Consider the following 72,089-nt stretch of genomic DNA (forward strand, 5'->3'; position numbering starts at 1 on the left):
CTATCCTTACCTTGAGTGATCTATGGGTTTCAAATGATCTTTTTTAAAAATGAGAATAAAGAAGGCCTCTGGGAAAAATGAGAAATTGTGCTTGGGAAGACTCTTGTGAAGTTCACTGATAGGGACTACTTTCACCCATCTGTATAGAGTGTATATACACCTTCCAAAATGTGTGAGTATTCTGTGTTCATAGACTCTACAGCTGATGATATCGTGGTCTGCAACTGGTCAGGCATAAAGGAATTCACAGAATTGTGGTTATGTGGCTTTAAAATACCTTGGCAATTCTGATATCTTGCATTTTAGAGCAAAGCTGACTAAGTGATAGTAGAGGATTCCTAAGTATATTGTGGCTTCACACTGTCTTATTAGAAGGAATTCTGTTGTATGGAATTGTATTTATTATTCTGTTTCCAGAATGAGGCTGAGCTTTTCACAACACAACCTCAAAAAGCAGCCCTCTGGTAAAGATCTCTGAGCTCTTGACACTCAGTAAGTACTCTGTCTTTGGAGAATAAGTGGCTAGGCTAGTGTCTCAGGAACTGCTGTGATATCTAACTTTACTTATCCTTGTTGATGACTCTTTCCAGTATAGTTAGCCACTGGATGTGACAAACAGTTCATGATTTTGAGGCAGGCATTACGACCAAAGCAACTTTTAAATTTTTTATTTCCCAACCCCTGTCATTTTGAGAAATTGAAACATACTAATCACCCCTGCTTTACATCTACCCAGGTCTTTTAGTGTATGACACACACTCTAACCTATCACCTTTCTGAGGTGCATCTTTACTCAACCCCTCAAAGCAACCCAATCAATTACTATTTAACTGCTGTCTCCTGCCCTGTATCTGCTCTCAGTTGAAATAGTTTGTTCTTTCCGACTCCATGCTCGGACCAACAATGTATAATGGAAAGGTACACAAAAGTTCAGGCATTCAATTTCTCATGGATTTAATGCCTGTCCTTGAACCCTGACCTGTGTCTCAATGGCCATTGGAATTTATCCTGGCCCCTTCTAACTCATTCATGCTCACTGCCCTCCACGTCTCCTTTCATTTGATTGTTCTCCTTTTTCATCCTTCTTAAGCAGTGCCATGTCTCTTTTGATCCCATTTTTTTTTTTTTTTAGTTTTTTTCGAGACAGGGTTTCTCTGTGTAGCTTTGTGCCTTTCCTGGAACTCACTTGGTAGCCCAGGCTGGCCTCGAACTCACAGAGATTCACCTGGTTCTGCCTCCCGAGTGCTGGGATTAAAGGCGTGCGCCACCGCCGCCTGGCTCCCATTTCTTAATGATAGAGTTTAAGGATTAGATACCCCCCCCCCAAAAAAAAAAACTTATGTTTTGAACTCATGGTACCAAGTTGATAACATAATTTTTGGAGTTTTTAGGAACTTTAGATGTGAGACATATCTAGAAGTAGTTAGTGGGTTATGAGTCAGGGGGAGAGTCCTTGTAGGTAGAATCTGGGTATTAACAATTGGCAACTCTCTTGAGTATTCTATTACTATAAATTGGAATTTTGGCTAAGTTCTCTCTTTTGTCACTTCAGCTTTGTAGATTTTCTTTTTCTTTTTCTATTAAGATATTTTCTATTCATTTTACATACAAACCACAGACTACCCCATCCTCCCTCCTCCTGATCACGAGCATTCTCTCCCAACCCACTCCCCAGTCCCATCACTTCTGAGGCAAGGTCTCCCATGGGGAGTCAGCAGAGCCTGGTACAGTCAATTGAGGGAGGTCCTCCTCCCTGCAACAAGGCTGTGCAAAATGTCTCACCATAGGCACTAGGCTCCAAAAAGCCAGCTCATGCACTAAGGAAGGGTTCTGATCCCATTGCCTGGGGGCCTCATAAACAGTTTAAGCTAAAAAACTGTCTCACCTATTCAGAGGGTTTAGTCTAGTACCAGGGGGGCTTCTCAGCTATTGGTCCACAGTTCATGTGTCTACACAAGTTTGGCTAGTTGTCTCTGTATTTTTTTCCAATCATGGTCTCTATATCTCTTGCTCATAGAATCCCTTCTCTCTCTTGTCAATTGGACTCCTGGAACTCCGTCTGGGACCCAGCCTTGGATCTCTGCATCTGCTTCCATCAGTCACCAATGAGAGTTCTATGACGACAGTTAGGGTATTCAACCATCTGATCAACAGAGGAGGTCAGCTCAAGCACCCTCTCAATCATTGCCAGTAGTCTATGGTGGAGTCATCTTTGTGGATTCCTGGGGACCTCCCTAGCACTCTGCTTCTCCCTATTCCCATGGTGTCTTCATTTATCATGGTGTCTCTTTCCTTGCTCTCCCACTCTGTTCCCATTCCAGCTAGAACCTCCTGCTCCCCTAAGCTCTCATCCCCCATCCCTTCACCTCTATTACTCCACCTCACCCCCAGTTTGCTCATGTAGATCTCATTCATTTCTCCATCACTGGGTGATCCATATGTCCTTCCTAGGGTCCTCCTTACTAGCTAGATTCTCTGGAGCTGTGGTTTGCAGTGTGGTTATCCTTTGTTTTACATCTAGTATCCACTTATGAGTGTGTACATACCATGTTTGTCCTTCTGAGTCTGGGTTACCTCACTCAGGATGATTTTTTCTAGTTCCATCCATTTGCCTGCAAACCTCATGATGTCTTTGTTTTTCTCTGCTGAGTAGTACTCCATTATGTATATGTACCACATTTTCTTTATCCATTCTTCAGTTGAGGGGAAACTAGGTTGTTTCCAGCTTCTGGCTATTACAAATAATGCTGCTATGAACATAGTTGAGCATGTGTCCTTGTGGTATGATTGAGCATTCCTTGGGTATATGCCCAAGAATGCTATAGCTGGGTCTTGAAGAAGATTGATTTCCAGTTTAATGAGAAACCGCCATACTGATTTCCAAAGTGGCTGTACAAGTTTGCATTCCCACCAACAGTGGAGACATGTTCCCCTTGCTCCACATCCTCTCCAACATAAGCTGTCTTCAGTGTTTTTGACCTTAGCCATGCTGACAGGTGTAAGATAGTATCTCAGAGTTGTTTTGATTTGCATTTCCCTGATGACTAAGGATGTTGAGCACATGGTCTTTTGACCATTTGAGATTCTTCTGTTGAGAATTCTCTGTTTAGCTCTATAGCCCATTTTTTTAGTCAGACTGTTAGGTATTTTAATGTTTAGTTTCTTGAGTTCTTTCTATATTCTGTAGAACAGCCCTCTGTCAGATGTGGGCTTGGTGAAGATCTTTTCCCATTCTGTAGGCTGTCCTTCCTTTTGTCTTATTGAACATGTCCTTTGCCCTACAAAAGCTTCTCAGTTTCAAGAGGTCCCATTTATTAATTGTTGCTCTCAATGTCTGTGCTACTGGTGTTATATTTACTAAGTGGTCTCTTGTGCCAATGCTTTAAGACTACTTCCTACTTGCTCTTCTATCAGGTTCAGTGTAACTGGATTTATGTTGTGGTCTTTGATCCACATGGACTTGAGTTTTGTGCATGGTGACAGATATGGGTCTATTTGCAATCTTCTACATTTTGACGTCCAGTTATGCCAGTACCATTTGTTGAAGATGATATCTTTTTTCCATGGTTTTGGTTTCCTTGTCAAAATTTAGGTGTCCACAAGTGTGCAGATTAATGTCAAGGTCTTCAATTTGATTCCATTGATCCACATGTCATTTTTTATGCCAGTACCAAGCTGGTTTTATTACTGTAGCTCTATAGTAGAGCTTGAAGTCAGGGATTGTGATGCCTCCAGAGGTTGCTTTATTGTACATGATTCTTTTAGCCATCCTGGGTTTTTTGTTTTTCCATATGCAGTTGAGTATTGTTCTTTTTCAGGTCTGTGAAGAATTGTGTTTGTATTTTGATTGGGATTGCATTGTATCTGTAGATTGCTTTTGGTAAGATTGCCATTTTTTACTATGTTAATCCTACCTATCCACGAGCATGGGAGATCTTTCCATTTTTCTGATATTGTCTAGAATTTCTTTCTTCAGAGACTTAAAGTTCTTTTCATACAGGTCCTTCACTTGCATAATCAGAGTTACCCCCCCCCAAGGTATTTTATAGTATTTGGGCCTATTGTAAAGCGTGAGGTTTCTCTGATTTTTTCACAGTCCTTTTATTATTTTTATATAGGAGGGCTACTGATTTTTTTGAGTTAATCTTGTGTCCTTCCACCTCACTGAAGGTATTTTTCAGGTTCTTTGGTTGAATTTAGGGGGTCACTTATGTATATTACCATATCATCTGCAAAAAAAAAATTTGTATCCCCTTGATCTCCTTTTGTTGTCTTATTGTTCTAGCTAGAGCTTCAAATACTATATTGAATAAATATGGGGAGAGTGGACAGCCTTGTCTTGTTCCTGATTTTAGTGGAATCACTTTGTGTTTCTCTCCATTTAATTTGATATTGGCTGTTGGCTTGCTGCAAATTGCCTTTATTATGTTTAGGTATGTTCACTGTATTTTTGATCTCTCCAAAACCTTTTAACATGAAGGGGTGTTGGATTTGTTCAAATGCCTTTTCAGTATCTAATGAGAATATCATGTGTTTTTTTTCTCTTTCAGTTTCTTTATATGGTGTATTACATTGACAGACTTTCGTATGTTGAACCAAATTTGCATCCCTGGGATGAAGTCTACTTGATCATGGTGGATAATTATTTTGATGTGTTCTTGAATCCCGTTTGCCAATATTTTATTGAGTATTTTTGGATCAATGTTCTGAAGAGAGACTGGTCTCTAATTTTCTTTGTTGCATCTTTGTATGGTTTGGGTATCAGGGTAATTGTAGCCTCATAAAAAGAGTTCCTTCTGTTTCTATTGTCTGGAAGAATTCGAAGAGTATTGGTATTAGCTCTCCTTCAGAAATCTGGTAGAATTCTGCAGTGAAACCATGTGGTCTTTGGCTTTTTTTTTTTTTTGGCTCAGAGACTTTTTAATTTTATTGACTGTTTCTATTTCATTAGGGGTTATTGGTCTATTTAAATAGTTTATCTGGCCTTGATTTAACTTTGTTATGTGGTACCTATCCATGAAATTGTTCATTTCTCTTATATTTTCCAATTGTGTGGAGTACAGGTTTTTGAAGTATGACCTGATGATTCTCTGGATTTCTTCATTGTCTGTTGTTATGTCTCCCTTTTCTTTTCTTTTCTTTTCTTTTCTTTTCTTTTCTTTTCTTTTCTTTTCTTTTCTTTTCTTTTCTTTTCTTTCCTTTCCTTTCCTTTCCTTTCCTTTCCTTTTCTGATTTTGTTTATTTGGATGCTGTCTCTCTGCCTTTTGGTTAATTTAGATAAGGGCTTGTCTATCTTGTTATTGTCAAAGAACCAACTCTTAGTTTTATTGATTCTTTGTATTGTTCTCTTTGTTTCTATATTATTGATTTCAGCTCTCAATTTGTATATTCCTGGCATCTATTCCTGTTGGGCAACTTTGCTGCTTCTTTTTCTAGAGCTTTCAGGTGTGCTGTTAAGTAACTAGTGTGAGATTTCTCCAACTTCTTTATGTTGGTATTTAGTGCTATGAATTTTCCTCTTTGCACTGCTTTTATAGTGTCCCATAAGTTTGATTATGCTGTACTTTCATTTTCATTGAATGAAATCTTAGGAATCTAGGAAATCTTTAATTTCTTTATTTCTTCCTTGACCAATTGGTGATTCATTTGGGCATTGTTCAGTTTCCATGAGATTGTAGGTTTTCTGTAAATTTAATTATTGTTGAAATCTAACTTTAAGCCATGGTGGTCCAATAAAATACAGGAGGTTTTTCCATTTTTTTGTATCTGTTGAGATTTGCTTTGTGACTGAGCCTGTGGTTAGTTTTAGAGAAGGTTCCATGGGGTGCTGAGAAGAAGGTATATTCTTTTGTGTTAGGGTGGAATGTTCTGTAGATATCTGTTAAATCCTTTTGAGTCATAACTTCTGTTAGTTCCCTTATTTTTCTGTTAAGTTTCAGTCTGGCAAATCTATCCAGTGGTGAGAGTGGGGTGTTGATGTCTCCTACTATTAGTGAGTGGGGTTTGATGTGCGATTTAAGCTTTAGTAATGTTTCTTTTATAAATGTGGGTGCCCTTGTATTTTGGGGTATAAATGTTCAGAATTGAGACTTCATCTTGGTGGATTTTCCTTGTGATAAGTATGTAATATCCTTCCCGATCTCTTTTGATTGATTTTAGTTTGAAGTATATTTTATTACATATTAGGAAAGGTATACCAGGTTTCTTCTTAAATGCATTTGATTAGAAAGTCTTTTCCCAGCCTTTTACTCTGAGGTAGTGTCTGCCTTTAAAGCTGAGGTGTGTTTCCTGTATGCAGCAGAAGGATGGATCTTGTTTTTGTTTCCATTCTGTTAACCTGTAACTTTTTATAGGTGAATTAAGTCCACTGATATTAAGAGATATTAATGACCAATGATTGTTAATTCCTGTTATTTTTTTGGTGGTAGTGTGTGCGCATTTCTCTTCTTTGGGATTTACAGCTGTGAGGTTACCTATTGCTACTGTTTTTGTGGGTGTATCTGACTTTTGTAGGTTGGAATTTTCCTTCTAATGCTTTCTGTAGGCCTGGATTTGTGGATAGGTATTGTTTAAATCTGGTTTTATCATGGATTTTTTTTGTTCATCTATGGCAATTTAGAGTTTTGTTGGATATAATGGTCTTTGTTGGCATCCATGGTCTCTTAGTGTGTGCATAATGTCTGTCCCAGAAATTCGGGCTTTCACAGTATGCATTGAGAAGTCCGGTGTTATCATGATGGGTCTGCCTTTATATGTTACTTGACTTTTTTTCCTTTGCTGCTCTTAATATTTTTTCTTTATTCTGTATGTTTATTGGTCTGATTACTATGTGGCAAGGGGTCTTTCTTTTTGGATCCAGTCTATTTGGTGTTCTGTAAGCTTCTTGTACCTTCATAGGCATTTCCTTCTTTAGTTTAATTTTCTTCTATGATCTTGTTGAATATATTTTCTGTGCCTTTGAGTTGGTATTCATTATATATATATATATATATATATATATATATATATATATATAATTTTACAATACCATTCAGTTCTACATATCAGCCATGGGTTTTCCTATTCTCCCCCCTCCCACCCCCTCCCTTTACCCCAAGCCTACCCCCCATTCCCACCTCCTCCAGGACAAGTCCTCCCCCGAGGACTGCGATCAACCTGGTAGACTCAGTCCAGGCAGGTCCAGTCCGTTCCTCCCAGACTGAGCCAAGTGTCCCTGCATAAGCTCCAGGTTTCAAACAGCCAACTCATCAATGAGCACAGGACTTGGTCCCACTGCCTAGTTGCCTCCCAAAATGATCAAGCCAATCAACTGTCTCACCTATTCAGAGGGCCTGATCCAGCTGGGGGCCCCTCAGCCTTTGGTTCATAGTTCATGTGTTTCCATTCATTTGGCTATTTTTTTTCAATAATTGAGTAAACCTGAAATTTATTATAAGCCACAGTCGTCCTAGGGACCTCCATGCTATATATATAGCCTCTATGGTTCTATGGGTTGTGGTCTGATTGTTCTTTATTTTATATCTAGAATCCACCTATGAGTGAGTACATACCATGACTGTCTTTCTGGGTTTGGGTTACCTCACTCAGGATGATTTTTTTTCTAGTTCCATCCATTTGCCTGCAAATTTCATGCTTTCATTGTTTTTCACTGCTGAGTAGTACTCCATTGTGTATATGTACCACATTTTTTTCATCCATTCTTCTGTTGATGGGTATCTAGGTTGTTTCCAGGTTCTGGCTGTTACAAATAGTGGTGCTATGAACATAGCTGAGCATGTCTCTTTATGGTATGAATCAGCATTCCTTGGGTATATGCTCAAGAGTGGGATGGCTGGGTCTTGAGGTAGTTCGATTCCTAATTTTCTGAGAAACCGCCATACTGATTTCCACAGTGGTTGTACAAGTTTACATTCCCACCAACAGTGGAGGAGTGTTCCCTTTGCTCCACATCCTCTCCAACATTGGTTGTCATTGGTGTTTTTGATCGTAGCCATTCTAACAGGTGTAAGGTGGTATCTCAGAGTCGTTTTGATTTGCATTTCTCTGATGATTAAGGATGTTGAGCATTTCTTTAAATGTCTTTCAGCCGTTTGTAGTTCTTGTTTTGTGAATTCTCTGTTTAGCTCTTTAGCCCATTTTTTAATTGGACTGTTCAGTACTTTGATGTCTAGTTTCTTGAGTTCTTTATATATTGTGGAGATCAATCCTCTGTCAGATGTGGGGTTGGTGAAGATCTTTTCCCAATCTGTTGGCTGTCTTTTTGTCTTATTGACTGTGTCTTTTGCCCTGCAAAAGCTTCTCAGTTTCGAGAGGTCCCATTTATTAATTGTTGTGCTCAGGGTCTGTGCTGTTGGTGTTTTATTTAGGAAATGGTCTCCGGTGCCAATGCGTTCAAGAGTGCTTCCTATTTTCTTTTCTATTAAGTTTAGTGTAACTAGATTTATGTTTAGGTCTTTGATCCACTTGGACTTGAGTTTTGTGCATGGTGACAGATATGGATCTATTTGTAATCTTTTACATATTGACATCCAGTTATGCCAGCACTTGAAGATACTTTCTTTATTCCATTGTGTAGTTTTGGCTCCTTTGTCAAAAACCAGGTGTTCATATGTGCATGGATTAATGTCAGGGTCTTCAATTCGATTCCATTGGTCCATATGTCAGTTTTTATACCAGTACCAAGCTGTTTTTATTACTATAACTCTATAGTAGAGTTTGAGGTCAGGGATGGTGATGCCTCCAAAGGTTGCTTTATCGTATAGGATTCTTTTAGCTATCCTGGGTCTTTTGTTTTTCCATATGAAGTTGAGTATTTTTCTTTCCAAGTCTGTGAAGAATTGTGTTGGGATTTTGATGAAGATTGCATTGAATCTGTAGATTGCTTTTGGTAAGATTGCCATTTTTACTATGTTAATCCTACCTATCCATGAGCATGGGAGATCCTTCCATTTTCTGATATCTTCTTCAATTTCTTTCTTTAGAGATTTAAAGTTCTTATCAAAAAGGTCCTTCACTTGTTTAGTTAGTGTTATCCCAAGGTATTTTATATTATTTGTGGCTATTGTAAAGGGTGATGTTTCTCTGACTTCTTTCTCAGCCCTTTTATCATTTGTGTATAGGAGGGCTACTGATTTTTTGAGTTGATCTTGTATCCTGCCACTTTACTGAAGGAGTTTATCAGCTGTAGGAGTTCCCTGGTAGAGATTTTGGGGTCACTTATGTATACTATCATATCATCTGCAAAGAGTGAAAGTTTGACTTCTTCCTTGCCAATTTGTATCCCTTTGATCTCCTTTTGTTGTCTTATTGCTCTAGCTAGAACTTCTAGTACTATATTGAATAAATATGGGGAGAGTGGACAGCCTTGTCTTGTTCCTGAATTTAGTGGTATCGCTTTGAGTTTCTCTCCATTTAATTTGATGTTTGCTGTTGGCTTGCTATAAATTGCTTTTATTATGTTTAGAAATGTTCCTAGTATTCCTGATCTTTCTAAGACCTTTATCATGAAGGGGTGTTGGATTTTGTCAAAGGCTTTTTCAGCATCTAAGGAGATGATCATGTGGTTTTTTTCTTTCAGTTTGTTTATATGGTGTATTACATTGCCTGATTTTCGTATGTTGAACCATCCTTGCATCCCTGGGATGAATCCTACTTGGTCGTGATGGATGATTGTTTTGATGTATTCTTGGATTCGGTTTGCAATATTTTGTTGTGTATTTTCACATCAATGTTCATGAGGGAGATTGGTCTGTAGTTCTCTTTCTTTGTTGCATCTTTGTGTGGTTTGGGTATCAGGGTAATTGTAGCCTCATAAAAAGAGTTTGGTAGTGTTCCTTCTGTTTCTATTGTGTGGAACACTTTGAAGAGTATTGGTATTAGTTCTTCTTTGACAGTCTGGTAGAATTCTGCCCTGAAACCACCTGGTCCTTGGCTTTTTTTGGTTGGGAGACTTTTGATGACTGTTTCTATTTCTTTAGGGGTTATTGGTCTATTTAAATGGTTTATCTGGTCTTGATTTAATTTTGGTATGTGGTATTTATCCAGAAAATTGTCCATTTCTTCCTGGTTTTCCATTTTTGTGGAGTACAGGATTTTGAAGTATGATCTGATGATTCTCTGGATTTCCTCCTTGTCTGTTGTTATGACTCCTTTTTCATTTCTTATTTTGTGAATTTGGGTGCTCTCTCTTTGCCTTTTGGTTAATTTGGCTAGGGGTTTGTCTATCTTGTTGATTTTTTCAAAGAACCAACTCTTTGTTTCATTGATTTTTTGTATTGTTCTCTTGTTTTCTATTTCGTTGATTTCAGCCCTCAATTTGATTATTTCCTGGCATCTATTTCTCTTGCATGAGTTTGTTTCTTTTTGTTATAGAGCTTTCAGTTGTGCTGTTAATTCATTGGTATGGGATTGCTCCCTCTTCTTTATGTGTGCATTTAGAGCTATGAATTTTCCTCTTAGCACTGCTTTCATAGTGTCCATAAGTTTGGGTATGTTGTACTTTCATTTTCATTGAATTCTAGGAACTCTTTAATTTCTTTCTTTATTTCTTCCTTGACCCACTGATGTTTCAGGTGGGCATTATTCAGTTTCCATGAGTATTTGGGTTTTCTATAATTTTTGTTGTTGTTGAGGTCTAACTTTAAGGCATGGTGGTCTGATAAGATACAGGAGGTTATTCCAATTTTTTTGTATCTGTTGAGATTTGTTTTGTGTCCAAGCATGTGGTCAATTTTTGAGAAGGTTCCATGGGGTGCTGAGAAGAAGGTATATTCTTTTGTGTTAGGATGGAATATTCTGTAGATATCTATTAGGTCCATTTGAGTCATAACATCTGTTAGGTCCTTTATTTCTTTGTTAAGTTTTAGTCTAGTAGATCTATCTTTTGGTGAGAGTGGTGTGTTAAAATCTCCCACTACTAATGTGTGGGGTTTGATGTGCATTTTAAACTTTAGTAGTGTTTCCTTTATGAATGTGGGTGCTTTTGTATTTGGAGCATAAATGTTTAGAATCGAGACTTCATCTTGGTGGATTTTTCCCGTGATAAATATGTAATGTCCATCCTGACCTCTTTTGATTGATTTTACTTTGAAGTCTATTTTATTAGATATTAGGATAGCTACACCAGCTTGTTTCTTAGGTACATTTGCTAGGAAAGCCTTTTCCCAGCCCTTTACTCGGAGGTAGTGTCTGTCTTTGAAGTTAAAGTGTGTTTCTTGTATGCAGCAGATGGATGTGTCCTGTTTTCTTATTCATTCTGTTATCCTGTGTCTTTTTATAGGTGAGTTGAGACCATTGATATTGATGGATATTAATGACCAGTGGTTGTTTATTTCTGTTATTTTTTGTGGTTGTGTTGTGTTGTCCTTCTGTGGTGTATGTTGGTGTGGGATTATCTATTGCTTGATTTTTGATGGATGTGTTTATCTTTTTTGGGTTGGATTTTCCCTTCTAGTGCTTTCTGTAGGGCTGGGTTTGTGGACAGGTATTGATTAAATCTGGTTTTATCCTTGAATATTTTGTTTACTCCGCCTATGGTGATTGAGAGTTTTTTTGGGTATAATAGTCTGGGTTGGCATCCTTGGTCTCTTAGTGTCTGCATGAGATTTGTCCATGATCTTCTAGCTTTCATAGTCTCTATTGAGTAGTCTGGTGTTATTCTGATGGGTTTGCCTTTATATGTTACTTGGTCTTTTTCCTTTGTGGCTCTTAATATTTTTTCTTTGTTCTGTGTGTTTAGTGTTTTGATTATTATGTGGCGAGGGGACTTTTCTTTTGGATCCAGCCTATTCGGTGTTCTGTAAGCTTCTTTTATCTTCATAGGTATTTCTTTCTTTAGGTTAGGAAAGTTTTCTTCTATGATTTTGTTGAATATATTTTCTGTGCCTTTGACTTGGTATTCTTCTCCTTCTTCTATCCCTATTATTCTTAGGTTTGGTCTTTTCATGGTGTCCCAAATTTCCTGGACGTTTTGTGTTACAACTTTTTTGTCTTTAGTGTTTTCTTTGACTGACAAATCTATTTTCTCTATCGTGTTTTCAGTGTCAGAGATTCTCTGTTCCATCTCTTGCAATCGGTTGGTTATGTTTGTTTCTGTAGTTCCTGTTTGTTTAGTCAGGATTTCTATTTCCAGCATTCCCTCAGCATGTGTTTTCTTTATTGTCTCAAATTCATTTTTCAGATCTTGGAATGTTTCTTTCATCTGTTTAATTGCTTTTTCTTGGCTTTCTTTGATTTCTTCCCATTTTTGTTCATTTTTTCTTGTATTTCCTTAAGGGAGTTTTTTTTATTTCCTCTTTAATGGAGTTTTTCATTTCCTTTTTAAGGGAAGTTTTTATTTCCTCTTTAAGGGAGTTTTTCATTTCCTCTTTAAGGAAAGTTTTTATTTCCTCTTTGAGGGAATGTTTTATTTCTTCTTTAAGGGCCTCTATCATCTTCTTAAAGTCATTTTTAAGTTTGATTTCTTCTGTCATGGTATGATTAGGTCTTGCAGGTGTAGAATCACTAGGCTCTGATGTTGCCTTATGGGTCTTTATGTTGTTGCTTGTATTTTTGCACTGGCGTCTACTCATCTCTTCCTCTTTGCGGTGCAGGTGGTGTCTGTGTCTGAGAGTGCCTCTCTTGTTCTAATTTTTTGTCTTGGTTTAGTAGGGGTTCTTGGTTAAATTTGTGCTATTGGGCTATTTCTTCAGGGGCAGCTGATTTCAGTCTGTGAAGTATATAATTATGATTCTGGTGATCTGGTTTGTTGGCTGGGTAGCGCCTTCTTCTGTGTTCCCAGGTCACGTTTTGTTCATTTGTCAACTCCTCAGCTGATCTTGTTTCTTCAGACTTCCAACTGTAGGCATCTGAATCCTCTCCCAGATGGGTTTCAGCTGAGCGGGGTAGTCTCACCAACACCTCCAAGTTGTTGGGTTTCACAGGATCAGCAGCTGGGCCCTGGGTTGTCCTCAGACGGAGTGTTCAGATTCGTTCTAGTTCCGTCCCATGGAGATAGCTTCTTCCCCATGTGTTGGAGTTAGTGGCATCCCTGTTCCAAGCTGCGTCTGTTTGTCTCCATCCCTGGGCCTGTCTACCTCTGCGGTCTGCCACCGGGCCTGTATGTCTCTGCCGGCTGCTGCCACGGGCCTACCTACCTCTGCTTGTCACTGCTGCCAGGCCCTTCTACCTCTGTGGGCCGCCACCGGGCCTGTATGTCTCTCTTGGCAACCGCCGGGCCTGTATGTCCCTGTCGGTCACCGCCGTTGCCGCCGGCCTGTCTACCTCTGCGGGCCGCTGCTGTGGACCTACCTGCATCTGCTTGTCTCTGCTGCGTGGCCTGTCTACCTCTGTGGGCCGTCGCCAGGCCTGAATGTCCCTATTGGCCACAGCCACTGGGTCCGTCTACCTCAGCGGGCTGCTGCCACAGGCCTACCTGCATCTGCTTGTCTTTGCCGCTGGGCCGTCTACCTCTGTGGGCCCCCTCCTTGGGCCTACCTGCATCTGCTTGTCTCAGCTGCTGGGCCTGTCTACCCGGTATTCCTTTTTTTTTTTTTAATAATTTACTTATTTTTATTTTATTTGCATTGGTGTTTTGCTGCATGTATATAGACTGTGTGAGCATGTCAGATCTTGGAGTTACAGATAATTGTGAGCTGCCATGTGGGTGCTGGGACTTGAACCCAGGTCCTCTGGGAGAGCAGTCAGTACCCTTAACCACTGAGCCATCTCTCCAGCCTCTTGAGTTGGCATTCTTTCCTTCTTCTATCCCTATTATTTTTAGGTTTGGTCTTTTCATGGTGTCCCAAATTTCCTTCATGTTTTTTGTTATGACTTTGTTGGCTTTAGTGTTTTCTTTGACTGATGAATCTACTTCCTCTATTGTGTCATCAGTGCCAGAGATTCTTTCTTACATCTCATGCATTCTGTTGGTTGTGCTTGCATCTGTAGTTCCTGTTCATTTACTCAGATTTTCCATTTCCAGCCCTCCCTTAGTTTGTGTCTTCTAAATTGCCTCTGTTTCAGTTTTCAAATCTTGGACTTTTTCATTCACCCCTTTAATTGCTTTTTCTTGGTTTTCTCTAAGGGATTTATTGATTTCTTCCATTTTTGTTTGTCTTTTCTTTGAATTCTTTTTTAATATAAATAAATTTTTTAAATTAAGAGTTTTTCTATCAACTTTACATACCAACCACAGATTCCCCCGGCCTCCCTCCTTCTGCCTCTCACCCTGTCCTTTTTTGAATTCTTGAAGGGGAGTTTTCATTTCTCCTTTAAAGGCTTCTATCATCTTCTTAAAGTCATTTTTAAGGTCTGTTTCTTCTGCTTCTTCTGCTTTGGGATGTTCAGGTCCTGCTGTTGTTGCACCACTAGGTTCTGATGGTGCCATATTGGACTTTATGTTGTTGACTGTATTCTTGCACTGACATCTACTCATCTCTTCCTCCCCTTTGTGCCAAGTGCTGTCTGTGTCTGAGGGAGCTTCTTTTGGTCTGATTGATACTCTTGGTTTAATTTTGAGCTTTTGGTCTAATACGGGCTCTTGGTGCAATCAGTGGTGATGGGTTCTGTGTCTCAGGGAGCAGATCTTAGTCTAATGGGCACAAGTGGGCTCTGCCTCAGGGAGGAGCTATTCCCAATCAGTGCAGGGTAAGACCTGTTTTCTGTTCCCAATTGGTGTGGTTCAGGATAGGCTTATGTGTACAGTTTCCACTGGTGTCACTGGGAGTTGTTTTCTTGGTGAGGGGGCAAGGGAAGTGGCAGCTGCCTGGTCCCTGGGGATCCAATGGCTAGGGGGAGGGGTACAGGTTGTATCCTTGGGGCCTAGGGGCTAGGGACCTGGTTTGCCCAGTCTGGAGATGTATCCTTGCTGGTTCTCAAATAGTGCAGGCTATGCTTATGTCTTTGGTTTTCACTGGCATCACAGGGGATGAGGGTGTCAGGAAGAGAAATTGGCATTGAATCAGTCTTCCAATGAATTTTTATAAACACCATGAAGACAGTAGCCAGAAAAATTGTGAAAAAGTAATAAACATATTCATTTAAAACATTATCTCACAACAACATGCACCATTATTCTTCACTATGTTTTCTTTTGTAAACATTCTGCACTGAGAAAATTATATGGTCACATAGTCTCTGGAAACTGACATTAAAGACCTGAGGCCCAACTGATTCAACCTACTTCAAGGAAGTGTATTAAAGATTTCTAAAATGGAGCACAATTTTCTCACAAAAGAACAACCTGTTGTATTCACCTCTAATATGCTTTTACAGGTACTAATTTCAACAAGATTAAACCCAAAATTAGAATATAGTTTCCCTTAGAAAGACAAATGTTCATGGCACTGGGTTGTCTCACCTGCCTCAATAGTAAGAGAAGATCTTACTGCAACCTGCTATAGCATGGCTGGCTGTAATACATGTGAAGGCTGCCCTACTATAAAGAGAAAGGAGAAGTAGTTAATTTAGGTGTGGAAAGTCTGGAAGTTGGGGAGAGGGGCTGGAAGAAGAGGATGGTGGGTGTGGAGACTATGATCAGGTTGGAAAAATTCAAACATTTAATACCTAAGAATAAATTAAAAATAAAACATAAATTTAATGAATATATGTATAATATAATTAGAGTAATGATTTGTAATAGGTTGTTGATTGTTGGATCATTTGCTGTTTCTTTTTATCTAAAAATATGGAAATTTAGAATTAGTGATCATCATATTTCTAATGCATAAGGAATTAACAGTATGGAACCTAACTGCTTCTATCATGGCTCAGCAGTGAAAAGTCTAATAATGCAGTTGGGTTGGGTTAATCTGTCAAGGAACCTTACTTAGCCATTGTCAATAGTTGCTGGCTGGGAAAAAGTAGATAGACAACGGCTGAGATTTTGTGTAGACAGAGGCCTTTACCCCGGAACCTGTCTGAGTTTTATTATGTAGGTTGGGGCACACATCTTCTTTGCAGCCATTCCTGGGTCTATTTTATGGAAATCTTAAACACCAGGTGCAGGGAATTCCCCATACTTTTCTCATAGTTCCTCAGATGGGCCATAATGCTTTGTCCACTGCTTTCAGTGTAGAATGGTCAAGTTACTTTTCTTTGGAATTAGAATGGGAATAATCTAGACTTGGTGAGTGTTAAGAAGAGATTTTCAGTAAGTTAATCATTTCCTTCTTCAGTTTATGAAATATCTGTAGAGGCAAATCCATAAAATTTGAACCTTATATGTCAATTGTCAACAAATTCAGACATATTTCTCTTTTAGTTCATATGCAATAAAGTTGAACGAGAAAAGGTACAAAATTTATAACTTGTGGAATAAAATGAATATTATATGAAGAAATATTTCTGAAAGCAGCACTGTTTTCTCACAAAAGAACAACGTGTCTCATTCACTTCTGCTATGATATTACAGGTCCAAGTTTCAACAAGATTAAAACCCAATCTTAGAGTACAGTTTCCCTTAGAAAGATAAGAGGCTATAACATAGTTGTATGTTGATGTTTTATATAAAAAGTGAATCTTAAAATTTGTATGTTTTTGGAAAGAGACCATATAATATTTATACCTGTGGTGAGATTATGGGTTTTGAAATTCCTTTCTCAGGCAAAGCACAACTTTGGCACTGTGGAGTCACAGCTCATAACAAAGGACCCCAAAGTGGGAAAACACATTGAAACGATTGCATTAATGTTCATCAGCCACCAACCAGGGTTATATATGAGAGCAATGCAACCTTGTAAGATGGAAGAGAGGGCATAAAAACCTATAAATGTGGACACCAGGGCCATTATGCGGCAGGTGGCTTTGGACTCAGGGGATATTCTGGAGGAAACACTGGTGCTGCGGATAAGCTGAACCCGTTGTTTGTGCCTATACAGAATGACAACCATGGAGGTGCTGGACCAAACAATGATGACAGAAAACAAAATTTCAGGAAGAACAAAAAACGTTGTATATAATGAGCTTGCAAGCTCATCATGACCTGATGTGGAGCAGTATTTCATGCCACTTCTATGTGTCAGATTATTGCTATTCCCCTTGGTGTATATATACACAGGGAAAACCATATTTACTGACATGTAGTGAATCCAGCAGAGGGAAGTGAAGAGACCTATATGCTTTGAAGCTTTGATTTTGAGGACCAGCCAAAAGGAGTTCCCACTGCTAATGGTGATGGCCTGGAAAACACTCAAGAAGCAGATTGTCACTATGGACATGCCCCTACCTAGTCTTGCAATATACAAAAGAAAGCTGCAGCCAAAATCATTGATGAACCATTCCATCCCAAAAGCTTTCATTATATAGAGTAATCCTTTAGAGAGAATGATCAAGGAGTTGGCAGTAAGCATGTGTGTAAGAATCAAATTTGTGGTCTTTAATGCCTGTTCATTATAGTAATGGATGAGGTAGCAGTAAAGAATAGAGAAATTCCCTACAATTCCAACTGTACTCTGAAGTAAGAACACTATTCCTATTGTAAAATCCTTGTGGTCCATTCTGTCATTTAAAATTTTTTCCTTAAACAATTCCAAAAATCACTTCTCTGAGAAAAATGATGACTTGAAATTTTTAGACGGGGTTGTTGGTGTGGGAAAATCGTATATTTTCAACATTGTAAAGATACTGTGGGAAACAAAACAGAACTATGACTCACAAAACTATTTTGTCAACAATATTTTTAAAAAACATTTTTTTCAGGTAAACTGCTGTTGTCTTTAATTGTACATATTTATTGAAAGAAGTTGCAGAACTTTGCTAATGTCCATATTAGCAGTAAGTCCAAGGTGCTGTTGCAGAAACAATGACCAGTGAGTACATATGGAAAGGATGTTCTAAATTTTAAAAGGAACTTCTAATTGGAAGTCATACTGAAGACAAAATGACTTTAACCACTCTTGCAACAGCATGAAGGAAACCCATGCATATTTCATCTGAAATTTAAACATAAAATGAATATGTATCTCCATAACAATAAGAATATTTTTATTCTTACATAATAGAATGTTTATTATACAAAGAAAACACAATTATTCAAAGAACAATGTATCATTAAGTTTTATAAAAACAGACACAGACATAGACAGGCATACTTTTTTGGCACAGATAAAGAACTGTGGAGTAAAGGGACACAGGAAATATATATATATATATATATTTGGTTTTTCGAGACAGGGTTTCTCTGTGTAGCTTTGCGCCTTTCCTGGAACTCACTTGGTAGCCCAGGCTGGCCTTGAACTCACAGAGATCCGCCTGGCTCTGCCTTCTGCGTGCTGGGATTAAAGGCCTGCGCCACCACCGCCCGGCTCCCAGGAAATATTTTGTGGCAAACTTTTAAGTGGACAACAGAATGAAAGTAATTGAATCATTTTAATAGAAATCAGGAAGAAAATGATCACACTTAGTAAGGAATTAACAGTTGAAGAATGTCCAATTTTGTTAATAAAATACAATGTCTGGTGTCATTGTGAGGTTATGGACATTTAGGAAACACCAGCTGTCCCTATGTTTTGGTATACATCTAATCTCAAAGATGAAAAGAGAATGACCACTGATACAAATCATCATGGCCACATTAAAAAGCAAGCAATTAAATAAACCAAGATTTTGTTTCATGAACATAGGCTGCCTCCCCATTAGTTGGGTTTTGAGAGTTCAGCTTTGAATGTGAGAAAGACAGGTTTTTATTGCCACCTGACTTTGTGGCAGAAAACAAGGAAAGCAGAACAGCTAAAAACTAGAATATTGGTTTTATTTATCTGTCTAAATTGTCCTTAGATGTAAACCTCATCCCAAAATTTATAAGGCTATTATATGAGGTTTCTGTACCTCAGAATTTATAAGTTTATCGTACAGAGTTAAAATATGTAAAATCTGTAAAAAAATTTGACTTAACTCTTATAACACATTGTTAATACTTAGAAAGTTACATAGGTAATTTTATAATAATGACCTAACCGATCAATGTGTATAAGTCTAGGCAAGTCTCCAGCCTATTCATGTCTCAGGATGAGGTAGTCTGAATACACAAATAAAAAAGAGTTGCTTTAATTAATTGTGCCATGATGATTAGGTCAGTTATCCTCCTCCTTCCTTCTTTGAGATAATCAATACAGCATTCATCTCCCACACAGAAAATTGGTGTTCACATTGAAGAAAGCATTATGAAATCTGAGAAGTTTGGTATAATTGAAGGAATATAAAACCACATGTCAGTCATTCCATTCTTGTGATTTTGCCAAACTCACAATTATTAAATACAGTTCAGCTTTGAATGTTAGACTTACCCACATGTCCTCTAATAGTACACAGCCTCAGCTGATACTCAGATGATTCTGTGCTCTGAAGCAGTGTAAAAGAAAGATGAAGAAATTTGCAATTAACAAATACAAAGAAAGAGCAAAAGTTCATAAATTATGAATGTATTTAGGAAAAGCAAACACATCAAGACTGACCCTGTCTCTTATAACTTAACATTGATATGATATGTCCCATAATCCAGCATGGAAAAGTAACAGAACAGGAAAGTATTATCAGTGACATGATGTAGGGTTGTGACAAAGCATATTGGAAATGCTCTATTTCTATTTCTTCGGTAACTGACTTCACACAGGCTCTCATTTTATAATGTGCTTTAACTATATCTTTCTGCAACTCTCTTGCCTCAGACTCTGGATTCCTAGTATTAACTCTTAGATAATACATTGATTCTTAGATATTACATTGGAGAACTAATATTACATGGAATAGAGTAGCCTAAAGGTTAAGTTATTACTTGATTAGGGAGATGGTTTAATTAAATAACTCTTTTCCCTGGATGTGTGAGGGCCTGAGTTCAGCCTCCATACATCAATAAAAATCTAGTTGTGATAGTACATATTGGTCACCCACATACTAGAATGAATAGTGATGAAGATCATTGGGGCTCCCTGACCATCCAGCTTAAAACATTCATAGTGTTATAGTCCAGTTAAAGCCTGTTGTTTAAGAATATTATAATTATATATTTAAAATGCAAAATGTGTCAGAAGAAGAAAAACTGAGGTTATTTTCTGAACATACTCACACACAGACACAGACACACACCCGGACAGACACTCAAACAGTATGCTCCTGAACATGTGTCCCTATCCACATACTGATACAAATGCACTCATACACAGACAAAAAATTAAATTATCATTAATTTATATTTGAATGTGTATATTTACTAATCCCTTAAGTCAAACATATGGTAATAAATCAAGATTTTGGAAACATATTTGACTACAGGATAGTCATAGAATCTAAAGTCTAAAATTGCAATGCATGTATTACCCACTTCTGAATCAACTTTCCAGATATAATCACTTCACAACATTTTCCTTAGCAGCTGGATTTGTTCTCCAGACTAAATACAAACTACTCACCTGACTGATTCTCTGAGCAGAGATTTTTGTCAATGTACACTTCATAACAACCTTGAATTTTCTGAAATTCAGCATCAAGGAGAGGGAAGCATCTTAAGTGTGAAATAAAGTCTGTGGCTGTGATCTCATGTCCCTTCTGAACTGCAGTTTTTACTTCACCTACAGAGGCAATGACAGCTCTTGGTTTGGGAGTCAACAACTTTTCACAAGCTTTATTTGATAGGTAAATACCAAAGCTGATCATGACATTCTTGTCAGTGTCTCCAAAGAGACAATGTTTGGAGAGGCTCTTAAAATTCTCATGATCCCTGAAGGACAATAGCAACAGAGGACCCAGAGAATATGAAGGTCTCATCTGTGGGAATATTGCAAAGAGATTTGTGTGTCTTACTCCCCTCCAGCTTTCTCTTTATTCTTCTCCACAAAGTGAAGTTGATTATCTGTGATCAGATTCCAGTGTTGCCCAATGCAATCACACTTGCCCAATAATAGACAGAAATCCAGGGATGTACACTCAAGTGTCTGTAGTATGAAAAACACAATGTCATAATCTGCACTAGAAATGATTGCAATCTTTATAAATGTACTTATAAATTAGATGGAATTATGGTAAGGAAATATGCTAGAAAAAACTATAAATATCACCATAACAATAACTGAAACACTGAGCACAGCCCACTTATCAAAGAATTTACATGGAACTGTTTTTCAGAAATGAAATCAACTGGGTTCTTTAAATAGTACATGATACAAGGCTACAATTTCAATATACAGTCACTTGGTGCAACTAGAACAATACACCATGAATTTTGATGAAAAATTAGGAACATTAATGTTTTGCAATTAGTGAAGAAAAAGAGAAGTTAGAGGCTTAACGTTTGCCTTCTGGCTAGGAGAAATCCTTCTGTGAGTGTTTAAGAACAACAGAGTTATGAGAACTGTAAAGTCCACACAAGACAACTTCCTCAGATTCACCTGTGGGCCTTCAGTTGCCAGAACTCTCTGAATTTAAATAATTCACTTCAATAAGTTACAGATATAGAAAATTGTTCTGTGCATGGTCACTGTTTTTACATGGAAGATGTGTTGATTTGAATGTGAAATACCCCCCATTGTCTCAGGAATTTGAACACTTGTTGCTCACTTATTCCTGCTGTTTGGGGAGGATTGGATAGGGCATCCTTCCTGGAGAAAGCAATGGGGAGGGATTTGATATTAACAGCACTGTGTATTTTCAATTGTCTGTCTAGTGTTCCTGCTACTTTTGAAGATGTGAACACTCAGATTCTACAAGCACATTACTACAAATGAAAAATGGTATCTTAGTAAAATATTTTGAGGGCTTTAGAAACCAGTTGATATTCATGTGCAAATCTTGTGTGTTGAAAATTGAATATATAATAAAATTAATATCTATAAATATATCTCTTGAAGTCTTTACCTTAATTGATTAAAGAAAAAGATAAAATTATATTATAAACCACATTAAAATTTCAAAAATGAGATACCTGCCCAGGGCTTTCCATCCCAGGCTGGGAGTAAAGAAGGGGAGCCTGCCCAGTGCCATGAAGACTGTGTGGGAGACAAAGACTTACTTGTCTGCCTGGGGTTCTCTGCCCTGGTCCAGATGGAGACACCACTGACCTACTGGCACCATCAGGATCTATTAAGGTGAGCAAATATAGGGTGGAGTATGGAAGAGAGAGAAACAAAATGGTTCATGTCATGTGGAGAGATGCAGATACAAAGAGGTGAAGGCAGTGAGGAGTGGGTTGAGATGGATTGAAAGCTTGCCACCTCTGGTGATCTCTGGGCCTGGGCTCCTTCCAAGGGCCATATCTGCACCCAGGGCCCTGACTTAGCTATGGTCTGTGTTGATGTCAGTGGCTTATTTTATCACCAAAGGCAGAGAAGATAGGTCTGCACTGAGTTGGCCCTGCCCCTCTCTGGCTACAGCACTAGGGAGAACTGACCCTGCTCCTCATCTGTCATATGGTGGCCTGAATGAAAGGGAGATGCCCTCCCCTGTCCCCCACCACCTCTGGCAGGTGGGAGAGCTGACCTTGATATAAGGAGAACTGGTAAGCTGGCTAAGTACCTCACTGAATGTAGTACTCAGTGGAGTAGGCCTTGTACCTCCTTTTGGCAAAATGATAGAACTGATCCTAGTGGTATAGGTATGGCTGAACCCCAAGGGAAGGTGTTAGAGAAGAAGAGCCAGCCCACCCATTGCTGCTTTTTGCATATGGTGAACTTGTTGAGGATGTGCTTGAGAACTCAACCTGGTATTGGGGATGAGGGAGAGATGGTGGGCTGAACAACCCAGGAAACATCCAGGTTAGAACCAGAGCTATGACTTGACCCATCATAACATCCAACCCATCTGGGATCTGCTGGAGTACTCAAAGGAGGCAGTTAGGCAGACCTAAAATTGCAGAAATTCAATGGCACAGGACAATAACAGGATATACAAAAAAGTCTCAGTGAAGGCCCAGAATCAATACTGTAGCAGAAACCAGAGGCCTCAAATCAGACCAATGACTCATTTCAATTAAAATTTGCAATTAAGTCATACAGACTAAAGGGTATATTGTGTGATTCACTGTGTCACACTACAGCTTCCATAATGAGATTTTTCTTTTCTTTAAATTTAATTTTGTTATATCTTGAGGGGTTTCAAGGTCAGAGGTTAGATATAAAGGGATGGGGGAAAGAGTGGGATTGAGATGTATTATGTGAAATCCACAAAAAACACTAAAAATTTTAATAAATAAAAAAAATAAATGTGACTAATTCAAGCAAAGAAGAGAACAGGCATGGAGTTCACAAGAAAATAAAAATGAGTTCATGAAAATTAATGATCTATTTTAAAGGATGATATAAATTTTAAACATGGTACAAGTGTGGTTCACACATTCTTAAGCTCAAAACAGTGGATGAGGAAGTAATTAGATCTCCATGAGCTCAAAATATCATGATCTTCATAGAAGTGTCTAGGCAAATACACATACATTGTGAGGTCCTGTACACAGAAAAAAATACAACCTGGATTTCATACATTAAAAGTCAGTGGCTTCATTTCAAGGATACACTCATACAATTGGATGAAGAAATAATTGCCCATAGAATCAAACTGGTACTTTAATTCTATAATACATTATTAGAATGTTATTGTATATTATTTAATATTTCTATTTATTTTTTTAAACATAGAGAGTAGGTGTATTTTTAATCTAGGTTTTGAGAGTATTACTTCTGGAAAGGTTTGTTTCCCTCATATAATGAAGTGAGTTTTTATCTGGTCTTAACAAGATAATATAGCACTTTGGGGCAAAGATGAAGCCAAGAAGTGCTGCACTAGAAGCCAAGATAGAGAAGACTTCCATAGCCACCATGACCTTTCCCTGGGTGCTGTGGTAGACAGGGAGGAAGGTGACCCAAACACAGAAGAACACCAGCATGCTGAAGGACAGAAATTTTGCCTCATTAAAAGTGTCAGGCAGATTTCTGGATAAGAAGGCCATGATGTAACTTCCAAGTGCCAAGAAGCAGAGATATCCCAGGACACAATGGAAAGCAATAGCTGAGCCCTTGTTGCATACAATGATGATGTGTCCATATTCTGCATGAACATCTTGGTCAAGGAAGGGTGGAGATGTTCCTAGCCAGATTCCACAGAGAAGAATTTGGATGAGAGAACAGATGGGAATGATGAAGTTTGGGGCCCTTGATACTATTAACCACCTCACCACTCTCCCTGGAAAAGTGACCCTGAAGGCAATAATCACAGTAATAGCTTTGGCCAAGACAGTGGCAAGAGCCACAGTGAATGCACCTCCAAATGTGGTCTGCTGCAGGATACATGTGATAGTGTTGGGACGACCAATGAAGAGCAAGGGACAGAGAAAACAGATAGCGAGTGTGATGAGCAAGGTGTAACTGAGGGACTTGTTATTTGCCTTCACAATGGGAGTATCTTTGTGCTTTACAAAGACTCCAAGAACCACAGCTGTGAGTGCAGAGAAGCACAGAGCTGTGCTGGTGAAAATCAACCCTAAGGGGTCTTCATGAGCTAGAAAACTGACAACTTTCTGGAGACATTGGTTCTTCTCTGTGTTGGCAAAATGATCTTCTGGACACTTCACACACTGATCCACATCTGGAAAGAAAGAAATGATTGTGAGTCTGTGATGATGTGATCCCTCTTCTCTTAATTGTTTTCCTATTACCTGCTCATTAGACTGTTACTTAAGTCACCTTGATATTTTCCTTGAGGCAAAGAAATAAGTACTCCAGTGAAATTTTTGTCATTCTATTTGGTGGAAAGCATATATTGTCACAGACAGAGAACTATTGAAATAGTTTTAGGTCTTCAAAAGACACATTTCTAATACTCTGTTCTTGAAAAAAATTGAAATCCATCTTGAACAAAAAAATAAATGCACATTGAGCTATGTGTCTTTTTTTATTTCAAAAATTATTTTTAGTATTTCTTGAAAACTGAAGTCATTGCCAGATTTCAATTTTATGTCATTGGTAAACTTAAAATTAACATATTTTCAATTTTATTTTTTAGTAGAATAAAATTTGTTTTTTAAAAAGCTTTTCAATATTTACATGTTTTGTTAAGCTGTCTTGACATGTTAATAAACTGCTTTTCAAAGTTTACTATGAGGCTAATCTCTGAGATTCTGTTATTTCTGTCATTCCCTCTTGGAGTTGTTTCTTTTCTGGTGGTTTTCTCCTTTGTATTGAATGTTTTAGGCAACATAACCACATCTCTTACTAAAGGCACATGATATACTATATAAAAAATTGTTTACATAGAAGTAACATTTCTCCTTTATGAGAGAATTGGCTTATTTTACAACATCCAGTCAGTAATATTTTCAATTTTGAATTGCTTAACATGCTTTTGATATGCATATTGTTATAACGTATAAATATGAAACTGAAAACCTGAAGAATAGTGTGTAGGTGAGTGGCACTTCTTATATAAATACAGATACAATTCTTATATAAATATAGATACAGTCCATTATATATCAAAGGTGGTAATTTATAGAAGAGAGTGCAAAGATTTAAGACTCTGATGCAGTGGAACACTGAAAGGAAACAGTGGTATCAAGACACAGCCATACATTTGCAGATAAATATAGTTGTGAAAGCATGTACATAACATTTGTGAACTTAGGTCACAAAAGACCCCACAGTGAAGATGACGTTGGCATAAAGTTCCACAATTATTTGAGGAAACACTGGAATTTCATATCTGCTAAAAGAGGAAGAGTCCGTATTCTTTAAGAATGTGAGTTCTGATGGTAATATCATGCTCCACTGCAAGTTGTACACCCAAGAGTGTTAGGGCAGCACAAGTAGAATTGATGTTTGTTTGTTGGTTTGTTTTGTGAGAGGATAAATTGTTATGGAGTTAGAAAGGTAGGAGTAGGTCTGGAAGCATTTCTAGGGTATAAATATGATCAAAATATATAGTACAAAATTCTATAAGAAATAAAATCTCTACTTAATAAATTTCAGATTTGATATAAGTTATAGATCAACTGTGTTGATAGATGTGGACATACTGATGTTAAAATTTTTTGTTTACTACAGAAGGCATCAAAAATGTGTTCATGACATACTTCTATAAATGGAGATTCTGTAGCCTATTCCAGGCCTTGGATCATGGTATGTCTCTACATTTCACACTATTCAGAAGTTTCTGAAGTTATTGCTTCACATACTGTTAAATGGAGCATGATAATAGGGTAGTAATCTACTCATTAAGGAAATTTGAAATTTTTAGCTATATTGGATAGCATATATGTATATAACATCAAACAAAAATTTCCAAAATCTTGATTTGTATAAATAGATGAGCTAGGAAGAATAATTATTAGATGCAATAAATCAAAGATTGATGTGAGTTCTAAATGTGATTGAAATATAGTTTGGAAAGCATCAAGTTTAATACTTTAAAATTATGTGTTAAATTGCATGTGAAATAAAACACATTATTTTATGCAGAAAAAAATTTGTTTCTTCAGTAAACAACTTATGCAGTGGATCACAATCCTAAACTATGTATAAATTTCAGTGCCTAGCACTTGTTGTTTGAAGAGGACTGTAATAAACTGTGATATTTTACTTGCTAAAAATGAGAAAAAATTATCTTTGACTTCTTGCCAGATATTTCCCTTTTTTATGATTACAATTCTTTTTTAATTTTTTAAAAAAATTATTCTGTCTTGTATCCTGATTTCATCCTTCTCCATCCCTTTGCATCTGCCATTTGCCCTAGAACTCTCCAATAAAACAAAATAAAAGAGAAAAAAGTAAAAAAAAAATGAAAAAAAGAATGGGAAAGTATTAAAAAACTCTTCCTTCAAGCTGCAGTGCAACCCAACAATTCACACCATGTATCCCTTTGTCTATACATCTCTACTTGCTAGTGTTCAGTGCAGAGTCATTGGTCTGGTTTGAGGTCCCTGGTCTCCACTACATGATCAAGGATTTTTACTTGCTTAAATATTGTAGACTGGAAGTAGGAAAGTTCTCTATAAGCCCAAATTTACCTGTCTCATTGGAAATCTCATTGTCTGAACAAGGAGTGCAATCATAGCAGCAGACCGCCTTGCCATTCAGGGCAGCTTTTCTGAATCCAGGCCCACAGCTCTCACTACACACAGAATGAGGAATCTGGGAAGAACAAAGGAAAGGTTTTGAAAGGCTTAGGATTTTGAAGCAAACTGGGAAATACAGAGGTTTTGAATATTATACAATGAATTTACTTACAATTATGTCTATAAATGAATGTAGTTTTGAAAGAATGAGTGGAACACGAATCTTAAATTGTTTTATTTATAAAAAAAACATGGAGCCAGATATTGGGGTGAATGCTGAAAGGTCAGAGAAACAGAACAAGTCACAGCCAACCTCACCTCGCCAACTCCTCAGCTGATTTTGTTTCCTCAGACTGCAAGCCTCTGAGTCCTTACCTGAATGGATCTTAGCTGAACTGTACAGAAGCCTCTAGTTCCTGCTCCTCATACCTTATATACCTTTCTGCTTCCTGGGATTAAAGGCATGTATACCTTTCTCTGCCCAGACATCACTTCCTTCCTAGTGCTGGGGTTAAAGGCATGTGTGCTTCTCAAATACTTGGTAGCAAAGCATGAAAGCTCAATTGCTGGGATTAAATGTATGTGCCACCACACCTGGTTCTGTTGCCAGTGTGGCCTTGAAGTCACAGAGATCCAAACCGATCTCTGCCTCCTAAATGATAGGATTAAAGGAGTGTGTGCTACCACTGTCTGGCCTCTATGTCTAATCTAGTGGCTGTTCTGTTCTCTGACCCCCAGGTAAGTTTATTAGGGTACACAGTATATCAACCACAACTGAGCTCATCAAAAATGCCCATGTGTTTACAGATTGATCAGGAGATTATCACAGTGTTGGAGGTTATGGAAACTTAATGAGGTAGAGACAAGTATAAGGAAGTTGGGTCATTGGGTACATGACATAGAAAAGAAAGAGATCCTTCTAAACTGACCCTCTCTCTGGACTTATTGATTATTAGGTTTATCAGCTATTACTTTCACTACAATTGTGTGCTTTAGTTATTAAATTGATGGGAATTTGAAATATTCTTCAAACCTTTGCACATTTTTGTGAGGAGTTTTATAGATAAATTTGCCTATGGTGAAAGAGCCACCAGGAAGTAAATATTACCACGTCATTGGCTGTTGTCTCAAATGAATAAAATATAGAAAGATGTGAGTAGCAGCATTCATTACTACCTAAGTACTGGCTATAAATGTGATGTTGTCATTCACCTAATGCTTCTACAATCTTGCATTTCCAAAGGTAATGAACTGTGCCTTCAAACTGTCATCCAAGAGAAGTGTTTCCTTTTGTTATTTTAATTACTTGCTCTTTGCAGCAGCCAGACAAGTAAATGACACACACACATGCAAACCATGATGTTCTCTCTTTCCAGGGGCCTAAATGGAAAAGGATAACTGTTTGAAGGTGAAACTTCTAAGCACAGAATCAAAATTAACCTGTCAGTGTCTAGAGGCAGTGAATGAAATATGACAGAGACCCTATGTGGTGGTTTGGAAGGAAAAATATACATCAGAATCATAGGTATTTATAAATTTATTTTGTGATTGGTGTCATTATTTGAGCAGGCATTGAAACTGTATTAGATACAGATTTGCTGGAGGAATTATGCCATTGGAGTAGACTATAAAACATTAATAAACTTTACCTCAATTCTACTTTTCATTTCCTACTACCTGTGTATGGACAGAGGTAGTATTTATTTTAATCTTAGGTACTTACTCCTCTCTCCATGGCTGCTACTTGTCATACCTCATGTCTATAATGCACTCTCATATCACCAGAACCATAACTGAAAATAAACTCTACCAAGTCATGTTTGGTCATGGTGTTTGATCACAGCAACAAACTGCAACTACTATACTCTTCCAGAATGTAAATCACTAAACATATACTTTCTCCAAGACATTGTTCCTTCTTTACAGATGTCCCATGTTTTTTGTCTAGTTGACATAAACTAACTCATACACAAACATTAACAAAAATAATTAAGAGAAATACTTCCATTCATCAGAATTAAGGCATGAGAAAACAACCTATTGGTAATATCTTTTTGTTATTTCCTACAGGTAATTTCATAGTGAGAGGCCTTGAGTGAGAAACAAAAGATCATGACAACAAACATATTCTTGTTTTCACAGTAAATAGAAAGCATTGAACTAATAGATAGCCCACCTCTGAAAATGCTTCTGGCCATTTTATCATTTTCTCATGTAAAGACAGCCATTGATGTTGGGGAGCATTTGGGGAAAAGGTTCCTACTTTCACCTTTAGTCCAAGACCCTTTGGAAAATTCCAAAAGTTGAGAATGTCATACCCTGCATCTAACTTCTGTTTCCAATCTAAACCCATGTTGTGTTCCACATTAATCTTCCTCAGTAAGTGGTGAAGCTGAAAGGGATGAACTGTGTTAAAGTGCATAGAAGACATAGAACAAAACTATTATAGTATTTCTCTCATTATTTTAATATCTGATGTAAAACATAACATTAATATATTTATCAATGAGTCAATGGTAGCCTCGGTGAGTGGGATTCCATTCTGCCTTTGAATGGGCAGACACTTTCAAGAGAAAACTTGGACCAAGCTGAAGTAAGGAACCAGTGACTGTTGAATAAGACCAACTTCAACTTGAAAAACTAGCCAAACACGTATACTTTCAGAGTATATTCAGAATTTCAGTGTGTAAAGTGAGAATACTGATGACTAAAGAGTGTTTAAAAGCCTCATTTAGGTGTTAATATAACGTTATAATGAGGTGTGTTATTATTTCTCTTAAGAATCCACTTCCATAATTACATTTTGAAGAAACATTTAGAAGAATTCTGAATTTTTCTTCCCAGGAGAATATTGTGAGATTATTTGTGATAGAAAGTAGATACTGACTAATCAGAATTCCTCCTTTGCACTTGCACCCCATTCCTCAGCAATGGATCTGCATTAATCTCTGAGAATTTGAAAATATATATATTCTTCTATGCTTTTTAACACTATTATTATTTATCACATTATTGACAGCTACAATAGCTAAATTGGTTCCTTATAGAATGCTCAAACTGTAACATTGCTGATGTTCCAGTATAATGAAAGGCATATTACCTGCCATGGGAAAAACTCAATTGCCTTCCCATTTTCATTTGGATGTAATTGTACTTGCTGAAGACTTATCTCATGAAGACTGTGGGCCACGGAATACACGGCATTGTATATATTGTAACTCTCTTCACTCATGGCCATGTTAAATATGTGCCTAGGCAAGAATTCCAATGAAGCGTTGGGTTGGCAGTTCTCTACAAGTTGACAATCAAGCTCAGAAAATGGGCATTCGAAGAACAAAAACCACAATTTAGGAAGGTAATTGTCTTCTGGGTATTTATATGGATTAACTGTTCTAATAAAATTGGTAAACTCAACCATCTCCTCATGGTGGTGTTCAAAAAAGAGACTCCCATGGAAAGAGTCTATCATGAAATAATCAGCATGGTTGGTAACATCCCACTGAGAGTTCATAACCCAGACTTTCCATGTCAAAAACTGTTGTCCTAGATTTCTCATTAAACCTTGTAGAGAACCAATGTCACCATAAATAATGATGACATTGGCCGGTGATTCCTGAATCATTCCCAGATTTTTCCAAAATTTGTTGGAAAATAACGTCCAGGTGCTGGGTATCATTTCTACAAAAGCTATGCATACTCTACTACTCTCCATCTTTTCTCTTAAATCTGATAGCATCTCTGTCCCCCTGTGGTCATCTGGGAGTAGTAGACCAACCCAGGTCCAGTGGAAATGAAGCATTAAAGAGACAATGGCAAGTGATAGAAATGTGTCTTTGGGGGCCATCTGGTAGACAGAGGAAAACTGACCTTTGTCACTCAACATAGGATCAAAAGGCCCAAAAGTAAGCTGAAGAGAAAATAGAATAGGGAACAAGGGAAAGAACATTGGCATCAAACATAATCTCAATCAAAAGCAACTAGTGGTCAGTTTGAAGTTATGTTCATTCTTATTTTAAAGACAAATCCCTGTGACTGAGTTTTTCAGAAAATTACTGCTACATCTTCTAGCTTTAACAACACATCTTGTCTAGTCCATTGTCTTCTTCCTTTCTGTTCTAAGCAATATAAACGTGGGTCTATCACCAAGTGTCTGAACACATACATTTTATAGATGCATAATACAAGTGTCCTTTTTCCTTCAAAGACAAGTGAAATGTCATGAATAGAGATCTAGCTTTTTTTTTCCACACTGTAACTCACCTGTGGGAATTTGTAGAGTTGCAGGAGTGTCCCTATGTGGGCAGATGTTTTCCATGATGTTCCTGTTATTACAGCAGCTGCCCTTTTCTCCTTTCCACAATTGTAATTAGAGAGGGGATTGCTCATTCCTGTGAGCCAAATTGCAGCATTCATAAGAATCTGTATTTCATTGTATGGGAGATTATAGAAATCAAACCCCAGTGATATGTTTGATAGAAGGTATGGGTTCCTGTTGATCTCCTCAACAGCAAAAACTAGAGCCAGAAGAAATTCATAGTTCCTAAAATTATACCTGCATAGATAATGTGAAAATACAGAAGAGGGTACAGACTACACACATCTATAGACTTAGTTCAATATGTTTTCTAGTTCAAATATTAGTGTTTCTCTAACACCCATACTTAATATATTTCTTGAAGTGACTGGATTTCTGATGAGCATAATATATTTTTAATATGAAATAAGATCTTGTAAATATGCCTCAATTTTGACAGTTGCAAGAGAGGTCTGTTTATATTTCTTTTATGTTAGATATACTACCAATTCTCTCTGAACATGAACAAAGATACTCACAATCTCCTCATTCATTGACCTTGGTCTTTTAGGTTCTCTAATTATAAGCTCATATGCTTTGATTAAGGCAACCAATTTCCTAAGAAAATATCCTAATCAATAGGTATGATGTTAGTGAAACCCTCTAGAGAAACAGTTATTTCTTTGAAAATATCATTTTTGTTTGATTTTATAATATTTATGTGTCATTTATATGCATATATGTCTCACTGTGAAAATACAGGAATTTTAAATGTTACATGTGCAAGACAAAGCACAATGTCAAGGATCAGTCACAGCTTTCCAAGTTCTTTCCACAGGCTCTCTTTAGAGTTCCCACTCAGTGTGCCTGATTGTCTCTATTAAATATTTCCAGGGCTTCTTGTGTGTGTTTCCACATTACAACACAGGATTTCTGGATTACATATGTACACTCATGTAGCTTCTCAGATTCTGAACTCAGATAATTTCATTTATGTCTGAAGCCTTTTGCTTTCTGATACAACCTTTATCTTAATGTCAAAGTTTCCAATTCAGAAAAAATTGCTTTAAGAAACTAAACAGACCAGTGACAGGCATTGAGAACTTCCATTTTAGTTGTTGGTTAGGGGAGTTCAAGAGACCCCATCCACAAAATAGAGGATACTACCACTGCCCTTAGTGGCTTTCAGAAAAAGAAGATAAGGCCCTGTTTCTAAAGTCACCACACTTTTCAGAATCAGAATGTGGATGAATCACTCTCTATTTGACATTTAACCTCCTCATAGAGGGGTAGCTCCCATAGTTACAGGAAGAGCCATGCAATCTTCCTATGGAGAAAAGCAAGCAGGAGTCCTATCCAGTTGTAAGGCAAATGAATCACTACAAAAGAAACATGATGAGACATTCTGATAGGTGGAATTATGTCACTTATGACCTGGGATAACCTTCAGTTGCCTAATTGGTCCTAAATCCTGTTGGATAGGAAGAAATCCATGCCTGGCAATGTGTATTTAGCCAGATATTTGTGACTGTTGAGGCCATTAAGTCTAAAGGAGAATCAGCTTCTGCTACTTTTGTAAAATAGTATAACCTGTAACTGCATTTCAAGTACTTATAATTAAATCCACATATGAGTATTATTCTCATCCTGTATTAAAGAAGCTACTCTATGCAGCCTACACAGACAATTACAGGATTCCACAACTGGGTACAAATGCAGAGATTAGCTAACCATGGGGTGTCTGCTTCATATTAATGCACTTACTACATAACCCCCATACCTAAGGTTCCACTAGTTTGGCTATTTGTCCCTGTGCATTTCCCAATAATGGTCTCAATATCTCTTGCTCATATTATCCCTCCCTCTCGTCGATTGGACTCCTGGAGCTCCACCTGGGGCTAGGCCGTAGATCTCTGCATTTGCTTCCATCAGTCACTGCATGAGAGTTCTATCATGACAGTTAGGGTGTTTGGCCATCCGATCACCAGAGTAGGTCAGCTCAGGCACTCTCTTGACCATTACCAGTAGTCTATAGTGAAGGTATCTTTGTGGATTTCTGGGGACCTCTCTAGCACTCAAAGAAAATTTTAGAAGAGGCAATAGAACATTGTTAGGAGCCAGAGGACCAGGACATCTGCTTTAATATAGTCTGTTTAAAAATAAAAAAGAGGACATGAAGTGGGTTGTGGGGTGAGTGAGGAAAATTTTGAATAGTTGGAGAGATTTGGAGATTAGTATTATTGTGATATGTTATTTGAAACTCACTAACAACTCACTAAAATATTATTTACAATGTTGTATTTTACAAATTATTCCTTGGTTTGATAACAAAATATATTATACTAAGAGATATTTGCAGTTTCATAGAGAAACAATATTATCTTCTTTACGCTGGACACAGACACCAAGAAGGAGATTAATTCTCCTTTAAATGCATGTAAAAAGGATAGAGACTGGGCATGTTTAGGTGTATAGTTACCCAGGAGAGTCTTGGCCTTGTAATCATAACATTTATTTTCTCCTTTGACAGTTTGCATAACTGATCATATATAATATACTCAGTAGGCTGAAAATGGTAGCAGAATTTATAGACACATCAGTAGGAAAGGTTAGAAATCTCAAAATGTTTATATGGTTTTTGAAATGTTTTCCAGCATCATATAATTTCCAATGCAAATCAGAAGAGATATCATTATTTATTTATTTGATTTCAAAAAAATTCAAAAATAACATCATATAATTCTATATTTTATTATTCAAGTCAGAAAAAAATCAATCCACAAAAGTCTGAGTTGTTACTGGATGTAAATACAGTAATGGGTCGTACATATGTTCCTGTAACTTACAGTTTGAGATGAATGGTTAACAAAAAATCCCCACAGTGCTGACAATGACAGTGTCAGCATTCACCTCAGGGAGACCTGCCAAACATGCTTACATCAGGGAGGCTGCAATATTTCTGATGGGTTGCTTGTGTTTGTGATTTTGGTTGTAAAGGAAAATATCTCAGAAAATTGCTTCTTCTCTGTGAAATACTCCTAGAAAACTAGGAGCTAGAAGACAAGGTTTGAGAGGAGGAGTGGATGGGCAGTGGGGTAAATGGGAGTTGGGGGAGAAGGAATGGGAGGAGAGGAGAAAGGGGAAACTGTGGTCGGTATGTGAAATAAATGAAAAGATGTTAATGAAATAAAATAAAAATTAAAAAAAGACAATATCCAAAAACCAATTAAAAGGACAAGTTGGAGATGAACAAAGCTCAGTGGCTACAACAGGGTAGACATCAAAGATGTGTGGGTCAAGGAAATGAATTCGGGACAAATAGTCTTCCATAAAAAATTCAGAGGACATTCAAGAATCGCTTTCACCATTTGCACAGAAAAGCAGGAAATCCCACAGGGCAGCAATTCTTTGAAAGAGAAATGCCAATAGACCATGGACAGTTATGGAGGGAAGCACTCAGAATCCACATACTATTAGGGGTTACAACCGTTTTCACTGCTAATATACAGAAGGGAAGATGTGAACAAGGAAACCAGGATGGCTTTATCCATATGATAAATGTTCTAGAAAATTGGAAATGGCACAATTTTATAGTTTTTCCATTCCTAAAATGAATATAGTACACATTTGTTTAAGTGTGTATGTCCTTATGCTTATTTGTATTTCTGAAAAGAAAAAAAAACTTTAATAATTACCAGAAAACATAAGCAGATAAATTTTAGTCAAAGTGAGTCTTCCTGTGATTTTGAACATTAAATATAAATTACAAAATGTTTAAAACAAGTGTCATAATGTAACATTTTAGAATTATCTTCAAAGAAATGTTTTGACTTTTAGTACTTAGCAAAATTTATACATACATAATAAAAATACTAAAATACAATATTTCAAGTAATATTTTATTATACTTAGGATACATCCATTTCATTAAACTATGATGAAAGACAAAATATCACAGTAAATAAATAACTAAGTGAGAAGGAAGGCAGAAGACATTTTGGTTGCATTATATATTTATGTGGTCTATCCTATATGAAAACAGTGCATTTAGGAAGTATGTTCTATAACAAGGCTGACAATCTTGTGTAATAAAAATACTGTTTTACTATCATGAATTTGGTTTGGAATTAAAACACAATGCTATAATTACAGCTATGACTCCTTAAAATGTGATAATTGCATAACAATATATTTGTATATGTGAAAGTGAGGAAACACAATGGAGGAGAGAGAGAACATAAGACCTCTTTGCAAATGTGTGTGTATGGCCAAGTAGGCTGTGCATAGAGCTTCTCCACTTTCTCTGTTCTCTCAGACCAATCCTACAAGATCTTCCCTATTGCTGCAACACAACACCATCTGCAGCCTTCCCTCACCCCTGTCCACCCCTCTGGGGATTCCACTATCATTGCCTCCTCACCTCCTTCCCCCACATCATAGGTGTTTCCCATCCCTCGATCCTGTGGACAACTCCTGCCCAACTGCTGGGCATGCCTTCCAGAAGTCCAGGTAATTGCCTGTGGAAATTTTTCACAGCCAGGGAAGTATGTTTCCACCAAAACCCAGTTATTATGACAACATAGTTGAAGTATAAGAAAAAGAACTTAAAATCAACTATAGAAAGATGATAGAGGTCTTTAAAGAGGAAATGAGTCTCTCTCTCTCTCTCTCTCTCTCTCTCTCTCTCTCTCTCTCACTCTCTTTTGGTTTATTTGAGATAAGGTTTTTCTGTGTTATTTTGGTGCCTGTCCTGGATCTCACTCTGTGGACCAGGCTGGCCTTGAATTCACAGAGATCCACCTGGCTCTGCCTCCAGGATTAAAGGTGTGCAGGGATTAAAGGTGTGCTCACCACTACCAAGCTGAGTAAATCTATTTAGAAATTCAAGAAAAACACTAACAAACTATTGGAGAAATCCATAAATTCTTTAAAGAAAGCCAAGAAAAAGTAAACAGCTGAAGGAAGCACAAAATTGTTCCAGACCTGAAAATGGAAATAAAAGCAATAGAGAAAACCCACACCGAGGGAATGCTGCATATGAAAAATTATGGAATGAAAAGTGGAAATACAAAGATGTGCTTCGCCAATAGACTATAAGAGATAAAAGAGAGAACCCTAGTCATTGAAGATATAATACAAGAAATAGATACATCAGTCAAAGAAAAATGTTACATCTAAAAATTTCCTGACCTGAAACATCCAGGATATCTGGGACACTATAAAAAGGCCTAATCTAAGTAATATAAGAGTAAAGGAAGGAGAAGAATCCCAGCTGAAAGGCAAAGAAAATATATTTTTGCTAACCTAAGGAAAGTGAAGCTTACACAGGTAAGGAAGCTTAGAGAACACCAATTAGACTGGATCAGAAAAAAAACTTGCCTTTGACATAACAATTAAAATACAATACCTACAGAATAAAGAAAGATTATTAAAATTTTGAAGGGAAAAAGATGAAGCAACAAAAGGGACGCCTATTAGAATTACAGCTGATGGGCTCTTCTCCCACCCAGAGAGTCTGGCTCTGGGGCCCAGACCCTGGGACACAGCCAGTGCCCAGGAACTTCCACCCAAATATGCCCTAGGTACTGGACAGCAGGGAAAAACTTGTGGGAAGAACTCCTCCACCAACCCCCCCATAGGACCCTGCAATCTACAAGTTCCATGCCCTGCCCTGATACCCATCTGTCTGTGACCCCAATAACTTTCTGAGACAAGGAAACCAAGCTTCCAGCTCTCATTGGACCAAGACTAATTTCCTGAGACAGGGAATCCACCAGCCTTCATTAGACCAAGAGAATCGTTCAGAGACATAGAATCTGCCAGCTCTCATTGGACCAAGAGAGGCTTCCTGAGACACAGAATCTGTCAGCTCTGACTGGACCAAGAGACCTGATAAGACCAAGAGTGGCTCCATGAGTCACAGAATCAGCCAGCTTGGATTACACCGAGCATCTCCCTGAGATACAGAATGTGTCAGCTCCAATTACACCAAGAGCTAATATTAGACCCAGAAGGGCCCCCTGAGACACAGACACAACAAGCACAGACTGGACCAAGAGCAACTCACTCAGATACAGGTACATCTTGAACCTATTAGAGGAGGTGATGGGCAGGCATCAATGCAAAAATACAAACAACAACATTAAAGAGCAATAGGGCATCACCAAAAGGTAGCCCTCCCCCAACAGCAAGATCTGAACATCACAGTGTAGAAGAAGCAGAAGAAAGTGACCTTAAAAATAGCTTCATGAAGATGCTAGAAGCTTTTCAAGAAAAAATGAAAAATTTCTTTAAAAATTTGAGGAGAAGACAATCAGAAAATTGGATAAAAACAATAAAGAAATTTTGGGAAAGACCAACAAAAAACTGGATGAAATCAATAACTCCCTTCCCTTCAAGAAATCCAAGAAAACTAAGAGAAAGCAACTAAAAAGGTGGAGGAAACAGTTCAAGACCTGAAAAGTGAAATAGAAACAATGAAGAAGACACAAATGGAGGGAATGCTGGAAATATAAAATCTGAATAAATGAACAGTAAACACAGATGCAAGCATAACCAACAGAATACAAGAGATGGAAGAGAGAATCTCTAGTGTAGAGGATACAATAGAGGAAATAGATTCAACAGTCAAAGAAAATACCCAAAACAAAAAAGTCATAACACAAAATTTCCAGGAAATCTGGGACACCATGAAAAGGACAAACCTAATAATAACAGGGATAGGAGAAGAAGAAGAAGAAGAAGGAGGAGGAGGAGGAGGAGGAGGAGGAGGAGGAGGAGAAGAAGAAGAAGAAGAAGAAGAATACCAACTCAAAGGCACAGAGAATATATTCAATAAGATAATATAAGAAAACTTTCCAACTTAAAGAAGGAAATACCCATGAAGACACAAGAAGCCTATAGAAAACCAAACAAACAAGACCCCCCAAAAATTCCCTTGCCAAATAAGAACTGAACAACTAAACATACAAAATAAAGAAAGAATATTAAGAATAGGAAAGGAAAAAGGCCAAGTGACTTATAAAGGCACACCCATCAGAATAACACCTGACTTCTCAATGGGGACTTTGAAAGCCAGAAAGACCCGGACAGATATAATGCAGACACTAAGAGACCACAGATGCCACCTAGACTAATATATATATATATAGCAAAACTTTCAATCATCATAGACAGAGTGAACAAGACATTCTAAGACAAAACCAGATTTAAACAATACCTATCCACAAATCCAGCCATACAGAAAGCACTAGAAGGAAAATTCCAACCTATGGAAGTCAGATACACCCATAAAAACACAGGCAATAGATAATCCCACAGCAGTAAATCCCAAAGAGGAGAAATACACACATACTACAACCAAAATATAACAGGAATGAACAATCACTGGTTATTAATATCCCTTAATATGAATGGACTTAATTCACCTATAAAAAGACACAGGCTAACAGAATGGATATGAAAAGAGGACCCATCTTTCTGCTGCATAAAAGAAACACACCTCCATTCATTTGGTTATTTGTCCCTGTGCTTTATCCAACCCTGGCTTCAACAATTCTCGTTCATATAAACCCTCTTCTTTGTCACTAATTAGACTCCCAGTGCTCCACCAGGGGCCCAGCCGTGGATGTCTGCATCCAGATTCCTCAGACCTTCCTTGGATGGGGTTTATGGCACAACTAACAGGGTGTCTGGCCATCCCATCACCGGAGTAGGTCAGTTCCTGCCGTCTCTCGACCATTGCCAGCATCTTTTGTGGGGGTATCTTTGTGGATCTCCGTGGGCCTCCCTAGCTCTCTGCTTCCTCCCCTTCTCATGTGGTCTTCATTTACCATGGTCTCCTATTCGTTGTTCTCCCTCTCTTTTCTTGATCCAGCTGGGATCTCCCACTCTATGAACCAAAGGTTGAGGGGCCCCCAACTGGATCAGGCCCCCTGAACGGGTGAGACAGTCATTTGGCTTGATCTGTTTGGGAGGCAGCCGTGTGTTGGTGCCAGGTCCTGGGCTTGTTGCATGAGTTGGCTGTTTGAATCCTGGGACCTATGCAGGGACACTTGGCTCGGTCTGGGAGGGGGGGACTGGACCTGGCTGGACTGAGACTACCAGGTCGATCCCGGTCCTCGGGGGAGACCTTGATCTGGAGGAGGTGGGAATGGGGGGTGGGGTGGGGGGAGGGGGAGGGGGGGCGAGAGTGGGAGAACAGGGGAATCTGTGGCTATTATGTTGAACTGAATGATGTTGTAAAATAAATTTACTTAAAAAAAAATCTATTCCAAAAAAAAAAAAAAAGAAACACACCTCAACTTCAAAGATAGACACTACTTCAGAGTAAAAGGCTGGGAAAGTCTTTACAATTAAATGGTCAAAAGAAGCAAGCTGGTGTAGCTGTCCTATTATCTAACAAAATAGACTTCAAACTAAAATCAGTCAAAAGAGATCAAGAAGGACATTACATACTCATCACAGGAAAGATCCACAAAGATGAGGTTTCAATTGTTAACATTTATGCCCCACATGCAAGGGCACCCACATATATGGTTATATTTTATTTGTACTGAAAAATGATTTTATTTGCATGTTAATAAATAAAGTTGCCTGGAGGGTCAGAGCTAATAGCAAGTCATAGCAGAAGCCGGGTTGTGGTGGTGCACACCTTTATTCCTGATCACATGACAGGCAGATCTCTGTGTGTTCAAGGATAGAGCCAGCATGGAGACACATGCCTTTAATCTCAATACCAACCATAGAAGACCTGGAGGTCTGTATAGACAAGCATTGATGAGGAGGTCATGTGGGTGGGTTTACAACCAATGAGAAGGCAGAACAGAAAGTCAATAAAAAGACAGATACATAGAAAGTCTCTTTCTGAGGGGAAGGATGGCAGCATCAGTGAAGGGTAAGAAAGGGTTTTTCATATTAGCTCATAGCTACTACTCTGACCTTTTGGGTTTTAACTCTGCATTTGGCTCTGTGTTTCATATTTAATAGGACTGTTACATCTACACACATATGTAAAAGAAACTTTATTAAAGCTTAAATCACACATAAACCCCACACATTAGAATTCAGAGACTTCAACACCCTACTCTCACCACTGGACAGAGCTGTCAGATTAAAATTTAACAGAGAAAAAAGGGACGTAACTGCTGGTATGACTCAAATGGACTTAATCGATATCTACAGAACATTCCACCCTTACAACAAAGACTATACCTTCTTCTCAGCAACCCATGGAACATTCTATAAAATTGACCACAGGCTCATTCACAAAGAAAATCTCAACAGATTAAAAAATTTAGAAAAACCTCCTGTATTCTATCAGACCACCATGGTTTAAAGTTAGATTTCAACAACAACAAAAATACAGAAAGCCTACAATCCCATGGAAACTAAATAATGCTCAACTGAATCATCACTGGGTCAAGGAAGAAATAAAGAAAGAAATTAAAGACTTCCTGTAGTTCAATGAAAATGAATGTACTACATACCCAAACTTATGAGCCACTACAAAAGCAGTGCTAAGAGGGAAATTCATAGCACTAAATGCCCACATAAAGAAGTTGGAGAAATCTCACACTATTGACTTAACTGCACACCTGAATGCTCTGGAACAAGAAGAAGCAAAGTCACCCAGGACGAATAGATGCCAGGAAATAATCAAATTGAGAGCAGAAATCATTAAAATACAATCAAAGAGAACAATACAAAGAATCAATGAAACAAAGAGTTGGTTCTTTGAGAAAATCAACGAGATAGACAAGCCCTTATCCAGACTAACCAAATGACACAAAGAGAGCATCAAAATTAATAAAATCAGAAATGAAAAGGGAGACACAACAACTGACAATGAGAAAACCCAGAGAATCATCAGGTCATACTTCAAAACCTGTACTCCACAAAATTGAAAAATCTGTAAGAAATGGACAATTTTATGGATAGGTACCACATACCAAAGTTAAATCAAGACCAGATATATTATTTAAATAGACCAATAATACCTAAGAAAATAGAAACAGTCATTAAGAGTCTCCCAACCAAAATAAATAAATAAATAAATAAAAGCCCACGACCAGATGTATTCAGTGCAGAATTCCATCAGATTTCCAAAGAAGAGTTAATACCAATACTCTTCAAATTTTCCCACAAAATAGAAACAGAAGGAATGTTACCAAACTCTTTCTATGAGGCTACAGTTACTCTGATCCTCAAGCCAAGCAAATATGCAACAAAGAAAGAGAATTACAGACCAATCTCCCTCATGAACACTGATGCAAAGATACTCAATAAAATATTGGCAAACAGACTCCAAGCACACATCAAAAAAAATTATCCACCATGATCAAGTAGGCTTCATCCCAGAGATGCAAATTTGGTTCAACATACAAAAGTCTGTCAATGTAATACACCATATAAACAAACTGAAAGAAAAATCCACATAATTCTTTCATTAGATGCTGAAAAGGCCTTTGACAAAATCTAACACCCCTTCATGATAAAGGTCTTGGACAGATCAGGAATACAGGGAACATACCTAAGCATAATAAAGGCAATTTACAGCAAGCAAACAGCCAACACCAAATTAAATGGAGAGAAACTCAAAGTGATTCCCCTAAAATCAGGAACAAGACAAGGCTGTCCACTCTCCCTATATTTATTCAATATAGTGTTTGAATTTCTAGCTAGAGCAGTAAGACAACAAAAGGAGATTAAGGGAATACAAATTGGAAAGGAAGAAGTCAAACCTTCACTATTTGCAGATGATATCATAGTATACATAAATGACCCCCAAAATTCTACCAAGGAACCTCTACAGCTGAAAAATACCTTCAGTAAGGTGGCAGGACACAAGATTAACTAAAAAAAAATCAGTATTCCTTTCTATATACAAATGATAAAGGGGCTGAGAAAGAATTAAGAGAAACATCACCCTTTACAATAGCCGCAAATAATATAAAATACCTTGGGGTAATTCTAACTAAGCAAGTGAAGGACTTGTATGACAAGAACTTTAAGTCCCTGAAGAAAGAAATTGAAGAAGATACCAGAAAATAGAAAGATCTCCCATGCTCATGGATAGGTAGGATTAACATAGTAAAAATGGCAATCTTATCAAAACAATATTCAGATTCAATGCACTCCCCATCCAAATCTCAACACAATTCTTCACAGACCTGGAAAGAACAATAGTCAACTGCATATGGAAAAACAAAAAAACCCAGGATGGCACAAAGAATCCTGTACAATAAAACAACCTCTGGAGGCATCACAATCCTTGACCTCAAGCTCTACTATAGAGCTCTAGTAATAAAAACAGCTTGGTATTGGCATAAAAACCGACACATGGACCAATGGAATTTAATTGAAGACCCTGACATTAATCCACACACCTATGAACATATAATTTTTGACAAAGAAGCCAAAAATGTACAATAGAAAAAAGAAAGCATCTTCAACAAATGTTGCTGGCATAACTGGATGTCAAAATGTAGAAGATTGAAAATAGATTCATATTTGTCACCATGAACAAAACTTAAGTCCAAGTGGATCAAAGACCTCAACATAAATCCAGTTACACTGAACCTGATAGAAAAGAAAGTAAGAAGTAGTCTGGAAGAAATTGGCACAGAAGACCACTTCCTAAGTATAACACCAGTAGAACAGACACTGAGAGAAACAGGACAGAGGAAACAGAAGCTAAAGCAGTTTAGCTGAGACCCTTTTGGGTGAGGACTCAGAGACTTTCAGTCTGAGGAAAAAGGATCCTCTGAGGAGTTAGAGAGCTGAGGTTGGCTGTATCTTGCTCTGATTCTCTGATCTTTCAGCTTTCATCCCAATATCTGGCTTTGTGTATTTTACTAAAAGAACATCTAAGAGTCAAACAACAAAATATGGAGATTTCTCATACTAACAATCCAATAGCATACCTGAAAGCTCTAGGACAAAAAGAAGTGATCACATTCAAGAGGAGTACATGGCAAGTAATAATCAAACTTCAGGCTGCAATCAATAAAATAGAAAGAAAGAGAATAATACAAAAATCATGTATAAACAGTTGGTTCTTTGAGAAAATCAGCAAGGTAGACAAACCCTTACACAAATTAAAAAACAGACAAAAATATCCAAATTACAAAATCAAAATTAAAAAGTGGGATGTTACAACTGACACTGAGAAAATTCAAACAACCATGAAGACACACTTTTAAAGCATGTACTCTACAAAAATAGAAAATCTGAAAAAAAGGGACAATTTTATTGACAGATGCCTTAGGTGCTATTTATCAAAGTTAAATAAAGATCAGATCAACAATTTAAACAGACATATAACACTTAAGGAAATAGAAACTGTATTAAAATCTTCTCCCACAGCAGGGCAGTGATACTTCACACTTTTAATCCCAACACTCAGTAGACAGAGGCTGTCAGAGCTCTCGGTTTGAGGCCAGCCTGGTCTACAATGTGATTCCCAGAATATCCAGGAGTGTTTCACAGAGAAACCCTGTCTCAAAAAACAAAACAAAGCAAAAAGCCACCCCCTGAAAAATAAACAGATCAAGATGTTTTTGTTTTTGTTTTTGTTTTTTTTGTTTTTTTTTCGAGACAGGGTTTCTCTGTGTAGCTTTGCGCCTTTCCTGGAGCTCACTTGGTAGCCCAGGCTGGCCTCGAACTCACAGAGATCTGCCTGGCTCTGCCTCCTGAGTTCTGGGATTAAAGGTGTGCGCCACCACTGCCCGTCCATCCAGATACTTTTACCATGAGATTATACCAGCCTTACAAAGAAAAGCTAAGAGCAGCACTTCTCAAGTTATTCCACAAAACAGAAACAGAAAGTAAATTGCCAAATTTATTTTCTGAGGCAATAGTCACCCTGATACCAAATCCATAAAAAGATTCAACAAAGAAATATAATGCAGACCAATTTCTGTCATGAGCATTGATGCAAAGGAACAAGCTGAATCCAAGAACACATGAAAACTACCATCTGCCATGATCAAGTTGACATTATCCTAGAGATGCAGGGATCATTCAACATACAATATCATTCAATGTAATCCACCATATAAAGAAACAAAAGAAAAATGACCATCTCATTAGATGCCAAAAAAAACCTTTGCCCAAATCCAACACCCTTTCATAATGAAAGTCTTGGAAAGATCAGGGATACATTCTAAACATAAGAATGGCAATTTATGGCAAGTTGTAAACATCAAATTAAATAGAGAGAAACTCAAATGAATTCTACTAAAATGAGAAATGACAATTCTTACATCTTTTTCCACTTCTATTCAATATAGCAGTTGAAGTTTTATGGGGAGCATTGAGACAACTGAAGGAGATTGAGAAAATAGAAATTAGACAGTGAGAAGTCAATATATCATTATTTATAGATGATATGATAGTATACACAAGTAACCCTAAAAAATTCAACAGGAAACACCCACAGCTGATTAACATCTTCAGAAAAGTGGCTGAATATAAACTTAACAAAAAAAAATCTATATCCCACATAAAAAATTAACAAATGAACTGCTGTGGGATGGTCTGTATGTCAATTGCTATGATTGGTCAATAAATAAAACACTGATTGGCCAGTGGCCAGGCAAGTAGTAGGTGGGACAAGGAGAGAGGAGAATTCTGGGAAGCGGAAGACTGAAGAGAGACACTGCCAGCCGCTGCCATGACAAGAAGCATGTGAAGACACAGGTAAGGCACAAGCTATGTGGCAAGGTATAGATTTATGGAAATGGATTAATTTAAGCTATAAGAATAGTTAGCAAGAAGTCTGCCACGGCCATACAGTTTGTAAGCAATATAAGTCTCTGTGTTTACTTGGTTGGGTCTGAGCGGCTATGGGACTGGCAAGTGACAAAGATTTGTCCTGACTGTGGGCAAGGCAGGAAAACTCTAGCTACAAGAAATCAGGGAAGCAACATTGTTTACAATAGCCATGAGTAATGTAAATTTCAGAGTAAATTAAACCAAGTCAGTGAAAGAACTGTATGATGAAAACTTCAAGCCTTTGAAGACAGAAATTGAAGAAGATACTAGAAGATGAATAGCCTCCCATGCTCATGGACCAGTAGGACTAACTTAACTAAATTGGCCATCCTACCAAAAGCGATCTAATCCCCATCAAAATTCCAACAAAATTCTTTACAGTCCTTGATAGAACAACAATCAACTTCATATTGAAAAACAAAAATGCCCAGAATAGCTAAATCAAACCTGAACAATAAAAAACAATACTGGGGTATCACCATCCCTGATTTCAAATTGCACTGGAGAGGTGCACTAATAAAAAAACCTGAATGATATTGGTATAAACATAGAACTGTCCATCAATCAATATTAATTGAACATCTAGAAATAAATCCACACACCCATGTACTTCTGATTTTTGATAAGAAAGAAATGCACACTAGAATAAAGAAATCATCTTCAATAAATGGTGCAGGGCAAATTGGATATTTGAATGTAGAAGAATACAAATAGTTCCATATTTATTATTCTGAACAAAACTGAACTCCAAATTGACAAAAGACCTCAACATGAAACCAAATGCACTTAACCTAATAGAAGAGAAAGTGGGGAATAATCTTGAATGTATTGACACAGAAACAACTTTTTGAACAGAACACCGATAGTGAAGATACTATGACCAATACTTAAGAAAAGGGACCTCATGAATCTTACAAGCTTCTGTAAGACAAAGGACAAGATCAATATAACAAAACATCAGATTAAAGAATGGGGAAAGATTTTTTTTTTTTTTTACCAAACCTACATCCCATAAATCCAAAATATATAAAGAACACAAGAAACTAGGCATTAAAAACCCAAATAATTAAATGAAAGAATGGGCTACAGATCTAAACAGAATATTCTCAACAGAAGAATCTCAAAGTGTTGAGAAATACTTGAAATGTTCAACATCCCTAGCCATCAGGAACATGCAAATCAAAACAACTCTGTCATTCCATGTGTCAGAATGGCTAACATAAAAAACAGAAGTGACAGTTCTAGTTCATGCTGGAATGGATATAAATAAAGGGAACACTCCACCATTGCTGGTGGGTGTGCAAACTTATATAAACACTATGGAATTCAATATGGCACTTCCCCAGAAAATTGGGAATTGATCTACCTCAAGATTCAGCCATAATGTTCTTGTTTTTACTGCTTAGTCATAGTCCATTTAATATATCTGCCAGATTTTCTTTCCATTCTTTATTTGAGGAGCATCTAGGTTGTTTCCACGTTCTGGCTATTACAAATAATGCTGCCATGAACATAGTTGAGCATGTATCCTTTTGATATGATTAAATATTCCTTGGGTATATTCCCAAGGGTGGTATAGCTGGATCTTGAGGTAGATTGACTCTCAATTTTCTGAGAAACTGGGAGGGGAAAGAAGAGGGTGACCTGCGGTTGGTATGAAAAATGAATAGAAAATATCTTAATAATAAAAAGAAAAAAACAGCTACAACATTATTGAGCATATATACAATGGACTCCCCATTCTACCACAAGGACACTTGCTCAACTCTGTTAATTTTGTCTCTATTTATATTAGCCAGAATCTGGAAAGAATGAGATGTCCCTCAACCAAAGAATGAATGAAGAAAATGTGGTACATTTACACAGTGGGCTATTACTCAGCTGTATAAAAAATGACATCATGAAATTTGCAGACAAATGTACAGAACTCATCCTGAGTTAGGTAGCCCAGATGCAGAAAGATAAATATGGTATGTATTCACTTATAAGTGGTTATTGATTGTTGAATAATAATAATCAAGCAGACCCATAGGTGTTAGGTAAAAAGGAGCTTTTTAGAGGAGGAATGCATGATTCTCCCTGGAAAGGGGAAATAGAATGAATTTTGAGAATGGATTGGAGGCAGGTGGGTATAGAAACAGGAGGGATCAGGTGGGGGTGAGAATGGAGAGAGTAAGATCAGGGAAAGACAGCTAGAATTAGGGGTCATTTGGGGGACTCTTTGGAAACTTAGTGCTGTGGAAACTTCTGCAGGAGGATCCTAGTAAAGACTTCTAGTAATAAAGGATGTAGAATATGAACTGGCCATCTTCTGTAGCCAGGCAAAGCTTGCAGTGTTGGGCCATTGTCCATTTGACGGAGCTGTTGGCCAAAGTGGTCCTTTAGTGATTCCCAAACAACCCAGGCTAATACTAGGAGAGAGGTTCACTCTCCCAAAACTGACAGCAGGGCCTAATTGTGTAGGACAGCATCCACAGAGCTCACCCATCATAGAACAGTCAAGCTCTTGCCTGCACAGAGCTTTCACCTCTCTGTTCTAGTCTCTTTGGTGAGGGAAGACACTCTGCAATCTACCTGAAAAGAAACATAAACACCAACCCAGCGACAAAATATGTGACCTACAATATCCTGACTGTAAAATGTGGTTGGGTAATGGTGGAGCAGAACTGGCACATCTTGTGTGAATAAACAGCCACTGCTTGGTACAACTTGAGGCCCTTGATTCAATAGAGAGCTCATGACCAATGCTGCCTGGATGGCCAAGAACCCGAGAATGGATAGCCCAGAGCCTAGGATAGAACCAATCAGGACTGGAAAAAAAATCAATGAAATTATTTTGATATACTCATAGATTCATTCCTTGTCTAGTTGTCATGAGTGGGGCTTCATCTGATAGCAGGTAGCAGTGGGTGCAGAGTCCCACAGCAAGACACTATTATGTGAAGAGGCTAAACGAGAGGTATCCATCAAACGCCTCTTCTCAGAGCTCAGGGAATCCCATTGAGAATGAGGGAGGAATATTGTCAGAGTCAGAGAGCATGGGGGACACTAGGATAACATGGCCACTAAATTTATTAAGTAGGGCTCATAAGAGGTGACTGAAGCTGCAAGCATGGGGCCTGCATGGGTTGGCACCAGGTCCTCTGCCTATATTTTATGGCTGTCAGTGTGGTGTTTTTCTGCGATTTAACAATGGGAGAAAGTGTGCCTCTGACTCTTTTTTCCTGCACTTGGGACTCTTTTATTCTTTTTGGGTTTCCTGGTCCACCCTTGTTAGGAAAGCATTTTCTTTGTTTTTTCTTTCTTTTTTTTGGGGGGGGGTCATGATTGGTTGTTGTCTCTTGGAGTCCTTCTCCTTTCTGAAGGCAAAATGAGGTGGAGTGGATTGGGGAGAGGAGAGGTGGGCAGTAGATAATAGGAATGGAGGGAGGGGAAAATGTGGTTGGGATGTATTGTCTGTGAGAAGAATCTATTTTCAATTTTTAAAAAGTTGGTTAAAAGCAGCAGTAAATTCTCCCCGACACCTAAGCCTTGTGAGTAATGTGGTTGTTTACTGAAGATTAGAAGTCATTTTATCATTTGAAATTAAGGAGCTCTTGGGCTGCTGAGACCTCACTCAGGTCTTAGAATGGTAAATTTATTAAGTCAATGGGTAAGTTCAGGGGATGGAGAGTTAGATGTACCAAGAGCAATTGTAGGTTGCAGCGGACATGATGAAGAACCAAGCATGGGGTACTGGTTTAGCATCTAGTGTATTGATAGATTAAACAAAAAACAGGTTAAAAAATACCCACATACATGAAATACATGGCTACCCTGAAGAAAGAATCTATATGAAAATATTCACAGATTCATAGAAATGCTAATTTTCTTCTATCTTATGTTGGGTGTATAAAGATAAGTGTTTTCTGGTGGGCTGCATCCGAATGTCTCCTTATTTGACCTTTTTAATGAATTATGGATTTTTAAATTACTGAATATTATGTCTAGAAAGCCAAGAAATGTTGAATAAAATTATCATGATACTTTAAAATAAGAAAGACAACATATATGTACTCCCCCACTCTGAAGTAAAGGATGTATCAGAAGCATGAAAGAAGGCTTTTAGATTTTAGGGACTTCATGTGCTCTACCCTGTATGAAAAAAATAGGGAAAAACAAGAGATGCTTATGGTAACCTTTTATAATCATAATAATACTCCCCTGTCACAAATTTAGTTTGATTTTATTTTAACTTAATAAGAAACAGCCCTAATTCCTTGCTTATCCCAATCTGTCATGCTATTGTATTTTATGGATTCAAAGCAATTACCCCCTGTAAGTGTTTATCTTTTTCAAATATTCATTGCTCACTTACTTTTGGTCAGCTTCATACCCCTTTGTTCCTGAGATTCAAGCTCTAGGACAAAGTATTCTGGTCAGATTTTTCTCTATGAAGGGAAAAACATCTGCTTGATAAAAAAATAGACATGCAAAATATTTATTTAAGAAATGCTCAGCTATTAAACTGAAGACTTAGAATGAAAAAAAATAAGAAACAGCCCTATGTGACCAACATCTGAGTCAGTGTTTCCTACAAACAAATACATGAGAATGAGATTAAATCTTGTTAGAAATGCATGAATCAAATAGGTAAATCATAAACATACGTAATATTAAAAGATTAGAAGACAAAGGACATAATACTACACTCATACACTGGCAGAGATCTTTTGACAGCAAAGAAATTGCCCAACTTCTAAATCTGATATCCCTGATCTTGAATCAGTGCATCCAACACAGGCAGGTCTTGACACTCTAGCATCACCTCTGGCACTCAAGAGACAGTTTTCAGTGGCATCAACTTTTCTCACAGTAACACATCTAGCCTTCTAGAATTCCCTTAAGTACTGGATCAACCTTTGGGAAAACCATCCTTTCTTTGAAGACATAACATGGATAACATACAAAATCTTGTGGCAATAAAAACATGGCAAATCAGATTACAAGATTAAAAATATAAATTTTGGAAACAAAAATGAATAAATATTTCTCACGTCCACTTTTTATCTTATGAAGAGAAAAAGAAATGAACAGGAACATAAAATAAAATGGATTTGAGAATAGAAGCCAGGTTATCATGATGAAAGCTATATGGAAAATGGAAGTTTAAATTCATACATCATCTTGGTCATAAGAAATATGAACTAAAAAAAAGAACATATGAATAATGGCACTCACTGTAGGTGGAAGTCTTTGAAATAGTTTAGTAGAGATGGATGAGGAATTTTGTTGATTGTATAGACAATATGAATAGGGAAAAATACACCAATCACGACGTCTCCTTCATGGTGAAAATCTTCTTTGATTTTGACATAGCATTCATAGTTGCTATAGGCACATACAAGAGTTGCCACTCTTGCTAGCAGGAGAAGCCCAAGGATAAAAGTCCATGAGGACATTCTACTAACAAGTGTGTCTGCCAAGCTGTAAGTAAGCTAGATGCAGATAGTAAGGAATCCAGGAGGTATATAATCAGCTCATATATTTGTGAGTATGTGTACTTCTAACCTTGTTGATGAGTAAGGCTGTCACACTAATCAATACAAACTTTTTCTGTTGCCTCCTTGCCCACTGCCACTGAGAATTCTGGAATGTTTTCTTTTTCCCTTAGGCTCTGCATCTGGGGCCCTGTATTCAGGTGAAAAACAACCTGGAAAATATGTTTGTGGATCTTCTTCTCTAGCCACAGGTAACACAGCTTCAACCAAGCTGATGAACATGATCTCAGGGATGACCTCCTCTTAGGGTGAATTGGTCACAAGTATGGAGCAAGAAACTTTTCTTATGTGAACAGCTGAGGCTGTGGCAAACATGCTACATCAGAGTTTGCTGTGCTGGTGAAAAAATGGGAGAAAAGAGAGAGGGTGAAAAAGGCCCATGCAGCATACAGAATATAAAATAAGGAGATTGTTATACTTGCCAAAGCCAAAGTTAACCAGTGTATGTATTTCTGACATAATGAGTCTATGAGTCTCAGGATTTCATTTTATAATATGTCAATATATGCACACCAATTTCATGTCCACACACAACACAGTCAGTTATTTCTCGCATTGGAACATCAATGACCCTACTGAATTCCTCAGTTCCAAATGTGCCACTTAATTTCAGTGCAGAAATCAAGATTCTTGTTTACATTATGAGCTTCTTCACTATGGAAGGCATAGAGCTTCTTGTCCTCACAGACACCAGGGGAGCTAGGAATGTTAAGCTCACTAGGTTTTCCTTTCAAAGGCAGAGATGTAGAATCTAATTTCCACCTAGAAAGCTGGTAGTGGACTGTCTAATAGCCTGGTAACCTTTTTGCTATCTGTGAGACTGGAACTACACCCTATTCTCCCCTAGACACGTGTTTTGAGTCTTTACACCTACCAAATATATTTTTATGGAAAGTGTTTACATGTAGTCAATCTACAGAACACATAGTTATAGAAGATGTCAATTGTACTTTACGAAGTTTCCATTACGCAAATGGATTGAGTTATTTATCACCAGAAAACTTTTTGCCAAATTGTGCTGTGCTGAAATATGTCTAAAATGTAGTAAATTAATAGATGATATCAACTTTGGCACACAGTATCAAGTCCTGACTATAACATGAAACTTTCTAATACTGACTTCAATTTTCTTCTCTCTTCAGCATTGGCACAGAGCAAGTTACTTCTATACTAACTGTCATATCTTTCAATTCATAACTTAGAAGAGTAATATAAAGTTTTCATCTAGAGTAAAGACTCAGACAATACTGGGATGCAGACCTGAAAACAATATGAAATTTCTCAGAGAGGAGACAAATGGCTCAGTGGTTCAGAGCAATAACTGATGTTTCAGAGGAATCAGGTTCAATTCCCAGGTTGTCCGGTGTCCAATCATGACAGGGAAATGAAGAAGGAGGAGGAGGAGGAGGAAGAGGAGGAGGAGGAGGAGGAGGAGGAGGAGGAGGAGGAGGAGGAGGAGGAGGAGGAGGAGGAGAAGAAGAAGAAGAAGAAGAAGAAGAAGAAGAAGAAGAAGAAGAAGAAGAAGAAGAAGAATGAAATTTCTCACCATGGGATTCTCAAATTTTCACCAAAAATCAATTAAAATAACCTTTTTCTCTTCTTGACAGAAATATTTTATCATAGGCCTGCTCCTTAAAAACACTGGTCATTTTAAGAAGCCACATATCCAGGCTAAAGTATTAGACTGCACTCACTGTGGCTCTCTCTGTGAATCAGAGAAGTCACCAGTGCTGTGATTCTGGAAATCATAATTTATATCTCTAGATAGTATGTACTTCTTCCATTGCTGATGTCAAAACATAAATCATAGAGAAAAGATTGTAGTGAGGAGTTAATACCACTAATGCTTAAAAGGATATCAAAGCCCCTGTCTTACCTGAAACTCATCACATTGTCCTTTCTATGGGAGGGCATTGATGAAGTATTGTAATGTAATTTTTAACTTAGAAAAGTATGATCATGCATAAATGTAAGTGAATTAGATAAACATGAAAGATACAACATATTAATAAAAATAAAATATTTTAAAAGGAAACAAACTATTAAGTCACTAATTTGTCCTATACAAACCCACATAGTACCCTTGTCATTTTGTCTAGGAAGGATTTTGTTCTTAATTAATCTTTCTCTTAATGAAATTGACCTCCAAGGTGTAGCTAGAGTTTTCCTGCCTGACCCACAGTTAGGACAAATCTCTGTCACCCGTCAGTCCCACAGCCGCTCAGATCCAACCAAGTAAATACAGAGACTTATATTGTTTAAACTGTTTGGCCTAATGGCTCAGGCTTCTAGCTATCTAGTTCTTACATCTTAAATTAATTCATTTCTATAAATCTATACCTTGCCATGTGGCTCATGGCTTACCAGCATCTTTACATGCTGCTTGTCATGGAGGCTGGCAGTGTCTCCCTCTGCCTTCCTGTTCTCTCCATTCTCCTCTCTGTTAGTCCCTCCTATACTTCCTTCCTGGCCACTGGCCAATCAGTGTTTTATTTATTGACCAATCAGAGCAATCTGACATACAGACCATCCCACCAAGTTTTATTTTTTAATATTTATTTTTTATTGTCTTCATGTTTGTCTGTGAACCACATGCTTGCTGAAGCCATAGTAAATTAAGAGACCTGTAGGATGCTCTGAAACTCAAATTACAATGTATTGTGAGCTGCTATGTGGGTGTTGGTAATTAAACTCTGGTCCTCTAAAATAGTAACAGGTGCTATTAACCACAAATCATCTCTTCAACTCCTCTCCTAGTTTTAATAGGAAATATTTTCCCCTGTAAGTCACAATTCCTGTTGTCTGTGATACAATGCATTATTGCTCTCTAATGCTCTTTCTCAAGGACTGATGATTACTCTTATGTCCTGAATGAAGTATTTCCTCCTGTAAAGCTCATCCATTTTATACCACACAGAATACAAAAGTCTCAGATTCTCTGAAAGCAGTTCTTAAAATGAAATGAAAAATTGTAGGTCAGATGTATATGGAATGGAGGCTAACAAAAACTTTACATGTAGTACTATAATATAAGGGCAATGGGCGGTCCAAGTACAGCTTAGATTGACTCAATACTGGACCTATATGCTTGTGGCAGGACAGATGTGATTGGATTTTGCTATGATAGTTGTTGTATCGCCTGAGTGAGAGCTCATAGTCCCCAATTTAAGGGGATGTTTTTAAAGATTTAGAATACTGAGAGTGTAGAATGATGATGAAGCCTGGAGTTCCTGCACAGGAAGCCATGATGGAGTACAGTTTTATGGCAACCATGGCATTCACCATGATACTGTGGGAGACAGGGAGGAATGTGCTGCAGATATAGAGCGAAGCCACATTCTGAATGGCAGTAACTTCTCTTCATTAAAATTGTTAGACATATTTCTGGAGGGGGCCAAGATATAACTCTCAAGTGCAAAGGAATAGAGGTATCCTGGACCTCAGTGGAAAGCAAGAGCTGAGGCCACGTGACACACAATGATGATGTCATCATGTTCACTGTGAGCATCTTTGTCAATAAAGAGAAGACGTGTTCCAAGCCAGATTCCACAGAGAACAATTTGGCTCTGGGTATGGATATAAATGCTGTATTTCAGGGCCCTTGATAGCTTTAACTACCCTACAATTCACACTGGAAATGTGACCCTGAAGGCAATAACCACAGTAATATCTTTGGCAGTAATCACAGTGGCAAGAGTCACAGTGAACAAATTTGCAAATGCAGTTTGCTGCAGGATACAGGTGGCTATTTTTGACTGCCAAAGGAGCAGTAAGGAACAGAGGAAACAGAGTGATTGTGATGAGCTTGGTGTAACTGAGGGTCTGATGATTATCCTTGACAATAAGTGTCTTTGTTTATTCACAAAGATTCCAAGAGCCACAGCTAGGAGTGCAGAGAAGAACAGTGCTACGATGATGAATGGCATCCATAAGGAGTTTTTATAGGCCCGAAACCTCCCAGCTTTCTGGAGACAGTGATTCTTCTGTTTTCCCATCGCTTCTTTCTGGACACTTCACACATACCCACATCTGGTAAAAAACGAATGTGGACCCTTTTCTCCTAAGATATTTCTTAGCTCATTGGACTCTAAGTCCATTTTCCTGCGTTGTTTAAGTCACAAACAAACACTATATTTCCTCATTTCAGATTCATCTGCTTTATTAGAGATTTTATTTAATATTTATATGTGCTAAAATGTGTGGATCCAAGCCATCTCCTAATCCCTCTCTCTAATTCTTCCCCTGCTCTCACTTTTCCCTTGTGTTCTCAACCACATGTTCTCACAGTTTGAAACTCACTGAGTTGACTGACTGCTGCCAGTACTCTCATGGGAATGGGACCAATCCTGAAGCATGGGCAGCCTCTTTATCACCACACCCCTAAAGGCAAATGGCTGCATTTCACAGTTGCTACCCACTGACAGTGTCTCCTCATACAGTCCATCTTCTTTATCGTGATAAAAACCAAACAAGCCTAATACTGTTTTCTTTTTACTTCTACATATCCTCTGCTTTTCCTGATACTGTTTTTTTTCTATTTTAGAAGTCATTATGTTATTAAATTGCAGTGCATGAACCTCCTTGAGTTCAGATATGAATTCCATGTAAAATAAATCTACATTTTCTATTGCTTATATGGATATTACAAAACACGCAGAGTGTTCTAAGAAATTCACTCCCTAAAACATTTTTTCTCAGATATTGGTCACAATTTAATTATTTTTAATAAATTGCTCCATGTTGTCAATTTTTGTTCACTCATTAAAAGAGCTTCAGTGAATAACAATTATTACATTTTTGAAGATTTGACTAGGTAGAAAAAAATCAATAAAATGATTCATAATGACAGTCAACTATACTCATAGATTGGTGCCTAGCCCAATTGTCTTGAGAAGCTTCCATAGACAGCTGATGGGAGAAGATGCAGAGACCGACTGACAATTATTAGGCAAAGAAAGAACCCAAAGGGTTTGAAGTTCTCAATCGGGTCCCACCCCTTGGCACTCAGGGAACTCCATGGGAAGAAAGGGAGGAAGAATTGTGGGAGCCAGAGTGGTCAAGAACACCAGGGGAACACAGCCCACAGATATCAAACAAGCAGGGTTCATAGGAGCTCACAGAGTCTAAATCAACAATCACAGGGCCTACACGGGTCTGCACTAGGTCCTCTGTATATATGTTACGGTTGTTACCTTGGTGTTTTTGTGGAACTCCTAATGGTGGGAGTGGGGTGTCTCTAACTCTTTCGCCTGCTTTTGGGACTCTTTTTCACACACTGGGTTGCTTCTCATAGACTTGAGATGAGGGATTATTCCTGGTCTTATTATAGCTTGTTATGCTCTCTTTGGTTGATACTCCTGGGAGGCCTGCTCTTCTCTGAAGGGAAACAGAGCAGGAGGGGATCAGAGGAGAGGGTGCGTAGGGGGATAGAAAATGGGAGGAGGTGAGGGAGGGGAAATAATTATTTGGATGTAGGAAACTGTAGTTGGGATGTATTGAAAAGAAACAAATGATTAACAAAAATACAAACAAAAATAATAAAAGTTCACTGGAGAAGCTATTGAAATGTGGGGAGTGGGGTCATTTAAGTTTCACATAGATACATAACTACTTTTTAGGTTTTCAAAAATGTATTTTAATACTCCACCTGCAGAAAATTTGTGATTTTCATCTTGAATTTGAAGAAAGACCATGAATTTGAAAGAGAGCAATGATGAGCATCTGGATGTGTCCTTAAAGAGGAAAGCAAAAGGGTTAATGATATGATAATATTATAATCTCAAAAACAAAAGAAATATTTGAAAAAATAATGTGCACATAGATTCATCTATGAAATATTTTAATAACGTTAAAATTTTGAGTCCTGAAAAACCATCCATTTCCCTAGACATTCTTTATTTTATTTTGTAGATAAGCTATACTAATTTATTGTTAAATTTATTCAAGTTTACGTGGTCATTTATTTCTTGTTTCCTTTGTTATCTTAGCACTTTAGTGAGCATGATCTTAAAGTATACTTTGTTACTTTTCATTCACTCTCTGGTTATTTCATCTGTTTTATTTTGGAGGTGAATTTTACTACTTGTTTTCTACTTTATAATAAAGTCTTCAAGTACAAAACTGCATTTCCACTTACTAAAGGCACACAACACAAGAGTTATAGTTTTTTTCTGTAGTATCAACTTTTCTCTGATAAGATAAGCTTAGCTTAGTATGCAAAATTCATTCAGTACTACTTTCAGTTATGAAGTGTTTAATACTGATGCATGATTTTCTCTGGTAAGATACATATTGTTTTTTAGTATAGTACTTAAGCTGGAACCATCCAGGATGGGAATGAGGGAGGTACTCCAACTGTGTGTACAAGAAACATATTTATGAACCTAATATGTCAAATATGCAAAAATAGTATACAGAAAAGTAAGGATTCATGTAAGATGGAGCAGAAAAAATATAAGAACCACAGGCAGAGATTGAGTACAAGTGCTGTTTTCCATACAGTAGAATGGTTTCATATACATGGTCACACCAGGTGTTACAACATGTACAACACTCATGTATGCTAATGCCAGACCTTGTAAAGAGACTTGGATGTGCACAGAAGAGCTACTGATATGCTACAGAGGCTTGGAGAGAGGGACAGTGTGCATCCCATGGTAGGGTCAATATGCTCTAAAAAGGTCCCACAGCCAAAATTATAGATGCAATACTGTTTGCACTCAGTGGTTTTAAAAATAAAAGAGAGAGCAAATCAGTTTGAAGGTGGAAGAATATCTGGGAGAATTTGGAGAGATCAATATGATCAATATACATAGTATGAAATTCTAAAGTTATTAATAATGTATTATTTTAATATTTTCAGAAATTATACAACTATAAATTCAATTTTAGTAATATTTATGAAAATAGTAGTTGTAAGTTTTTTCTTCAAAATGTAAGATGTTCTGAATATATTCATGATTTACTTGTCTAAATGAAGATTGTTTCAGCAATTCCACAGCTTAGGTCATTGGATTCCTCTACATTGCAGGCTGCGCATATTTTTTGAGGTTATTATTTAGTAAAATGTCTATTGTATTCATATGAAGCAGTATAGTCGCAAAGAGTGTCCACTCATTCAGAAAAAAATAATTTTTGATTATGCTTGAAAGAAATACACAGACATGGTGAGAGGGAGATGGAGACAGAGGCAGCGACAGACAGACATACAATTTGGGGAAATTAAAAACAATTTCTAAATCACATGATGTGAATAAAACACTATTATGTGAAGAATTATTAGAAGAATACAAGAGCTCCAAGACTTAAGTGATCCTAAATGTCACTAAAATGGTTGTAAGTATGTTGTGTTAAATTACTGGGTAAGATGAAATCCAGTTAGTGATAGAGATATGTGGTTTATTCTTGGTAGCATTAATATCATAAATGGATGAGCAGTATCAATCACTTACAAACTTGAATGTCCAGCATGGGGTACTTAAAGAGGAGATATTAGTAAATCTGTTATTTAAATTTCTCAATGAATGAAAGAAAAGTTTTATATCTCTGCTCCTGCAGATCTTTTCGAATATCTTAGATACCACAGAATCCTGTGAAGAGTTGGAAGGATTTCTGTAAGATCCACATTTATTTTTTTATCTGTCTCATTAGAAAACTCATTTTCAGGAGCAGGAGTGCAGTCATAGAAGCAGATATTCCTACATTCCTGAATGAATTTCTTGAATCCAGGCCCACAGCTATTGTGGCACACAGACTAAGGAATCTGAAAGGAACAGAAAGAAAGGTATGTCAGCAAATGCACAGGACTTAATGAAAATTTACACTAGATTGGCTTTTTAAGTTAAAGCATTAATTTATTCAAATTATATACCTATGAATTTTACAGGCTGTCTTTCACTGTTCCACAGTTTTAAAGATTAGTCAGAAGAATATCCCAGAGTTGCAGAGTTTGGAAATTTTATGAGAAGGGTCAAGTATGAGGAAGGGAGTTAGTGTGTGGGAATATTCTGGATGGTCAAGTAGAATGCCAGATTGATCATGTCTCTATATTCATTGGATAAAGGGGAAAGAAGATTGTACTTCCACTGTGATTGTGAATTTTGATTGTCAAGTGGATTAAGAATCATCATGGAAAGCAATCTTTGGGCATTTTATACACAGAAAAGATGGCGTAAGAAGGACTGAGCCTTCTGATAGAGAATCTATTGTCCCAGGAAGCTCAGTAATTTTACTATGTGCAACAGACTGTTGTTAAATAAAGGTAAATGAGGAGGAAGGACTATTGCATGCAGTACAATAAGAAGGCTTAGGTATTCCTATTGACAGAGGAACCCTAGAAGCACTGCATTGTCTAGTCTTCATGCCAGAAACAGAAAAAAACAAGAGGAACCAAGACATACAGATAAGAGAGGTGAATGCTTTCAAAATGCCTATCAGAAATTTAACAATTCTGCAAGAAAACTATTTGGGCTAATTTTCTTAGATCAGCAGCCCATTTTTCTGAGGATTTTTTTCTTTAAAAACAAAACAAAGCAACAAAAAGATAAAAATATCTTTATTTCTCAACACATTTCCTCTTACACTTTTTTTTCTGAAGCAAGAGAGCTGGTAATCAGGAGCATTCTAAACCCAGATCTGCAGGATGGAACTAAACATGTACTCTTGTTCTATTTCCTGTCTATGTCCTTTTGGGTTCTTGCTGAAGGCTGATGATGATTTCTCTGAAATTCCGAGCTTTCTCAATGTTTCTCTCACTCTTGGATCTAATTTAAAATGTAAGATTTTTCTTTCATGTCAAATTTCCTTGCAACTTCTAGGATTTTGGTTTCACTATCCTTTTGCTTTCTCCTTGTAATTTAATAAAATAATGTAGGAGATGTAGGAGTTGTGACCCTAGATACCAAGGCCATCAGGAGAAGGTGTATTGTAACAGCCAGTGATTCTATCTGTGTATGTGTGTAAGTTGGAAGGTCTGTGGAATGCAGTGACTCTGGATTGCCCAAACAAAAGAGGGCCCCAAAGATGCATTACAGTTTCTCTGTCTATCAGTGGGCAGTGATGGAGAATTCTAGGTAGAAAGTTGAAGAGACAAGTGTAGTGAAAATTTTAATATATCTTAATAATAAAAACCCAGAGCTAGATATCAGGGTAAATGCTGAAAGATCAGAGAGACAAAAGGAGTGAGACATAGCCACCTCTTACCTCACCAACTCCTCAGTTGAAGATGGCTAAACCCTGGTCTACACCTGTCTTATATTCCTCTCTGCCATGCCATATCACTTCCTGTGTTCTCCTCCATAAAGCTGGAATTAAAGGCTTGTGCCTCTCAAGTACTAGGATCAAAGGCATGAGATCCCAAGTGCTGGAATTAAAGGTGTGTCCCACCACTGTTTGCATCTATTGCTAAGTAGTGACTAACTCCAAACTCTGATATCCAGGCAAGCTTTATTTCTTTTTTTTAACTTAATTTTAGCATATTTTTTTTCTTTTTTTATTTATTTATTTTTCTTTATTAAGAAATTTTTTACTCATTTTACATACCAATTACAAGTCTTCTTCTCATCCCTCCTCCCAATCAACCCTCAGCCTTCCCCCTCCCCCACCTCATCCCTGTCCCCTTTTCTGAAAACATGTCCTCCCATGGGGAGTAAGCAAAGCCTTGTATTTTCAGGTCCAAGCCCCTCCCCCCTGCATAAAGGATGAATAAGGTGTCCCACCATAGGTAATGGGCTCCAAAACGCCCACTCTTGCATCAGGGATAGATCCCTTAAACAGACCAAGCTACACAACTGTCTCACTTATGCAGTCCCATGAAGGCTCCACAATTGTTGGTCTAAAGTTCATGAGTTCAGTTGTCTCTGTAGATTTCCCCATCATGGTCTTGATCCCTTGCTCATAGAATTCCTGTGAGGTATCTTTCTCTCACCACAGAGACAATCTGACTGCCATGGTTGTCATCTGAGGTCCATGATGGTTTGGATGTAGTGAGAGCATCAACATCTTGGTCATCGTAGCTATTTTTCCACCTATTCAGAGGGTCTGATCCAGCTGGGGGCCCCTCAGCCTTTGGTTCATAGTTCATGTGTTTCCATTCATTTGGCTATTTTTTTTCAATAATTGAGTAAAACTGAAATTTATTATAAGCCACAGTTGTCCTAGGGACCTCCATGCTATATATATAGCCTCTATGGTTCTATGGGTTGTGGTCTGATTGTTCTTTATTTTATATCTAGAATCCACCTATGAGTGAGTACATACCATAACTGTCTTTCTGGGTTTGGGTTACCTCACTCAGGATGATTTTTTCTAGTTCCATCCATTTGCCTGCAAATTTCATGGCAAGCTTTATTTCTTTAGATCACAAAATAAATATCACCACGGACCAGGAGATATACCTTTTGTCAACACTGTGTCTCTGGTAAAAGTGATTTTTTTATTTTGTGTGACTCTGTTTGAACAATATGCTTGTGTATGAGTGCTTGTGATGTTTTCTTGTGTGATACTTTGATTATGCTCTTACAAATAAAGCTTTCTGGGTGTCAGATGGCAGAGATAGCCACTAGCTGATCATGGTATGGAGGACTGTAAAGAGAGGAGACAGGAAGTGGTAAGGCAGGGCTGACAGAGGATCTCAGCCCCTTTTGGTGTGAGGAATCAAAGAGTTACAAAGCTACTGTGGCTGCTACCCTGCTTCCCTGATATATCAAGTTTTTACCCTATTATATGACTCCTGATTTTTTTAATGGTAAGATTAATTAGATTAATGCTTCATCTGGCATCCAACTTTTGGGCCATGATTTCACAAAATACCTACTTGCCCATGGCTTTGCTGCCACCAGCACTTCCAGAGCTCTGTGCGGGTGCTGCACCTCTGGATTCTTTGTGCCACTGACTTTTCCTTTTTTCTCCCAAGCACTATGAGCAGGTCTGGAATTTTCCTGTTGCAGCCTCTATGTAGCAATCTTCACAAGTCTCAAATTACACAGGTTTCTGAGCTGCAAACAGTGCTAGAGGTATCCCCTCACCACCAGCAAAATCTACCTTCAGGCAGCTCTGTGCTTTCACTTCCCACTGGTCCCATTTGATGCTTTTGAATGTTCCCCTCTGTCTTTTTTCAATGCCTGACTCATTGGCTCCTTTTCCCAGTGAGTTGTTGACCTCCACTGGACTTCCTTTGCAGTGCGCTGACATATAATCAGTGACAGCTGTTATAAGCCAAGCTGTGTACCACATGTCTCTGCCCAGACATGCTATGCAGTAACAGACATCTTCACTCTTCAGTGTCATCATCATCAGATTTGGAATTATCCAGACAGAAGCCATCTGTCTTCTGGAGTATGCAGAAGCTGTGGCAAAGGCTGATATTGGACCAGTGAATTCAGATCAACAAGGGACAGACAAGGTAACCCTTTGCCATAAGGAAATGTTTTGGGAGACCTCTCACTGACTCACTTGTCATACTTTGTTCAATCATTCCCTGTCATCATGGAGGAACCTCTTCCCCAGAGCAATTAAAAGACCTAAAGCCTATTGTAAAAAACATACTGCTCTGGATGATAGTAACAGCTTTAGAACATAAAACAAACAATTCAGGGGAAATTGTAATGCAAATATTTTGGCAAACTTGTATAAATGATCAAAGGTCAATGTTAAAAATAATAAATGATATTGTAATTGAGGGTCTTATAGACATCGGGGTAGATGTGACAATAAATGTATGAGAATTTTGGCATCCAAACTGGTCTCTTCAGGAGGTAAATATTCATCTTTTAGTGACTGGAAATTTATTTCAGGTTAAACAAAGCAGAAGATGAATCAAATGTATAAGACCATAAGAACAGAGAAAAAAAATTAAAGCCATATGTGGCTAACACAGCAATGCATTTATGAGGTGTGATTTGTTACAGCAGTGTAATACCCAGATTAACATTCTTCCAATCTAAGAAAAAACCCATAAACTAATGTATGTTTGCTTGTAAAAATGGGCTTATCAGAGGTTTACCAAATGAAAATTGAAATTGAGATGTCAGTCCACCAGAAAAATATCACTTTGATAGACATGTGTCATTTAAGCAAGGCTTAGGAGAATGCAGACTCCAGAGTGTATTTTACTTCTGTTGTCTCCCTGCCTGCTGCTGCTGCTATGTGTATGGTAAGGAAACTCATCCACTCCCTGTGTATTTATCTTATGAATTTAGTCCATCTACTGGGCACATGTATATCTATGGATGGTCAGGAAGATTATTTTTTCTTAAGATGTATAATTGTAATGAATAGAAATAATACTAGGATATTTTTCAAACCTAGATCTGTTGTTACAAATCATGCCTATGAGTCACACTTAAAAGCTGTTTTCTATCATAGCTCAGGCTGACCTAAGAAAACAGTTTTATCTCTCCAGCTCTAAGACAGCAGATTTCAGGCTTCAAAGCAACTTTAGAATAAGACCATATACCTTGTTAATGGGTGTTAAGATACACATTCCCAGAAATAGCAGTCTAGTTCACAAAGACATACTGAGCTATCTGGCTAGGTTGTAAATAAAAAAAGATAGACCAATTATTGTTACCTAGCAAATGATTAAGTCCATGCACCCATTCCTGACTTCAAATTGTGAAAATTTATTCAAACTAGCCAAGCCACAGAAAATAACTTGACTTTGTAGTCCCTAATGAAGACTGCAGTTGTTCTTAGATAATTAGAAGCTATACACAAGACAAAAAGTACATTTTAAGATTTAGGTGTTATTATGCCATAGTATCTTGGAACTTATGGACTTGAACTTATGCTAAAAGACATAAGGCTATCTCAGAGGATTTGTGGACATTCCTGGAGACTCAGTACTTTACAGCTACCCTGTAATTGAAGGGAGTTAGCTCAAAATGTTTATATAAGTCATGGTTTCTATAATTTTCACTTAATTGTAATGTGGCCTTTATGTGACTTTGGGGTTTGCTGAACAAGTTTTTGTTGAAATTTATATATATATATATATATATCAAAAGGACTCAAGAGAGGGAGCAATGAGAGAAGCCAACATGAGAAAATAGAGAGGAAATTCAGCAGCATGAGGAAATGAATAGAGATACAATCAGAACCTGTGTGTTAGTTTCCTAAGACTGTCACATGAAATTTAGCCACAAAAACTTGCTCTTCTGTGGCATTTTCTTTATTACTCTGTAGCAGCCTGGAAGCTGGTCTTTCAGACTACAATATATGTTTCTTTGAAAAATATTTAAAGGTACTATAAAAAACAATCACCAACCATTCTGGTTGTACATAAACAGGGCACAACAGCTGCTGATCTTTCAAAGGTGCCAACAGCTCTACCTTAGAAATGGTTAACTGATAAATCTGTCTGGGTGAAACAATGGTCATTAATATCAGAATGATTATGGGCCTTAGAACAGCAGGTACAGAAGCAGCTAAATGCTCAACACATTGAAGAATCTACCGGTCCTTGGAATTATCCTGTACTTGTTATTAAAAAGAAATCTGGAAAATGGAGAATGATAACAGATCCAAGAGCTATAAATACAGCAAATGGACTCTTTACAGCCCAGAATTACCTTGCTTTCTGTATTCTCTAAAGGATGGTGGTCTATTATAGGAATTAATTTAAAAGACTGTTTCTTTACTATACCTTTATAAGAACAGGAGAGAGAAAAATTTGCCTTCACGGTGCTTACTTACAATATCTCAGCCCATTAAGAGATATTGTTGGAAAATTCTCCCAAAAGGGAAGTTAAACATCCCCACCCTTTGCCAATATTTTGTTCTGCAGCTGTTGGAAATAATTTGTAATATGTTTCCTCAATCTATAATTTACCATGTTATGAATGATGTCTTCAAGATATTAAAATCTAGGTACTTGATGAAAAATGATTGAAGAAGTAAAGAAATTTTTTCCTTTTTGGGGATTACAAATTGATGCTAAAAAATTCAAAGAGGAGATTCTATTAATTGCCTAGGATATAAAATAGGTGTACAAAAAATTCCATCCCCGAAGGTACAAATCAGGAGAGATCAACTGCTGACTCTAAATGACTTTCAAAAATTACTTGGAACATTAACTGTCTATGGGCCACAATTGAACTACCATGTCAAGAACAGAGTGTCAGGGCAATGTCATGAGCTATTGTGGGCCACAATGTATTTACAAGTTAGTAATTGATAATTCAGATGTCAAATCATCAGACAAATGGTTATCTGATGGAGGAACCCTGTCAAGGAGGGCTGACTGGGACATAGACTCTGAAAAAACTGTTGCTCATATCTGTAATTTCACTTGTGCAAAAACAGCTATGGTATCTCTCGATTACAATGCATTTTTATGTAATGTATATATGTAATCCCATGATTATGTCTCAAGCATATGCACACACATATTTGTGGATGGTCAGCAAGATGACTTCTCATTTAGCTGTATAATTTTGATGAATAGAAACATATTAAAATATGGTTCATAACTAGATCTATTGTTCCATGTGGACTGTAGACACTTAGAAACCTGTTCTCTATTTTTAGCCTTACTGACAAGGCAATTAGGCTGGACAAAGCATACTTACGAAGAGATTACAGATAGAACTTCCACAGATATTATTCATGAATGGAATTTAAGGTGTCTGACCTTGTTTGTATCAAAGCCCTTAAGAACATTTATGGCAAATGAGGGCAGTATTGTAGGTGTGTGGCCTTGTTTAGCCAAAGTCCCTCGGAGATTAAGAGTGACTTATGTTGCCCTAAGCTTCCTCTGCCAGCTCTGCCATTATAGAGACTGCAGCAGCTCCCCTGCTCTGACTCAAATAGCAATTAATGCTTTGTTTACAACTTAAATACCATCTTTTGATGCAAGATCTAAGCATAGTTTACTGTTTACCTTCAGTCCTGGATGTTCTATAAATAACAGGTAGTTAACCAGTAAATTGATCTAACCCAATCTAGAAGGGATGCAGCATTACACTGAGAAGAGTTTTCCCAGCTGCCAGAGTTATGAGACAAATGCTTTGAACAGAAAAGTTACTGGATCTACTTATGGTGGTATTTTATTTGTACTGAAATGTGATTTTATTTGTATGATAATAAATAAAGTTGCTTGGGGGTCAGAGCTAATAGCAAGCCATAGCAGAGCTGGGTGTTCGTGGCACACGCCTTTAATCCCAGCACTTAGTAGAAGAGCTAGATAGGTCTCTGTGTGGTCAAGGATACAGCCAGTATTGGAGACACATGCCTTTAATCTCAATACCATAGAAGACCTGGAGGACAGTACATACAGGAGGGCTGTGACGAGGCAGTCATGTGTTTGGGTTTACAACCAATGATAAGGCAGAACAGAAAGACTATATAAAGATAAACACACAGTAAGTAGGTCTCTTTTAGAGAGGTCTCGGTCTCTTGGCTTAAGAGGCTAGCTGCAGCAGGCGGTAAGGCTCTTAGCTCTGATCTCTTTGCTTTCTTCTTTGCATTGGTTCTGTGTTTCTTATTTAATAAGACAGTTGGTTACATCTACATCTACTCCTGAGGATTTGAGACTATTATTTCAGGGCAAAAAAATGTATTCTTAGATCTGAAATGTTCCCATTTTTATGCAGCCTGCTTTCAGTGAAACTGCTGATATGGATCTGCACTGTTTGCTTTCTCCTTGTTTATGAAGGTTGCCATGTATACTCACTCTACCTGGTTTCCCAGGAAGTTGCATTCTCTGGCATGGGAGAAAGTAGTGCTTTCTGAATCTTTGCCTTTTTGAATCTTACTGATTACAAAATACTAGCCTACATTATTAATTAAACTTAGAAATGTAAAAGTACACATACTTCTTACCTTTTCCTTAGCTCTCTCAATGGTTTAGTTTCCTTCATTTATAATCCTTAAAGCAGCTCTTTTTAAGAGAAAAGCTGGAACTTTTACAAGCTTCAGCTGGTGTCATCCACCAATTAAGCATACCAAATCTTTGCTATGTGAGACAAAGAATGCTTGGGACCCTGAGAATTTTGCCTTGTAAACTTTTTTATTCCTAACAAGTTGCTAATGAATGGATGTGTGTGTGTGTGTGTGTGTGTGTGTGTGTGTGTGTATGCAATTTGTAACAGCAGAAGGAAGAGTATGGAAGAATGAAGAACATGGAGCAATAAAGAACACAATAGAGTGAAGAGCACTTGGTCCATGTGTGAAATTATTACAGAAATCTATCATTCCTTCACTCCTGGGAAGCATTTCTCTGAGGGACCCTCATAATGACAACAGCAGTTAAGAAGGAGAATAATTTGGGAGTTACTCATGAGGAAAAGGTAATAAACTAAGAGAGAAACAAGAGACAGGCCCTCCTGGAAGTGTTAGAAAGAGAGAGAGACATTAGAATTAGTGGCTTCTCAGGAGACCTCACTGGTAGGACACTGCAGGTCTCAAGGATGTGAGAGATCTTTGTGAAGGATGAGAGTTTTTTTCCCCAACCCCTCTTTTTAAGTGCTCTTTTTGTATAATTTTTTTATTTCACAGTGAGTCAGAACAGGGGAATTGCTGCAATCCTGATAATGGTGGGGTTGGCAGAGAAAGCTTAGAGCAATATGAGTTGCTAGTAATCTCTGAAGGATTTGGTAACACAAGGTCAGAAAACTGCAATATCACCCTAGTTTGCCATAAATCCTCTGATCCAAGCAAGGTCAGACATCTGCAATTCCATTAATGAATAATATCTGTAGAAGTTCCATCTGTAATCTATCCATATCCATGCTTATATCCATAAGTATGCTTTGTCCAGCCTAATTGCCTTGTCAATAAGGCTAAAAATAGAGAACAGGTTTCTAAACGTCTATAGTCCACATGGAACAATAGATCTAGTTATGAACCATAATTTAATGTTTCTATTCATCAACATTATACAGCTAAATGAGAAGTCATCTTCCTGACCAGCCACAAATATGTATGTGCATATTTTTGAGACATAATCATGGGATTACATATATACATTACATAAAAAGGCATTGTAATGGAGAGATATCACAGCTGTTTTTACACAAGTGAAATTACAGACAGGAGCAACAGTTTTTCTCAGTCTGTGGCCCTGTAAGCTCTGCTTGACAGGGTTCCTCCATCAGTGAACCACTCATCTGGTGGGTTGACATCTGAATTATCAATTGATAACTACTGTAATTGCATCATGGCCCACAATGACTTGTGATATAACTCCTGAGAATATATGTTGATATGCCTTTGTCACGATCAAAAGATTTTTAGTGCATCACTAATGTCACTGATCTCCTATTTCCTGGACCATGTAGAGGACAACTATGATAAGGTTCAAAGATCCTGAGGCACAGTGAGCAAACAAAGTTGCAGGCAGGGTCCTGTTAGGTTATGGCTGAAGGGGTCTGTCTTGCCCCAGGCTGGGGATTTGAAGCCATGCCTCTTGAAGGGAAATTATGTGGATTAATCAACAGCCAAACTGTCATTGTCATTGGAAACTGGAGTGAAGTTTCTCAAGGTTTTGTGAAATTGCTGAAGCATGCAGTGTAGATGTAACTGTCTTGTTAAATAAGAAACACAGAGCCAAATATAGAGTTAAAAGCCAAGATGTCAGAGCAATAGCTAAGAGCTGAGATTAAAAACCTTACCCTTCACTGTGGCTGCTGTCCTACCTCTCCAAAAGAGACCTACTTCCTGGGTGTTTGTCCTTTTTATTGCCTTCTCATTGGTTGTAAACCCGAGTACATGAACTTCTCTTCACTGTTCTTCTATACAGACCTCCAGGTCTTCTATGGTTGGTATTGAGATTAAAGGTGTGTGTTTCCATGCTGGTGGTATCCTTGAACACACAGAGATCTGCCTGTCATGTGATTGGGATTAAGGACATGTGCTACCACTGCCAGACTTCTGCTATAGCTTGCTATTATCTCTGACCCCGAGGCAACTTTATTTATTAACATACAAATAAAATCACATTTCAGTACAAATAAAATATCATCATAATGCAGGATCCACAGTGACAGTCCCTCCTATTGACAGAGCATCTGTTGGATGGTAGCTCCTCAGGACTGTGTGGAACAAGACAATTGTCTGACAGCTGTAAATTCATGGGTCATATTACCAAGCAGTGTAGGTTAGTGAAAGAAAAGCTAGACAAACATTTGCTTGTTTATATCTTTATAACATTAACCTCATATACCTGTTAATGAAAGCCCTTAAGGCCCAGCCTCATAAGCTTTCACGCAGAGTTCAAAGGAGATTCTACAGCCTCAGAGGAAATCTAACTGAGGGATAAGGAATGAGTATACTCACAGTGCTCTTTTAGTCCAAGACTCCTTATTGTTCTAAGTAAGCTCTAAATACAGCTATTTTCCTTTCTCATGAAAAGCTCCTGTCTTGTTTGACTGTCCATATGTTTCTAACAGGAGACTCCTTGCAATCCCGAGACAAGTTTCAAAACCCTCAAGGCCATAGCACATTCCTAGAATAGATGATAAAGAACAGAGCCATTACTATGGTAACAAAGGTTCCAAGGTCTCCAGTGGCCTTTTGTTACCAGCAGCTCTCAACCTGTGTTCAAACTTTCATCAAATTCTGAGAGAGAATTGACTCCTTTGGTATCTCTTTGCAATGCTGGATTCCTTACTCTGTCAGATGAAGGATGGGGATAGGTCTCCCATGCTCTGGTTCTCAGAGTTGCATCAGCTATACTCTCATCAACCGGGTCATCTCTGCTCTGTTGCCCAGACAGAGTGCTGGAATTGCTTTCCTATGTGTTGGCACTGGTCAAGAGGTCAGTTGCCTCACCATCTCATTCCAATCCCTTCCTCTCCCATCTCTTCAGATATGGCTCTGTACAGGACCTGAACACCCCCCTCTCCACCCTCTCCCATTCTGTCTCTCTCCCATAAGATGTCATAACATACCTCTGCTCACTCTAACAGTGCCCATCTTGCTGGTGTTGTAATGTACCAGGTGAGTCCCTTTTTTCTCCTCTGAGGCTGGTGTAGACAGCCCCACCCAGGCCTGTGTGTGGGTCTCCTTGTCCCACTAAGGTTCACCCTGGCACTGGACTGGGCCATGCCTCCTCATAACAAAGAGAAATCATTATAGTGCTCAACTGCCCTGCACCATAGGCAGACTCCTGGCTGGTGTGTTTTGCTGAGTTCTGCTTACCTTGGCTGCATGGCATGGGGTGAGGGCTTTGCTGAAACCACTGGTGGGCCAGGGCTAGAAACCCTGGTCCTTATTTGGCTGAGTTCTGCCCACCCAGCCATGTGGTGTGGGGTGGTGGCTTTGCTGGAGTTCAACTGCTGTGGGCCATGGTTAAAATCATGTGATAACTTTTAAAATGTATGGATCATGTATATTTTTTTTAAGTAAATTTATTTTACAACATCATTTAGTTCAACATAATAGCCACAGAATCCCCTGTTCTCCCACTCTCGCCCCCCCTCCTCCTCCCCCCATCCCACCCCCCCATTCCCACCTCCTCCAGATCAAGGTCTCCCCCGAGGACCGGGATCGACCTGGTAGACTCAGTCCAGCCAGGACCAGTCCCCCCCCTCCCAGACCAAGCCAAGTGTCCCTGCATAGGTGTATGGATCATGTATATTTATTACTTTCCTACAATTTTCCCAATTACTGTCTGGCAGAAGCCATGTTATCACCCCTGGCAATATCGCATAAATATTTTGGAAATGAACTTCCTTGAGGCAAGGTCCTTTGGAGAATTCCATCCACTTGGCTGTGATCTGTGGAAGTGCTGCTGCAGACCCCTGCACTGATCCTAGAGAGTTCTTGGGCTCAAGGCCTCTCTAACTTTCTCTATGCTTATTCTGATGGTCATGCTTAGTTTTGCTTTGTCAGTTGTGATTATAGCTGAGTTTACCGGGAATGAAACCTGATCATTTTTCTAAAAGTTTCCACAAAGAAATTAAGCCTCTCTGATGCCTACCAAGGGAACCAGTTTCTCTGGTCACCTTTGGCTGCCTTTGCAGTCATCCTGTGTAAGCAGGAGTAACTCACTAAGGTTAATCAGTCTTGCTTACTTAAGTACTTAAAAAAAAGATAACTATATTCCAAAGAACTTAAGAACTTGGGAGACAATTTCTTAAAAGAAGACAATAAAAACTTATAGGGACACATAAGGAAAAGGCAAAGGATATGAATGGTTAGACATCCTTCTGGTGTCAGGAAATGAATGGTTAGATGTTTTTTCTGTTAAAATTCCCAGTTCCGTGGGAAGTAAAAGCACATGTAGAAACTGCTAGGAAGAATAGAAGCTTTGTTCAAATGTTTAGAGTTAGATAATCATTACAATTTTGAGAATGTATAAAGAGTAGGATTACAAATGTTGTCCATATAAAAGTAATAGACAGATTATTTAGAAATTAACTTACACCTGAAAATAATATTCTAGATATGGCATCATATACTCAGCTGTGTAGATAGAGTTTTCCTGCCTGGCCCACAGTCAGGACAAATCTCTGTCACCTGCCAGTCCCACAGCCGCTCAGATCCAACCAAGTAAACACAGAGACTTATATTGCTTACAAACTGTATGGCCATGGCAGGCCTCCTGCCAACTGTTCCTATATCTTAAATTAATCCACTTCCATAAATCTATACCTTGCCACATAGCTCGTGGCTTACCAGCATCTTCACATCCTGCTTGTCCTGGCGAGCAGCTGGCAGTGACTCCTTCTGCCTTCCTGTTCTTTCTTTTCTCCTCTCTGTTAGTCCCACCTATTCTTCCTGCCTAGCCACTGGCCAATCAATGTTTTATTTACTGACCAATCAGAGCAACACATTTGCCAACATCCTATAGCACAGATGATTACAAAAATATGAAAGTATTGTTAAGGAGTAATGAAAAAGCTTGAATCTCTTTTTTGTAACTGTATGTTTGCTGCCAGCGAGGGCACAGTATGAGTAAGATGTGTTTGGCTAGATATAACCATTGGCTTGTAATATAAAAATTAATGATGGGGTAAAGGTCATTGGTATTAAGGGAGTGGGGAAGAGGAAAATAAACTAAAATGGGTAATTGTTAATGATTCTTGGGAAATGATTAAAGAGAAATGTATTAGAATGGCTCACACTTGAATGCATTAAAACTTGTATAAATAAAAATGGCTTGAGTTATTTGATACCCTCTACTTGAAATACAACTGATGGTCAGACACTTCATTTTTATGTGACTTCACACCTCAGTCCTGTGTCTCAAAACCCTGCTGGAGCTGGACTCTGGAAACTGTCTTTATGAGAATTTTAAACAAATTCATTAGAACATTGGTTCAATGTGAATTTCTGAGGGAAGGATAAAAAAATCTTCTGCAGTTCTATAAAATAAAGCTCACATTTCTCCATAATTCAATAGTAGTGTTAATTTTGCTACTAGTTACCTTTAAAGGTTTGACTTTCCTTTAAGATCCTCAAGTGAAGAGTACTCTTCAATTGCATGTACCCAATACCAGGATTGAAAATAGTGATTAAAAAATAGTTGGTA

General features: G+C 37.9%; 1 protein-coding gene and 1 pseudogene across 1 annotated transcript; both read right to left on the bottom strand.

The window, feature by feature from the left end:
* Positions 1 to 16,577: 16,577 nt before the first annotated feature.
* Positions 16,578 to 17,474, bottom strand: LOC114686867 (vomeronasal type-1 receptor 4-like). The gene has a single exon (XM_028861540.1). It carries the CDS (start codon positions 17,472 to 17,474, stop codon positions 16,578 to 16,580), a length of 897 nt encoding a protein of 298 aa, XP_028717373.1.
* A 6,143-nt stretch (positions 17,475 to 23,617) lies between these two features.
* Positions 23,618 to 50,518, bottom strand: LOC114686866 (annotated as a pseudogene).
* Between the last annotated feature and the right edge of the window lie 21,571 nt (positions 50,519 to 72,089).

This window comes from Peromyscus leucopus, chromosome 1, assembly GCF_004664715.2.
Source record: "Peromyscus leucopus breed LL Stock chromosome 1, UCI_PerLeu_2.1, whole genome shotgun sequence".
Classification (NCBI taxonomy): Eukaryota; Metazoa; Chordata; class Mammalia; order Rodentia; family Cricetidae; genus Peromyscus; species Peromyscus leucopus.

Coding starts and splice junctions, on each gene's coding strand:
- LOC114686867 (XM_028861540.1), bottom strand. CDS start 17,474: ATGGACCACAAGGATTTTACAATAGGAATAGTGTTCTTACTTCAGAGT.